Raw genomic sequence first — 72089 nt, forward strand, 5'->3', positions numbered from 1 at the left:
ATACCATAGACACGTATGCAAATGTTTTGACATATCATATCGACCCATGTATATATATTATTTGGAACAACCATAGACACTCTATATGCAGTAATGTTGGAGTTAGCTATACAGGGTTGAGGTTGATTCCAAAAATATATATACTTTGAGTTATGATCTAGCCTGAGACGTGTATACACTGGGTCGTGGATTGATTCAAGATAATATATATCGATTTATTTCTGTACATCTAATTATGGACAACTAGTTGTAGATTACTAACGAGGACAGCTGACTTAATAAACTTAAAATGTTAAAACGTATTAAAAATGTTGTAAATATATTTTGAACATACTTTGATATATATGTACATATTTGTTATAGGTTCGTGAATCGACCAGTGGCCAAGTATTACTTCCCGATGAAGTAAAAATCTGTGAAAGTGAGTTATAGTTCCACTTTTAAAAACTAATATTTTGGGATGAGAATACATGCAGTTTTATAAATGTTTTACGAAATAGATACAAGTAAATGAAACTACATTATATGGGTGAATGATCGAAGCCGAATATACCCCTTTTGCTTGGTAACCTAAGAATTAGTAAACCGATCTACTAATTGACGCGAATCCTAAAGATAGATCTATTGGGCCTAACGAACCCCATCCAAAGTACCGGATGCTTTAGTACTTCGATGTTGTTTTTATCATGTCCAAAGGATTTCCCGGAATGATAGGGGATATTCTTATATGCATCTTGTTAATGTCGGTTGCCAGGTGTTCACCATATGAATGATTTTTATCTCTATGTATGGGATATATATTGAAATATGAAATCTTGTGGTCTATTATTATGATTTGATAATATATAGGTTAAACCTATAACTCACCAACATTTTTGTTGACATTTTAAGCATGTTTATTCTCAGGTGATTATTAAGAGCTTCCGCTGTTGCATACTAAAATAAGGACAAGATTTGGAGTCCATGCTTGTATGATATTATGTAAAAACTGCATTCAAGAAACTATATATATATATATATATATATATATATATATATATATATATATATATATATATATATATATATATATATATATATATATATATATATATATATATATATATATATATATATATATATATATATATATATATATATATATATATATATATATATATATTGTAATATATTCTTATTGTAAACCATTATGTAATGGTCGTGTGTAAACGGTATATTTTAGATTATCATTATTTGATAATCTAAGTAATGCTTTTTAAACCTTTATAGATAAAATAAAGGTTATGGTTGTTTTAAAAATGAATGCAGTCTTTGAAAAACGTCTCATATAGAGGTCAAAACCTAGCGACGAAATCAATTAATATGGAACGTTTATAATCAATATGAACGGGACATTTCAAGAGGAACCGGAAGAGGAGGAACCGGAAGAGGAGGAACTGGAAGAGGAGGAACCGGAAGAAGAAGAGGTTCCGGAGGAAGAAATATTGATACCTACAGTAAATCGATTAAATAAAAGAAAATCCTCAACCGCCGAGGAAGCAAAATATTGGGAAGATTACCAATTTTCTGATGAATCGGATCCCGATGAGGATTCCGATGATGTTATAGAAATTACCTCAACCCAATTTAATATAGCAAAAGAAAATAATAAAGAAAAAGGTATAAAAATAGAGAAACCTAATTCCAACCCCGATGAACTTTATATGTATCGGCAACGTCCGTATTTCCTAAATTGTAACAATAACCCGGGAACCTCTAAACCACCAGGTTTTTCTAAACCATTGTGGAAAACGACGGCTCGTATTAGAGGAGCACTATATATCCCTAGAAAATTAGGAAAACGAACCAAGTCCGAAGAAGAAGAAACCAGTGATTCAGATTAGAGGGTTGTAATCATGTTGTGTATTATATGTAATGTAGTGTGCTTGTATTTTTATATTCTATGTAAAAATTGTTTGTATTGTTTGTTAATTATCTTTTACGAATCTAATCCTTGTCTATTTTACAGTATAAAAACACAAAATAGATATTAAGGATAGACAACCAAAAATTTTAGAAGATCTACCAGGAGATATGATTGATGAAATCTTGTCTAGAGTCGGGCAGAATTCATCAGCACAATTAGTTATGGCAAAATTAGTTTGTCAAATGTTTGAAAGACATTCCAGGCATGCCATAGTATATAAAAGGCTTTCCTTTGAAAGATGGGGTATATCACATTGGGGAGACTTTAAGTTACGCCAAGTTTTCTTTAAGGCATTTAGTGCGAGAAACCCAGATGCAATTTTATGCTATGGGTTACGAACCTATTTTGACTCAACATATCCCAACATAGGATTTCGTGAGTTAGAAAGAGCTTCTAACATGCAACATAAAGAAGCATGTTATACTTACGGGTTAGTGATGTTCGCTTCTTACCAAATTGAGAAAAAGAATATCGGGTTACAACTTTTAAATAAAACATTCCCACAAGTGACGGACTCAGTAGTTGGGGTAAGAAACAAGGTTTTTAGATTGCTACGAGGCTGTTGGGAATTACGAAACCCTCGTCCTTTTGACGACATTACAACATGCTGCTTAGTCAATGGTCATAACGGTTACTTTCCACAAGACCAAGGATGGGAAGTCGTCTTAGTAAAACCAGAATGCATGACTTATTTTTGGACTTACGAATTACGTGTCTTTATTTCTTTTACTGAACAACTTGCGTATTAACTAGAAATGCCTTTATAGCTGCCGAGTAGCAAAGATATTATGTGCTATATTTCATCCTATATGTATAATAGTGGTATTGTATGTTTGTAAAATATTGTATAAAGGTTTGAACGTGAAATATTATTGTAATAAGTTTTTCATATAGAAGCGTAGTAGTTGAGTTGTATAGTAGCTAGTAAGTATGAACTTAACGGGTAGGTACTACCCGAATTAAAACTATAAAATGTTAATATGAAGAAAAAGCTTTTATAAATAAGTTCATATAATGCTACGAAATACTATTGACTACTCTTAAATTCTATATGATTAACTCAATTCTTTTGGCTATTTTTGAAGGAAATGGCACCGGCAACTCGTCAGAATTTGAACATGAGCGAGGAAGACTTCCTTGTTTTCCTTGCTGCAAACATAGCCGCAGTGCAGGCTACAATGCAAAATAACAACAATAACTCTGGTTCTAGTAGTGGAACTAATCCCGTAAGAAATCGTGTAGGATGCTCCTACAAAGAATTTACTGCCTGCAAACGTTTAGAATTCGATGGAACCGAAGGACCAATTGGATTGAAACGGTGGACCGAGAAAGTTGAATCGGTGTTTGCCATAAGTGTACTGAAGAGGACAAAGTTAAGTACGCTACACATACCTTCACAGGTACTGCATTAACGTGGTGGAACACCTATCTGGAACAGGTAGGACAAAATGCTGCTTACGCACTACCGTGGTCAGCATTCAAGAAACTGATGAACGAGCAGTATCGTCCTAGAAACGAAGTCAATAAGCTCAAGGTAGAGCTTAGAGAGTTACGAACACAAGGGTTCGACATTACCTGTGATGGCCCCGTCAAAACACTTAACGGCTCCGTCACTTGGTCCCACATCTTGATCGAACTTAAATGAATTTAACAAACTACATTGCATTCTTTTATTTCAAAAGTTTCCCAAAAAGGAAAGCATACCAAAATATGTAGTTTAAAAGTAACCCAACATATTAATAATCCAAAGTTGACACAAAACATTGTCAACAACCCACAAGTAATAATTATTCAAAAACCGAATGCAAGCCAAAGTTTCATAAATTGTTTCATAAAAATCTGCTCAAATGCATGCAGACTCTTCTAAACACAGCGGAAGCATCACATAAACTCAAGTACCTGTGAAAACATGCAAGTAAACTGTCAACACAAAGGTTGAGTGAATTATAGGTTTAAATAATCGAATAAACTTTAGACCACAAGATTTAAAAATGTTAGAAAACATTAAACATTATTCCATTATCAATGAGCCACCTGGTAACCACTTAACCCTTTATTTACCCTTGCCAATTACAATAAAAATATACACTGGACAGTGTATCTACAACAAAATACGAAGTACTAAACATTCCGATTATAAATTGCTAGCGCGACTAGCTCGAAATGGGGTTGTCAAACCCGATAGATCTATCCGTAGGATTTGCGTTCACCGATAGAAACCAATGATTACAGTTACCAGACTAGGGAATATTTTTGTCCAACTCACAAAGAATAATTTAAGTTTAATTGTCACTTGTGTCTAAACGTGAAATAAAATGCATGTAATCACATCCCAAAAATATACTTTGAAAAGTATGTAAAAACGGGACTATAACTCACCTTAATAGTAATGAAGTAACCAACACAATTAAGCGAACAGCAAATGTAGTACAGTGATCAGGAATGATCACAACGCCGACCTATAAATAAAGCATGTCGATATAAATAACTAACTTAGGTCAAGTCTTAGTATGATAGCTATTGTACATGTTGCAAGTAGTCATAGAACATTACTCAATATGCATCGGTTTGATCGGAACAGCTTACGGACACACACTTTCTATTTTTAGAAAGTTTCTATTTTTGGAAAGTTTCTATTTTTGGAAAGTTTCTATTTTTGGAAAGTTTCTATTTTTGGAAAGTTTTCAAATTTAGAAAGTTGCTATTTTAGGAAAGTTTATAAGTTAGGAAAGTTTCCTTAATTAGAAAGTCAACAAAAGTCAACTGAAAGTCAAAGTCAACCGAAAGTCAACTCAAAATTCAACCTTGGTCAAACATGGTCAACGTAAATTTTAAAAGTGTAAGTTATAATAATAATATAAGTTATAACGTTTATTAAAGTTAAATATGTCTAATTATGTCATAACATAAGTTTAATTAAATTAAAATGAATTATTAAAGTTAATATACGTTTAAATAATATAATTAATATAACATAAGTATTTAATTAATTAGTTAAATATTAGTCATAATATAAATATTATTAATTAATAATAAATTTTAAATCATATCATAAGTATTATTAATTAATAATGAATTATTAATCATATCATAAGTTTCTAATTATAACTATTAAATCATAAGTATTTAATAATTAAATTATAATTAAATAATAACTAAGCCTTATAATAATTAAATAATTAATTAATCCTTATTATAAGTCTTATTATAATAATCTCATAATATAAGTTTAATACTTATCATAAGTATTTTTCCATTAATAATGAAGTATTATTAATCATATGTTTAATTAAAATGTTAATTAAATCATAAATATTAATTAAATGATATAATAAATATATATCATAAGTTGTAAATAATAATAATTACTTTTTTTTATCATAAGTAATTAAATGATAATGAAATCCATTATTTATATTATAAGTTTCATAATTAGTCAAAAGGTTTAAATCAAAAGTTCATCGGGTCGTATCCTGAGCCCCGGGTGTCGGTTTTCGGCGAGCCTTACATATATCTCCACCTAAGCAAACCACCCGAAACTTTGGTACACTCAAGAACACCCCAAGAACAGTCCACAAGTCATGATGTACAGCCATTACACTACTTGGAACTTCAATTCACTCAAAAACGTGTTTTAGACGTAACGGGTGATTCGTGGCTCGGATTGAGATGATCCGAACATGAAAGTTCGTCCCACCATCAGTCCTAACACACTAACACACCCTAAAGTCACCAAATATGGTCACAAAGTCGGACCAAACCTGGTTCATACCAAAATCATATTTCAATCTTAACAAAATACCACTTTGATCATATCTAGGGCTTCGGAAATCGAAACGACATGAATTCGGAGTCTAAAATTAATGTCTTGATGAGAAGAACTCATTTATATACTTTATTTTATGATCAACATCAGTTACAATATCAGAAACACACGAAAAAGTTGCTGTCCCAATTTTATCAAACCGAAAAATATGCAATCGAGCAATTCTACGCATACAATCAACATTACAACAACTAATAATCATCATACTAATAATATAAACATAAAATACAGAAAAATAAATAAAAATTAAAAGTTCTAGGGTTAGGGTTTATACCCTAATCAAGAAACAATTAGTATAATCGCGTAGAGAACGGAACGAGGAATCCGATTGTATGAACGATCTCTAGACCCAACCTTGAAAAATTGATGAAGATGATGATGTTTGGTTGTTTTGGTCATCGCCCAAAAAGAGAAGGAAGGGAGGAAGGAGAGCAAAAGTGGTAATTTGGTTTAGATTAAAATTGTGTAATGTGTAAATGAGATGGAAAATAAAAAAAATGGGGAGTATACTCCCTCCCCTTATGGTTGGCCGAATGGGGGGTCATGAGGTGGGCCCCATGGACCAATCTTGCTAAAAGTGTAATTGCTTGTGGCCCGAAAGCCCGAACGAATCCCGAAACGCGAAAACGCACTTACGCGATTAAAAATCCGGAAAGATAACAAACGCGCGACGAAAAATAAATATAAATACCCTATATAATGATATGATCTTAAAATATCATATTTAAAATAATTAGGATTTAAATATCCCAAAAACGCGACCGTTGGTTTGAAAACCGAAAAGATTCGCCGGACAGAAATTCGCGATACGTAGAAACGTATAATTTAAAATACGAATACAAATATTCACATAACACTTAATAATTAATATATTATTATTAATGTAATAATATAGGCCATAGAAATGATATAGCACGAATACCAGTTAACGATCGTTAAATAATTAACGATAAAAGATAACGGAAAAAGTAGGGTCGTGACACTACCACATATGAACGACGATTCACAGAGTTGTGCCTATTATGTCCAGGAACGTTCGAAGATGAAGAGGAGAAAATCGACGCATTTATAAAAGGATTACCAGTAAGGATTCAAGAAGATGTGAGTTCACACGAGCCCGCTTCCATACAAAAGGCGAGTTGAATGGTTCATAAACTCATAAATCAGATTGAGGGAAGAATTAAAGAACAGGCAGCCGAAGAAGCCAACACGAAACAACTCAAGAGGAAGTGGGAGGAAAACGGTGACAAAAATCACCAGTACAACAACAATAACAATCGCAACAACTATCCCAACAACCGCAACAACAATCGCAATAATAACCGCAATCCTAACAATAACTATAACAAACGTCTCAACAACAACAACAACAACTACAACAACCGTTCCAACAACAATAACAATCCCAACAACAACCAAATCAATAACAACAATGGCAACAACAATCAGAACAATAAATGTCTAAGGTGTGGAGGGTTTCATCCAGATAAGTTCTGTGTAGTAGTGTGTACCAAGTGTAATAGAACTAGACATAGTGTAACGAAGCATGATGTCAATGGACCAAAGGCATATAAAAATAACAGAACAAATAATTCTATTATTTGTTACGGATGCGGAAAGCCGGGCCATTTCAGCAAAGCATGCCCTAATCAAGGGAATAATAATGGGCAAGGCCGTGGATGAGTCTTCAACATTAATTCGGCAGAAGCGCAGGAAGACCCGGAGCTTGTTACGGGTACGTTTCTTATTGACGATAAATATGCTTATGTTTTATTTGATTCGGGTGCGGATAGAAGCTATATGAGTAGAGATTTTTGTGCTAAATTAAGTTGGCCATTGACGCCTTTGGATAGTAAATTTTTACTCGAATTAGCAAACGGTAAACTAATTACAACAGATAAAGTATGTCGGGATAGAGAAATTAAACTGGTTGACGAAACATTTAAAATTGATTTAATACCATTCGAGTTAGGGAGTTTTGATATAATAATTTGCATGGACTGTTGAAAAAGGTGAGAGCAGAAGTCGTTTGTTACAAAAATGCGATTCGCATTGTGCATGAAAAAGGAAAACCTTTAATGGTGTACGGAGAAAAGAACAACGCGAAATTAAATCTTATTAGTAGTTTGAAGGTGCAAAAACTAATAAGAAAAGGTTGTTACGTCATTCTAGCACGCATCGAGGAAGTTAAACCTGAAGAAAAAAACATCAGTGATGTTCCCGTCGCAAAAGAATTTCCCGATGTATTTCCGAAAGAATTAACGGGATTACCCCCACATCGATCCGTTGAATTTCAAATAGACCTTATACCAGGAGCTGCACCAATAGCTCGTGCTCCATACAGACTCGTACCCAGCGAAATAAAAGAATTACAAAGTCAGTTACAGGAACTTTTAGAGCGTGGTTTTATTCGACCAAGCACATCACCATGGGGAGCTCCTGTTTTGTTTGTCAAGAAGAAGGATGGTGCATTTAGGTTGTGTATCGACTACCGAGAGTTGAACAAACTTACCATCAAGAACCGCTACCCACTACCGAGAATTGACGACTTATTTGATCAACTACAAGGCTCGTCGGTTTATTCGAAGATTGATTTACGTTCTGGGTATCATCAAATGCGGGTGAAGGAGGATGATATTCCAAAGACTGCTTTTAGGACGCGTTACGGTCATTACGAATTTATGGTTATGCCGTTTGGGTTGACTAACGAACCAGCTGTGTTCATGAGCCTCATGAACCGAGTGTGTGGACCATACCTTGACAAGTTTGTCATTATTTTCATCGATGACATACTTATTTACTCAAAGAATGACCAAGAGCGTGAAGAACATTTGAGAAAAGTGCTAGAGTTGTTAAGAAAGGAAAAACTGTACGCTAAATTTTCAAAGTGTGCATTTTGGTTGGAAGAAGTTCAATTCCTCAGTCACATTATGAACAAAGAAGGTATTCAGGTGGATCCAGCAAAGATTGAAACCGTTGAAAAGTGGGAAAGCCCGAAAATTCCGAAGCACATACGCCAATTTTTAGGGCTGGCTGGTTATTACAGGAGATTCATCGAAGATTTTTCCAAAATAGCAAAACCCTTGACTGCATTAACGCATAAAGGGAAGAAATTTGAATGGAAGGATGAACAAGAGAAAGCATTTCAATTGTTGAAGAAAAAGTTAACTACGGCACCTATATTGTCATTACCTAAAGGGAATAATGATTTTGTGATATATTGTGACGCCTCAAAGCAAGGTCTCAGTTGTGTATTAATGCAACGAATGGAGGTAATTGCTTATGCGTCTAGACAATTAAAGATTCACGAGCAAAATTATACGACGCGTGATTTGGAATTAGGTGCGGTTGTTTTTGCATTAAAGACTTAGAGGCACTACTTATATGGGGTCAAAAGTATTATATATACCGACCACAAAAGTCTTCAACACATATTTTATCAGAAACAACTGAACATCAGGCAGCTGATAATGCTAAAAACGAACATATATTTAATAGCATTATCCCTCAAGAAAGACAAGCTTTTTAATCACTGTGTAACGCTACGCTAATAATAAGGGTATGTTAGCGAATGTTGTAAGGGTGTAAGTCGAAATTCTGTCTGTGTAACGCTACGCTATTTTTAATCACTGTAAGTTATGGTTAATGTTATTTTTATATTAATGTCTCGTAGCTAAGTTATTATTATGCTTATTTAATTCCGAAGTAATCGTGATGTTGGACTAAATATTAAAATCGGGTAATTGGGCTTTGTACCATAATTGGGGTTTGGATAAAAGAACGACACTTGTGGAAATTAGACTATGGGCTATTAATGGGCTTTATATTAATTAAATGATACCTCATTAATTTAATATATAGACTAATAATTTGACGTATTTATATATAACCACATACGTTTGACTGGGTACGGTGGGCGGGATATCTATAAATACCAATAATTGTTCATTTTACCGGACACGGAACTGGATTAATAGTTAATAGACTTGTTGAAACAGGGGTGGATTACATTCAAGGGTAATTGGTGTAATTGTTAACAAAGTAGTAAAACCTTGGTTTACACGCAGTCGATAACCTGGTGTATTCATTAAACAAAGTATTAAGACCTTGTTACAATTCGAATCCCCAATTAGTTGGAATATTTGACTTCGGGAATAAGAATAATTTGACGAAGACACTCGCACTTTATGATTATGACTGATGGACTATTATGGACAAATCCGTATGGACATATTGAATAATCCAGGACAAAAGACAATTAACCCATGGGAATAAACTAAAAACAACACTTCAAACATCATGATTACGGAAGTTTAAATAAGCATAATTCTTTTATTTCATATTTAATTGCACTTTTAATTATCGCACTTTTATTTATTGTCATTGTATTTAATTGCACTTTTAATTATCGTACTCTTTAATTATCGCAATTTTATTTTATCGCACTTTTATTTATCGCAATTTCATTATCGTTATTTACTTTACGCTTTAAATTAAGTTATATTTATTTTTAATATTTTACATTAGGTTTTAACTGCGACTAAAGTTTTAAAAATCGACAAACCAGTCATTAAACGGTAAAAACCCCCTTTTATAATAATAATACTACTTATATATATTTTTGTATTTTTATAAGTTAAAACTAATATAGCGTTAAGCTTGTTTAATTTTCTCTGTGGAACGAACCGAACTTACTAAAAACTACACTACTGTACGATTAGGTACACTGCCTATAAGTGTTGTAGCAAAGTTTAGGTATATCCATTCTATAAATAAATAAATATCTTGTGTAAAATTGTATCGTATTTAATAGTATTTCGTTGTAAAAATAATACTATTTCCTAGTACACCTCGCACACATCAGCAGCGCAGGTGGATAGAATTGTTGAATGATTACGACTTTGAGATTCGTTACCACTTAGGGAAGGCAAATGTGGTAGCCGACGCCTTGAGCAGAAAGGTCAGAGAACCCATTCTAGTAAAAGCTATGAATATAATGATTCACAATAACCTTACTACTCAAATAAAGGAGGTGCAACAAGGAGTTTTACAAGAGGGAAATTTAAAGGATGAAATACCCAAAGGATCGGAGAAGCATCTTAATATTCAGGAAGACGGAACCCGGTATAGGGCTGAAAGAATTTGGGTACCAAAATTTGGAGATATGAGAGAAATGGTACTTAGAGAAGCTCATAAAACCAGATACTCAATAAATCCTGGAATGGGGAAGATGTACAAGGATCTCAGGAAACATTTCTGGTAGCCGGGTATGAAAGCCGATGTTGCTAAATACGTAGGGGAATGTTTGACGTTTTCTAAGGTCAAAGCGGAGCATCAGAAATCATCAGGTCTACTTCAACAACCCGAAATTCCGGAATGGAAATGGGAAAACATTACCATGGATTTCATCACTAAATTGCCAAGGACTGCAAGTGGTTTTGATACTATTTGGGTAATAGTTGATCGTTTCACCAAATCAGCACACTTCCTGCCAATAAGAGAAGATGACAAGATGGAGAAGTTAGCACGACTGTATTTGAAGAAAGTCGTCTCCAGACATGGAATACCAATCTCTATTATCTCTGATAGGGATGGCAAATTTATTTCAAGATTCTGGCAGACATTACAGCAAGCATTAGGAACTCGTCTAGATATGAGTACTGCCTATCATCCATAAACTAATGGGCAGAGCAAAAGGACGATACAAACGCTTGAAGACATGCTACGAGCATGTGTTATTGATTTCGGAAACAGTTGGGATCGACACCTTCCGTTAGCAGAATTTTCCTACAACAACAGCTACCATTCAAGCATTGAGATGGCGCCGTTTGAAGCACTTTATGATAGAAAGTGCAGGTCTTCGATTTTTTGGAGTGAAGTGGGGGACATACAGATTACAGTTCCGGAGATAATACAAGAAACTACCGAGAAGATCATCCAAATTCAACAACGGTTGAAAACCGCCCAAAGTCGACAAAAGAGCTACGCTGACTTTAAAAGAAAAGATATAGAATTTGAAATTGGAGAGATGGTCATGCTTAAAGTTGCACCTTGGAAAGGCGTTGTTCGATTTAATAAATGAGGGAAATTAAATCCAAGGTATATTGGACCATTCAAGATTATTGATCGTGTCGGACTAGTAGCTTACCGACTTGAGTTACCTCAACAACTCGCGGCTGTACATAACACTTTCCACATCTCAAATTTGAAGAAATATTTTGCTAAAGAAGATCTCACTATTCCGTTAGACGAAATCTAAATCAACGAAAAACTTCAATTCATCGAAGAACCCGTCGAAATAATGGATCGTGAGGTTAAAAGACTTAAGAAAAACAAGATACCAATTGTTAAGGTTCGATGGAATGCTCGTAGAGGACCTGAGTTCACCTAGGAACTAGAAGATCAGATGAAGAAGAAATACCCACACTTATTTCCAGAAGATACGTCAACACCTCCAACTGCTTAAAATTTCGGGACGAAATTTATTTAACGGGTAGGTACTGTAGTGACCCGAACTTTTCCATGTTTATATATATTTAATGAATTTGATATTTACATGATTAAGTGTTTCCAACATGTTAAGCAATCAAACTTGTTAAGACTTGATTAATTGAAATAGGTTTCATATAGATAATTGACCACCCAAGTTGACCGGTGATTCACGAACGTTAAAACTTGTAAAAACCATATGATGTCATATATATGGATATATATAGTTAACATGATATTATGATAAGTAAATATATCATTAAGTATATTAACACTGAACTACATATGTAAAAACAAGACTACTAACTTAATGATTTCGAAACGAGACATATATGTAACGATTATCGTTGTAACGACATTTAATGTATATATATCATATTAAGATATATTAATACATCATGATATCATGATAATGTAATAATTTAACATCTCATTTGATATAATAAACAATGGGTTAACAACATTTAACAAGATCGTTAACCTAAAGGTTTCAAAACAACACTTACATGTAACGACTAACGATGACTTAACGACTCAGTTAAAATGTATATACATGTAGTGTTTTAATATGTATTCATACACTTTTGAAAGACTTCAAGACACTTATCAAAATACTTCTACTTAACAAAAATGCTTACAATTACATCCTCGTCCAGTTTCATCAACAATTCTACTCGTTTGCACCCGTATTCGTACTCGTACAATACACAGCTTTTAGATGTATGTACTGTTGGTATATGCACTCCAATGATCAGTTCTTAGCAGCCCATATGAGTCACCTAACACATGTGGGAACCATTATTTGGTAACTAGCATGAAATATCTCATAAAATTACAAAAATATTAGTAATCATTCATGACTTATTTACAAGTAAACAAAATTACACATCCTTTATATCTAATCCATATACCAACGACCAAAAACACCTACTAAAACTTTAATTCTTCAATTTTATTCATTTAATTGATCTCTCTCAAGTTCTATCTTCAAGTCAGAACACTATAATTCTAGTTTCATAAAATCAAGAATACTTTCAAGTTTGCTAGCTTACTTCCTATCTTGTAAAGTGATCATCCAACCTCAAGAAATCTTTCTTATTTACAGTAAGATATATTTCTAATATAAGGTAATACTCATATTCAAACTTTGATTCAATTTCAATAACTATAACAATCTTATTTCGAGTGGAAATCTTACTTGAACTTGTTTTCGTGTCATGATTCTGCTTCAAGAACATTCAAGCCATCCAAGGATCCTTTGAAGCGAGATCTCTTTTTCTCATTTCCAGTAGGTTTACCTACTAAAATTAAGGTAGTAATGATGTTCATAACATCATTCGATTCATACATATAAAACTATCTTATTCGAAGATTTAAACTTGTAATAAATAGAACATAGTTTAGTTAATTCTAAACTTGTTCGCAAACAAAGTTAATCCTTCTAACTTGACTTTTAAAATCAAATAAACACATGTTCTATATCTATATGATATGCTAACTTAATGATTTAAAACCTGGAAACACGAAAAACACCGTAAAACCGGACATACGCCGTCGTAGTAACACCGCGGGCTGTTTTGGGTTTGATAATTAAAAACTTTGATAAACTTTTATTTAAAAGTTGTTCTTCTGGGAAAATGATTTTTCTTATGAACATGAAACTATATCCAAAAATCATGGTTAAACTCAAAGTGGAAGTATGTTTTTCAAAATGGTCATCAAGACGTCGTTCTTTCGACTGAAATGACTACCTCTTACAAAAACAACTTGTAAATTATATTTCTGACTATAAACCTATACTTTTTATATTTAGATTCATAAAATAGAGTTCAATATGAAACCATAGTAATTTGATTCACTCAAAACGTATTTAAAACGAAGAAGTTATGGGTAAAACAAGATTGGATATTTTTTGATTGTTGTAGCTACAAGAAATATTGTAACAATTCTATACAAATCATATCCTAGCTTACTTATATTGTATTATACATGTATTCTAATATATTATGTAATCTTGGGATACCATAGACACGTATGCAAATGTTTTGACATATCATATCGACCCATGTATATATATTATTTGGAACAACCATAGACACTCTATATGCAGTAATGTTGGAGTTAGCTATACAGGGTTGAGGTTGATTCCAAAAATATATATACTTTGAGTTGTGATCTAGCCTGAGACGTGTATATACTGGGTCGTGGATTGATTCAAGATAATATATATCAATTTATTTTTGTACATCTAAACTTTGGACAACTAGTTGTAGGTTACTAATGAGGACAACTGACTTAATAAACTTAAAACATCAAAATGTATTAAAAATGTTGTAATTATATTTTGAGCATACTTTGATATATATGTACATATGTGTTATAGGTTCGTGAATCGACCAGTGGCCAAGTCTTACTTCCCGACGAAGTAAAAATCTGTGAAAGTGAGTTATAGTCCTACTTTTAAAATCTAATATTTTGGGATGAGAATACATGCAGTTTTGAAAATGATTTACAAAATAGACACAAGTAATGAAACTACATTCTATGTTGAATTGTTATACCGGATATCGCCCTTGTTGAACTTGGTAACCTAAGAATTGGTGTTTATTATAATTGCCACCAATTGACTCGAATCCTAAAGATAGATCTATGGGCCATTGACAAACCCCAGTCAGAGAATTTGAACTGCTTTAGTACTTCAATATTTATATATGGGGATATTCTAGATGCATTTGTTAATGTCGGTTACCAGGTGTTCAACCATACGAATAATTTTTATGCAGATTGCATGTTATTGAAAGTTGAAATCTTGTGGTCTATTATTACAATTTGATATATAGGTTAAACCTATAACTCACCAACATTTTTGTTGACGTTTAAAGCATGTTTCTTCTCAGGTGATTATTAAGAGCTTCCGCTGTTGCATGCTAATATATGGACAAGATTTGGTGTCAGCATGCTTGTATAATATTGTTTAAAACTGCATTCGAGATTTACTTTGTTGTAACATATTAATATTGTAAACCAATATGTATTGGTAGTGTGTAAGTGTGATATTTTTAGATTATCATTTCTGATCATCTAGGTGGTGTCCTTTTAACCTTGTCGATAAAATAAAGGTTATGATTTGTTTTAAAAACGAATGCAGTCTTTGAAAAACGTCTCATATAGAGGTCAAAACCTCGCAAAGAAATCAATTAATATGGAACGTTTATAATCAATATGAACGGGACATTTTAGATTCAAGCTAGAAAGCTTGCATCTTGGTTGTTCTTGAAGATCTTGAAGCATAAAGCTTGGATCTTTAAGTTACATGAAGATTACAAACACAAGTTTGAATCTTTATAACAAAATAACAAGATTAAAGTTAAAAGATATAGATCTACAAAGTAGGTGAAGATTCAAAGCTAGAAAGCTTGAATCTTCCATGTTCTTGAAGGATTCAAATCCAAGTTTGAATCTACAAGATGTAATCAAGATCAAAGCTAAAAAAACTAGACCCATGATGATGATGATGATGATGATGATGATGAATTCGTGAGAGAGAGAGAGGAAGAAGAAGAAGAAAAATCAATACTTACACTTTTTAGAGAGAGAAGGAACTAGAGAAAGAATTAGAGAGTGAGTGTGTGTGTATTTTACAAATGAAAGCAAGTGAAAAATGGATGGAATAAGGCTTGTATTTATAGGTGAATGAGGTGAGGGAGGGGGTGGGTTAAGGTGGCCGTGATTTTGGAGGTGGGACAAGGGAGACCTGTTGGTCCCTTGATAATAACAGGAGTATTGTAGAGGGGGGGTGAATACAATTTCTTTTAAAATAACTTAATAGTTAAACACAATTAGTATTCAAGCATGCAAATAAATAGAGTCACAGGTAATTTTTAACAGTTATTCTTTATTGATTGAATCATAAAGAATCACAACTATCCTTGGTGGAATGATAGTTGGTTAATACAGATTACCTAGATTACAGCTAAGAGGTAAACTAACAGCTATTACACATTTTGACTCTATAAAAAAATAAACTCACACTACTAGTTGTTACAATAGTGGATACAACAATTTATAGTAGTCCTATTAACCGTGTAATGGTTCTATTGTCCACTGGTACATAGGATGTCTGTACTTGTGGGGACAACTACATCAGAGAGCATGCTTTCCTCTTTCCTCTTTGGTAGCTATTTGCAGGAACACCCCAATTCGGTTTGGTACCACTATTTGATTATACAAATAGAATGTTGTGTTCCCTAGGTGTTGAAAAAGTATAACCCATGTCTGCATATGCGTTAAACTTCTGTATTCCCTCGTGGTCTTGTAAGGTCACTTGTCAGCCGCCGACGCGTGTTATTTTCTGTTCAACTTTGTCTTTGACTTCTATTGAATAGTACCATTGATGTAGACCACTCGAGAAACTACTATGCTTATAATGGAGCATAGCTGTCTTGTGTAGTAAGCTGCATTCCAGCTGTGCTGGTTCTTCATTGCTGAGTCACTTCATGTTCTTGATTTGCTGAGTACACATCCTGTGCTGATTGAAGAACACTGTCTACCTTGTGCTGGTAGATTGAGCAACAAACTAAATACTCGACACAGCAATATCTGCTGTCTATACATAAACAAACTTGTGCTGACTGCACATAACATTTTAGTGCAAATAAATTACAGTTTTGTCATAATTAAATCCTTAATTATTTTGGGGACTCAACAATCTCCCCCTATTTGATGATGACAAAACCTATGACATATAGAGAAAACACTAAAGCCAGCACCGAGGGACCTAATGAAAAATAGGCAGTAAATTTGTCCCTTTTTAAGTTTGTTTTTGGAATCTTTTGCTGAGTTATCCATATCTTATAATTTGATATGATTTTGAAGATAAACTCATTTCACTTTCATTACAACAGAGTATGTACAGTAATTACAGCAACAAAAAAATGAAAAGTGAATTAAACAAAAGATACAATTTGAGCACATAAGAGACTATCTATCTTTATCTTTATCTCGTTCTTCTTCAGATAGCTCCTCTTGTTTGATTCTCTAGGCTTCAGGGAACAGATAAGGTACATCAGCAGGGTCAAATACAGGGATATGAGGAGGTAGAATGATGGGGCCTCTTCCAGTTGGTCCTTCACCAGTAGATTGCTTTCCTTTAGGCTTTTGAGAAAGAACTTCTTCTACATTCACTACTGGTGCATTCCCAAACATTGTTGCTTTCTTGAAGAGCTGTTGGAGTTCAGATTTAAGTGTATTTTTCATAGCACTTTCACCCTTACCAATGAAATACTCCAAGATCTCCATCCATTCACTAAATCCTAGGGATCTTAACTCGTCATAGTTTATTCTTTCTTGAACCTTATTCTCCCTTATGACATTGAAAGCTCTTTTTGACCCTCTGTTCACTTTGATGATCCTGCTGGGATTGGATCTTCTATTCATCACATCACCATACCTACTCCTATAATAATGATCAGGAAATTCAATGGAACGGATAGGTTCTATAGGATCAGTAGCAGGTGCTTTCTCAGCAGCTTCCATCTCATCAAGTGCCTTATCATGTTCTTTGACAATGGCTTTGGCTAATTTTAGGGACTCAGCCTCTTGCTTTCTATCAGCAGTCAATTTGTCTTCTATATCTTGAAGTCTTACCCTCTCAGCGAGTTCAGCATCAGCAGCCTCCCTTCTTTGAATTTCAGCTTGTAGGCCCAACAAATAATCGTCGGCAGTGATTTTCAGGGATTTTGCTATTTCAATCACCTTTCTACCCTCTTCAGTTCTAAGGGCAGCACGATACTCCCTTAGATCCATACCCAGCTGGCGAGCCTCTTGAAATTGAGCTTTATCCTCATCAGTAGAGAGCCTTTGACCACTGTTGTTTAAGTATACACCAATTTCAATGCCATAAGTCAAAGCAGTGATGTAGAGTGGCTGATCAAGGGGATGATGTAGTAATCTAACTTGGCGTATCCTTTCATTAATAGCAGCTTGTCTTTGCTCAAGCAATTCTTGTACAGTGATCTCCAGCCTGTAAGCATCTCTTTCATCTTTATTCATTTTAAATAAGTCTACCTCACCACGGGTAACTGAATCATCTTCCGAAGTTCTGTGTTTACCATGACGTTTTGGGGAAGATGGAGGATACATGATTGATTCACCTATACCAGATGAACTCACTTGAAACTGATTAACACGATTATCCTGTGTTCTGTTAAAATAAGTGAGGGTCTGGGGAGAGATAGGTGATTGAACAAATAAGTGATCTCCACTACCCCAGATTGTAAAGTCAGCAGGATTAACCGTATCATCATCTTGATTATCACCCAGCTCAACCACCTTGGCTGGGTCTTCAACACTTGTAACACCCAGCAGCATGCTTCTGGCTGGGTCTTCATTCACAGCACTCCTTGCTGTGTCTTTAGTACCAGCTGACTGATTAGTATCAGCTGGTACAACCACCTCAGTATCTTTATCAGCTTCCTCAAATAAGGGTCCTTTCCTTAGGGGCTGATTGCCCCTAGGAGCAGATTTCACCATTTGTTTATCAATGGGCATGGGTTCAGCTGATGGTTCTTGTGTTGATACTGGCTCAAGTGGAGGCAGGTAGGGAAAATAGCAAGATGCTCCCCCTGAATATCATCATCACCAAGATTGATTAGTTCTGCTGGTTGTTGTTGTGTAGCTGGCTGTGCAGAAGATGTAGATCGAGAAGATGAGCTGGTATCTAACATAGCATCTAACCATTTCATAAAAATATCAGCTCTAACTCCTCCCCCTGACTCAGTAGATGCAAGATAATCTTTCATTTCTTCAGGAGTCATCCGTTTGATCCTGTCTGCTCGCTCAGCATACAGCTTTGCCCTCTTTTTGTCGTATTTGACCATGAACTTAGCATTTCTTTTTCGTGCATCCTTTTTGAATTTGTCAATGCTAATCAGGTCATCATCAATGTCCCTCTTTTTTGGGGTCAACCATCTCCTATGCTCAATTCTGTGGTGTTTAAGAGCAACATAGGCATCCATTTGACATTAAAGGCATCATTTAAATCTTGTTGTCTCTTCTGATGTCTCTCCAGTTTTCTTTTCATTCTTCTTTCAATAGTTTGAGAGACAACAAAAGCTTCAGCAACAGCCAATACAAAAACATCACTGGGCTTACTTCCAGAACCAATATCATCCACTGATGTGGCAGACACACTGGGTTGAGATTCAACAGCTGCCTGTACACCAGCTTCAGTATGAGCGTTGCTGGGCTTAGTGCCAGAGTCTTGACCAGTAGTACCATCACCATCACCATCCCTCCTTGGTTGTTTTAGAGCCTTTTCATGCTCATGCTCCCCCTCTGATTGTTTTATCTTTTTGAGTTTCTTTTTAGATTTCTTCTCCCCCTTTTTGTCATCAGCAGGGGCAGAAGGGTGAACAGGGGAGACCTGTGCATCAAGGTCACTATCTGAATCTGGAACAGAGAATGAAAAATTGTTCCAGTCAGCAACTTCAGGAGTAAGATGGGCACCAGGATCCACGCCAAATTGTCGAAGAAAGAGGTTGGAAGACCTAACTTCATTCCTTACAACACCCATAGCCATCTGTTCAACAATTGCCCTAACATCACCCTGTAGGGCAGCCAGTCGTTGCATATTTTCTACCATTTGAACATAGGCAGAAGCAGGAATCATGTTAGCCATTTGCTGTTCCTGCGAATCCAATCTCTCATGTAGCACCGTATTTTCTTCATTAAGAAAAAGAATTCTGCAATTAGCAGCGTCCAAATCAGCTTGAAGATGGGCAATATCCTCAGTATACTCATTGTGAGAGATGATTCGTTTCTTTAAATCCTCCTCATCTTCATGTTGTCTGACAATGGCATCCACCGCAAGATCTGCAAAGGCACATACTTGTCTGAGCTGGGCTTCAATATTGGAAGTGGTAACTTGCCCAGCATTGCGTATGGCTTCAGTCACGCTATCAACAATAGCAGTGCGAATGGTGTTTTGTAGATCAGGTGTAACTTATGTGAGTGTCTTATAAACAGCCAAGGTGGAGATGTCAGCCACCTCATCAGCATTAAATTTAACATAGCTGGTTGAGGGGTGGTCAGTAGCAGCTAACACAGAACTACCTCCGTAGGGTGGTGGAGGTGGAAGGTCAGAATCTGACTCGTCACCATGATCACCATCATTTTTACCTTCACCCGAAGGTTTAGAACCACTGGTATTCTTGTCAGCATCATTATCAGCATCATCAGTGAGATCCACTGGTTTATCTTTGGAGCCAGTCACATTATCATGAATGACTAGCTTTTCCTTACCAGTACCTTGATCAGCATCACCATCAGATGAAGAAGATGATGAGGAAGAAGCTGATGAATCAGAAGGTACTGGCGAATCAGGAAGTTGTTGCATGATAAACTTACCAGTAGTGAGATCTCTGATGAACTTGAGAGGCCTCCATGTACCAGGCCATGGAGAAGCAGCTGGAGCCATACCAAAATAGTGATAATATGGCTGCTCGTTTATTTGTTCTAAAGTAGCCAGCCTCTCATATACCTCTTCTCTTGCTGGTCGATCAAGCAGAGACAACAGTTCAGTCAGCTCTTCGCGAGGCAATTTGCTGGCTGAGACTATGGCAGTTTGAGGATCAATAGTTAGCTGATCTACCAGCAGAGCAACTCTGGGAATGATAGACGCTCCCTGATAGATGAAGTTAGGTACAACTTCATCAGGATCTGGCACCTGGCACACATATTGTTTCTTCTCAGCAGAAACAGTAGCCTGAGAAGAGTCAGTAGTGGCAATAGCAGAGGTACCAGCATCCATAATGGGTTCCACAGAGCCAGTAGCAGCAGTAGGTGACTGTGCAGTAGGTGAAGAAGCAGCATCTGCAGCACCTTTAAAGAAAATATCCGGTGTGGAATCAGACACCTGTAGATTACCAGAGGAATCCACAGTAATAAATTGTCTCGATTGAAGATCAGAAACGTCCGGAATAACATTAGTAGCAGCAGTATCCACCTTTGGATCTTTGGAAACATAGCCAACATCCTGAAGAAACGAAGGCCAGGAAACGTCATGAGCATGCAAGCCATCACTAGTAACCACTTCAGTAGTAGCAGTTGTAGTAACAGTGGTAGTGGCAGCATCATCAAAATCAAGAACCTCCTGAACAATATTACCCTGTGCACCAGAGTCAGATGGAAAAGTAGCACTTGTACCAGCATCCATGATAACATCCTGTACATTCGAATCAGATGGAAAAGTAGCACAAGTACTAGCATCCACAAAAACATTATGTGCATCAGCAGAAATAGAAGCAGAATCAGCAGCTTTATCACCACCCTTTGGTTCAGTGACAGGTTCATCAAGTAGAACATCCTTGACAATATTGTCAATTACCTTTTTAAGGACAGGAGGATCCACTATGATTTCATCTTCCACTTCAGGTTCAGTAGTGGAAGCAGCAATACTGGGAGTAGTATCACCAGCAGCTGTAGAAGCAACAGTACCAGTATCAGCACCACCAGTAGGAGAAGCAGTAGCACCAACACCAGTAGCAGAGGCAGCAATCTCATCAGTAAGAATAATAACATCTTTAACTTGCTCCCCCTCTGCCTGTTCATCTACCCTACTAAGAACTGAAACAATAGAACATTTTATGTTAACAACTGTAGAACTAAATAAATTTGACTCAACAATTGCATCTGTTGTTGATCTCTGGGGACAGACTGGTGATTTGGTATGCCCTTCGAATGGGACAGAATAAGGTGTCTGTAAGTACAGCTGTGACTCTGCTAACTCATTGGCGACACATGTTGACCCAGATAGTGTAAGAGTTCTGGCTGGTAATGATGTAGGAGTGAGACTCTTATCATGATCTGAGTAACATAATGGCTGTGCAGTATCCTGAGCTGGTTCAACACGATGAGGACCCAGCTCAAGTTTGCTTTGGGGGTCAGGTATGTGCTCTGCTGGTTGTACTGTCAGCAGAGGATATAGCATTAAGTTCAATTTAGAAAAATGTGGAAGTGTCTGACTAGAAGAGTATGGGTTGCTACTCTTCTTAACACTAGTTTTAAAACCAGTCAGCTTGGGAGCCAAGGTTATACCTTTAACTCCACTTGCATTTTTCAAGTCAGCAATTAAAAGATTTTTAATTATGTTAGAATTTTCTGCTGTTTGGTCTAGAAATGCACCAGATTCCATAGCCACATCCTTTGCAGGAGCAGCAGTTGAGACTGGTGCAATCTCCCCTGTGGTGTGCTTGGAGCCAGCTTTTGCACGTTTGGATTTGCCTGTTACCAAGAAATAGTTAAGCAATGGATTCCAATACTAGAAGTGGGTAGTCAGTATATAAGACTAGGGTTGTTCTTTATGATCAGAGATCACTAGATTCTAATGCAACTTTACCAGTATGTGAGACGGTGGCTGTACTAGTTGAGGTAGCTAGCTTCTTCCTTTTTACAGCTAGCTTTCACTGAGGTCCCTCCCCCTCAGCTGGTGCAGCACCAGAGGCAGTCGGTTTGTTCACTCCACCTCGAGCAGCAAGATACTCGAGCATGCCTGGTGTCAAGCCATTATATTGAGCAGCAGGAGCATCTTTTGGCATTCCCCCTTGTTTTGGAGGTAGATCGAATGATTCATCAGCAATCTGCTGGTAAGCTTCACCCAGCTCATTTTCAAAAACAAGGCTCAAAAACCTTGGAAAGGGGATTAAGTGTGTTCGTTTGGGTGCAATCACCATTTCCCTTAGCCTTAAGTAAATTTCACCGGCATAATCAATATTTCGATTGAACAGCATCCCGTGACCAATCTTCAGCTCAAAATCTGAGCACTGATCAAAGCTCCCGGACTTCTGACTGATGCAATGAGTTAGCAAGCCAAAGAAGTATTTCCACAGAGGTGGCATCTGCTTCCTTAAGGGCGTATGAGCCACTGGTCTATCAAACCCTATAATTTCCAGTACTTCTCTTCTAAACTCATCACTGGTTGGTGAATTAACAAATGGACCAATAGGTAATTTGAGAGCACGTCGGATGGTATCAACAGTGATGGAGCAGGGTAGGGTTTCAGTCACCATGCCATGAATACATGGAACATTCTGTTGAGTGGTGGCCGTGGTGGCAGTATACCATAATCTGGCCAAACAGGCCGGATAAAGACGAGAAGGTATGCCGGTAATAGCTCAAGCCAGTGGTGATTGTCTTATGTAATCGATAAGCGTATTATAGCCCATGTTGGCTTTGGATTTGGGAATTAAAAGGGCATGAGCAGCATTTCCTCGCGATAGGCGAATGGTAGAGTGTTCTGGTGCATTTGCAGCCCTAACAAGGCTTGGGTACAGGTTGAACAGAGGGCCCTGCACCACTTGTTATTCGATGACCAGTGGTGGTTGCTGTTTCGGTTGTTGTGGTTCTACCGGTTGTTGTTGTTCTGGTTGTTGTTCCTCTGGCTGGTTTTCAGCAGGTGGTGATTGATGTTATTGTTGTTCTGCCATTGATGATTTCGTAGAAGGTGGATGTATGAATTGATTTGAAGATTTGGGGATTTTAGAGAGAAGAGTGTAAATTTGAAAACTAAATAACCGAAGATTATTATAGAAGATAAAACACTCTTTTAACCATTGTGATTGGATGAAAAAGGCAGGAGAGAGAAAATGGCAACTGCCATTAGCAGGCGCGTGGGTAGATGTGACAGACTGGCACACTTTCGAGGGGACACAGACTGTTGATTTGACGTATATACGGCTTGAACACTCATTCCTCCCATTCAGCATTAAATGTAGCAGTTTTTAATTCAAAAATGATTTAAAAACCACAAAATAAGTTTTGTATTAAATACAAAATACTTTGTTACATTTAATATGTCATGAATTTAATTTAAATCATTGGGAGTAAATGAGTTTCAGATTTAAGGAATCATTTAATTTTGTGAGCTATTTATTATTTCAATTAAAAATATTTTGAGTAACCAAAGTATAAAAGACCTTGTTGTACTGAGTGTTTTACATGTAGGCAGTAAGTTAACAAAAATGACTTACTGGTTTGCCCTACATGTTGTAGAGCCAGCACACCAACAAAAATTGTCTTTTATTTAAAGTTCAAGCATACCCAGCTCAGAGATGAGATAGTTAAAATGTTTCTCATCTAAAGGCTTTGTGAATAGATCTGCTAACTGCTGGTCTGTTGAAATAAAATGTAGCTCCATATCTCCTTTTTGAACATGATCCCTTATGAAATAATATCGAACATCAATGTGCTTTGTTCTTGAATGCATCACAGGATTGTTGGTGATAGCGATTGCACTTGTGTTGTCACAGTAGATTGGAGTCTTTGTAACATGAACAACATAGTCTTTTAGCTGACTTTGCATCCTGATGTGCGTAGAGGTGTATACGAAATAGTTATATTTTTACTACAAATTACTATTAAATACGATACAATTTTACACAAGTTATTTATTTATTTATAGAATGGATATATCTAAACCTTGCTACAACACTTAAAGGCAGTGTACCTAATCGTACAGTAGTGTAGTTTTTAGTAAGTCCGGTTCGTTCCACAGGGAGCTAGCCAAGTTTAACGCTATATTTTTAAAACTATATTTGTATAAATATAAATATAAATATAAGTAGTATTATTATTATAAAAGGGGGATTTTACCGTTTAATGACCGGTTTGTTGATTTTAAAACTTTAGTCGCAGTTAAAACCTAATGTAAAATATTAAAAATAAATATAACTTAATTTAAAGCGTAAAGTAAATGACAATAATTAAAGTGCGATAAATTAAAGTGCGATAAATAAAATGACGGTAAATAAAATTGCGAATAAAATATGAAATAAAGAAATTATGCTTATTTAAACTTCCGTAATCATGATGTTTGACGTGTTGATTTTAGTTTATTACCATGGGTTAATTTTCCTTTGTCCTGGATTATTCAATATGTCCATCTGGTTTTTGTCCATAACAGTCCATCAGTCATAAATATAAAGTGCGAGTGTCCTCGTCAATTTATCCTTATATCTGAAGTCAAATATTCCAACTAATTGGGGACTTAAACTATAATTACACCAATTTTCCTTGTATATAATTCACCCCTGTTTTAATAAGTCCATTGACTATTAATTCATTCTCGTGTCCGGTTAAATGAATGATTATTAGTACTTATAAATATCCCGCCCATCGTGTCCGATCGAGTGTATATGGTTATTTATAGGTACATCCAATTGTAAATCTTTATATTAAATTAATGAACTATCATTCAATTAAACAAATATAAAACCCATTAATAGCCCATAGTCTAATTTCCACAAGTGTCGTTCTTTTGTCCAAACCCCAATTATGGTACAAATCCCAATTACCCAATCTTAATATTTTAGCCCAACATCACGATTACTTCAGCTTAAATAAGCATAATAATAACTTAGCTACGAGACATTAATTTAAAAAGGTTGAACATAACTTACAATGATTAATAATAGCGTAGCGTTACACGGACAGAATTTTGACTTACACACTTACAACATTCGCTAACATACCCTTATTATTAAATTTAAATTAAAATTATAATTATAATTATAAATATATATATATATATATATATATTACGTTGAGAGATAGAGAGAAAAAGGTGTGCATAAATCGGCTGAAAACTGCGAAATTTATAGATGTGGCCAATCTTTTGGCTCCATGCGATCGCATGGCATTTGTGCCTTCTGGCCATACGAGCGCATGGCTTGGGATTCCAGCTCACATTCGTTTGTTTGCCTCTTGCCGATGGTTTTATTAAATAATATAATATATATATAATTTTAAGAATTAATTATATATTATATTATATTAATGTGCATAGTTGACTTGTAATTTTTAGTCTGTTGCGTCGAGCGTTGAGAGTTGACTCTGGTCCCGGTTCCGGATTTTCGAACGTCCTTGCGTACAATTTAATATCTTGTATTTTGCGTTTTGCGTCTTGTACTCTTGTAATTTTGAGACGTTTCTCATCAATAAATTGAACCACTTTGATTGTACTTTGTACTTTTGAGCTTTTTGGTCGTTTGTGTCTTCAATTCGTCGAATCTGTCTTTTGTCTTCACCTTTTATTATTTAAACGAATATTACTTGTAAATAGAACAATTGCAACTAAAAGCTTGTCTTTCTTGAGGGATAATGCTATGAAATATATGTTCGTTTTTAGCATTATCAAGTATTCCTACACTTGAGCGTTGCTTGTCCTCAAGCAATATAGTCTTGAAATAAAAATACTAGAATCACTTCTTTATTCTTCACACTTTGTACATCAGTGATTTCGATTTGGCGGTATAAACAATGATAGTAACGTTGTGGTTTACAGTCCCACATGAATTTGAAAATTTAGATCCTTTAGGAAATTGGATCTTTATGAAAACATTTGATCTTTTGAAAATTTAATCTAGCTTTTACCCTAGATAAGTTTTCCGGAATAACCCTTCACCGGTGTTTGCAAATTGTTTTTGTGGGTTTTGTTGGTTTTGTGGGTTTCAGATTTGAAAATTTTAGCTCAAAACTTGAGGTTTTGTGTCACCCACTTGCTAACTTTGTATTGGAAAAGCAACACGTCCAGCATACTTGCTCCGTATATTACCTTTCAGTAAACTACCGTCCGGTTGTAAAGGAAAGCGTTGAACAAGCAACTGTTAAGGCAATGTCCCGTGACATGCTTTTGATTATGGTCTATATCGTGTCGGATGCAATTACTATCCTTTGTAGGAGCAATAGTAAAGATCACCCTATAATTTTTCGGTCTGATATAAGGTCCTGTCTTCGACCATGCTATGCAACCACCATTCTTACGGTTGACACCCGATTTGGTTCAGGTGACCTAATGAATTCCAGGTGAATTCCTAGGATTTTACGTTCAATGGTAATGAACGCATTAAAAATGGGTTTTCAAAAAACAAATTAGTTTGTAATTTGATCAAAATATTTTCTCGTTCAAGCTCGAGTTTAGATATCATCCAATTCCATGAGTTTGTAATTCTCAATCTTTAAGGTCAATCTCAAGGATTGAGTAATATCAGTCTTAAACGCTGATTTTTGATCTTTAAGGAGATTATCCTTTCTGGGGATCTGATTCATTAGTCTTATAAGCTAATTTGCACGGTGCCCCCCCCATTATACGAGACAGATCCCCTCATGGTTAGGATAAGTCTGACCACTTGGCGACCCTGTTTGATGCTGAGGTCCGTGGATTTCCAGCTGATTTTCGAGAAAACTTTTCAAGGTTTTTCGTAGACTCTACAACTGGTCTGGACGACAACTTCCTGACCTAAATCAAGAAGCGCGTGTCTTTTTCGGAAGACTTTACTTCCTTTTAATGATGGAATTGATTCATCGTGTAGATCCATCTTTCTTTCAAATATATTACAATTTACCGGGTAAAACGGTTAATTTTGTCCAAAACAAAAGTATCTTCAATTATTTGTACAAAAATATGTGATATATGTTTTAAATAACTTAGTAAATTTTTCCCACACTTGACTTTTATTTTCCTTTCTTTGCCTTTTTATTGTCTTTTATTCCATTTTAAATGAATTCTAACATTTTGAGTTGTTTCTCAAATTATATCCTTTCCGAGGTAACAATAATTTCGGTGTTAACACCTAGTTTTATCGTTCATAAATATGTATAAACATGATTTTGAATTCATTTATTTGAAAATTTTAAAAATTTTTACTAGAATTGGGTAGTCAGTATATAAGACTAGAGCTGTTCTTTATTATCAGAGAGAACTAGATTCTAATACAACTACTGCGTTACTAGTATTTTTAATGGTAATCAAGTGTATAAGTCAAAAATTTTAAAAATCCGAAAGAATTTAACCCCTTCCCACACTTAAGATCTTGCAATGCCCTCATTTGCAAGAAATCAGTACAATTTAAATTATTGAGGGTGATTAGCGTAGAAAAATGATTAAATTTTACCAAAGTTTCCAAACATATTGACGTTTGTTTGCTGAATGATAAATGGTGCACATCATTTGTTCATTCCGTCTTGTTGTTACATCACATTTGTTTTTTGTTTTGTCGTCAAAATTAGTAGCTTTTGCTGAACTTAATGCCAGTCTTTGAAAATGCGCTGTTTTACTCTGTTGTGTACAATTGACAATATACATACATACAAATAATAACATGCATGGTAATTTGAAATGAGACTTAACATCCCACTTTCAAATCAAATATGAAATATTAGTACAACATAATAAAAATATTAAACATTACATTAAAAGTATCACAATTTTATATGTTTAAACATAAATAAATAAAAATAATAAAAAGATAAAAATCATAGAAATCGCCAACGGGAACTATATCAATCTGGATAGGGGTTCCAGTTCATGTCGTCGGGCGAGTTCCATGGTTAGTTATAGGTGTACTGATAGGCCTGGTTAGGGTCGTAGAGAGTAAATGGTGGTCGCATATCGGGCTGGTGTGGAGGATAGTAAGCAGGTCGGGTCGGTATGTAGTTATTTGGTACCTGAGGTGATAGCTGGCTCATGATCTGATGCTGATGATAGTGCCATCTATCATGCTGTCATTGCCTAGAATGCTCGTACACATTCTCGGCTTGCCACTGCTCGTACCGACTATGTCTATCCTGGTTTGTCATTTCTACCTCATCTATACGCTGGTAGACGTCAGTCATAGCCTCCCTAATGACATCCCTAATGTCATCCGCTTCCTCCATTTCCTCATCTGATCCTCTCTCTACCTGAGGATGACGACCATCATATGGTACTGCTTGATTGCATCTGCTCTTTAATACTTTAGCACCCTGATAGACCTTCAATCCTAAAGTATCCACCTGTTCCCTACACACCATCAGTGGACCCCCTTAATCCCTATCTACACCCACATACTCTCCAATGAGAGTAACAAAAATACTTCCTCCTATTACTCCCTCGTCCTGTATTCCTGCCACTACTTTGGACAAATAAAAACCAACACAGTAGGGGATATTAACAAAGCTTCTAGGGTTTCGAATACACTTAAGGTAAAATAAATCGTGTAAGGTCATCTTCTCCTTGTTTTTACCTCTTTGTGTAATTGAATTAGCTAAAAATCTATGTATAATACGTAGCTCTGCTTTGTTAATATCTAAATAGGAGTGTCTTCCTCCCATCGTAAAAACATTATAATCTGACATACGCCTCCAGACGGCGTCCGCGTCAAAATTCCTATCTAGCTACCCGCTCCCCATGATAAATCAAATTTGTACAATCGGGTAGTAGTAATTCACCAGGAGTGTAAATCTGTAAAGCCCTGGCCATGTCCAGCATGGACATCCTCTACATCTTACGGCCAAGTAAAAATCTAAGAAAACTTCTATCATCTACCGTATCTACATCCGCATTAAGTGAAATAGTACTCATAAGCTCAACGCACCACTCTTTATATACAGGCCTACGAATGGTGAATAAACATTCCCAATCGGGAAAAGAAGCGATGCCGTACCTTTGGATCAGATGCTGTCTAACTGAGTTAACTAGTTAGACCCTTTCCAAAGGTTCCCAATCAATTACCCTCGGTACTTCTACATTTTTCGTTACCAGTTTGTATTTGTTACTTTGATACGTCGGGTAATCTCTCCAACTTCGATCAAATCTCAAATTAGAATGCAACTGTTCTTCATGAATCGTTGGGTGTGCTATTATCGGATGAATCGGAAATTGTACGTAGGCATTAACATATTCTTGCTGCGGATCATAATATAGTACGTGTTGATCAGGTTGTTGTTGTTGTTGTTCCTGTTGTTGCTCCAGTTCATATTGCATTTCTGGTTCAGGTTCAGGAGCAGGTTGCCTAGATGATGATGATGCACCATCAGTATTGGTAAATCTCTGCAAAACACATTAAACACAAAATTTGTGCATCCAAATATGCATTAGTGTTAGCAAAATAACAACTTGAAACAATTACAATAACATGTTTAATCAAAATTAAACTTATACACATTTTCACAATTTTAACAATTCTACACTTTTTCAAATAAGCATATATGAAAATGTTTACAAAGTTCATAAGCATTCAACTCAAATAACATGTTAAAATAACCATTACTAGCAATTAAACAAGTTTTAAATGGCATTTACATCAATTTAATCAAGTTCATGAATTTTAAACCTAAAAAGTCCACTTTAATTCTCAAAAATCATGTTTAGGATCAAAGTTTGGATCATTTGGCTACCTAAACATGTTACACTACTTAATTTAGCAATAATTCAAGACAAAAATCGGCCATAACCTGTTTATATCAAAAAGCCCCAAATTGCTCAAGAACACAAACCCTAGATTTCTAAAAATTTTGAAGTTTTTGGCTTCAAATCATGTTAAATAGCATCAATCTAGGTTATACATGCATAATATACTAACAATTTAACTCTAATTACACTAGAAATTAACAAAATCAAATTAGGTAAATTATAGCTCAAGAACACTAAAAATCAAATTTAAAGAGGTTAGGGGATGTAATTATTACCTTTCTTGATAAACTTCTTAACAAATTCATGATTAGAGCGGATTATAGCAAGAAATTTGGTGAATTTTGGTGAAAAAATGGCGAATTTAGGGGTGTTTTTGGGAGATGTTCGTGTATGTGTGTGTTGAAAGTGAGAAGCAGCAGCAGCTCGCTGCTCTTGTTGAAAGTGGAGTACTTGGTCGACTGGATGACGATTCTAAAGAAAAATCAACGGCGACAATATTGGCTAGATGTCTTGATCGAGTTGCAGGTGGTGAACGTATAAAAGGTGGTGAACGTTTTGCTCGGTGCATTCACTGAATATCCTATTAGTTATAAAAAAAAATATATATATATAAGTTATCAAATTAATAGACTTTTCTGATTTTGCCCACATTTCGAATAGCCAATAGATGCAGCAGGCAGCCAGGACCCTTTAAATCAGAAGCCCACAACTCGCCACTAACAAATCCAACTATTACTACGAACCAGAAAATTTTGGATGTCTATAAATTTAACCGCTTAAAATAATTTTTCGTCAAAATTTTAAAGAAATTTTAGCGACGAAATAGAAAATTCTATGTCCTAAAAACTAGAGCATCGAGAAATAAGAAAGAAAAGGAGTGCGTCGAAAAACGTCAAAAAATAAAAGGTCAAAAAATAATAAAAAGAACGTAGCGCGTCGAAACTTAAAAGTCTAAAAACTAAAAATTAAAAGTTACGTCTAAAGGTATTAAAGCTTAAAGGAATTCTAAATCCAAAATGGCAATAACTTAAAAAGTACTAAAAACTTAAAGCGGCGTCGCAAAATTCTAAAGCACCTAAATCTTAGTCTAAAGAAAAAGCACTTAAGGGATTTTACGGCAAAGGCTAAAAATCTAGAAATAAAAATAACTACGGCAAAAACTATAACTTAAAACTAATTACGAGCGATAAAAATACAAATTACGTACTAAATAATAAAAATATACAATTTATAAAAAGAGACAAAAAAATGATAAAATTACTAATTTTTATAAAAATATTATTTTTATATTATTTATTTTATAAAAGTATTAAGTTTATATATTAATAAAACTAATTAAACTTAAAAATACAAATTAATTAAAACTAATACTAAATAATATAATAATTAACCCTAATTATAATTAATAATTATAATAATAATAATAATAATAATAATAATAATAATAATAATAATAATAATAATAATAATAATAATAATAATAATAATAATAACGTAACCCTAATTCGTTGACTAAGGTACCGGGGCTGTCAAATCAGTCCATGCGATCGCATCGATTGTGTGTAGGATATTCATGCAGTCGCATGAATTAGGAAACCAGGCCAGAAGTTGGGCTGCTACAGTGTAGTGGCCCGTATACTTTTATATTATTTTTTTCTGTTTTTAATTTTCTGTTTTATAATTATATAAAGTATTTATATAAAATAAATAAAAACTTATATTTTTATAAACTAAAATAGAAATAAAGAAACTTTATAATTTTATATATATATTTAACAAACTCTTAAAAATATATATATTTTGTTTTTCTTTTTGTATTTTTGTATTTTTAAAACGTATTTTTACAAAAGTAAATTAAAAACTTTTTTTTTATATAGCGTTGCGCTTTCGGCGATGTTATTTCCCCGGCAGCGGCGCCAAAAAAATACTTGATGTGCGTAGAGGTGTATACGAAATAATTATATTTTTACTACAAAATACTATAAAATACGATACAATTTTACACAAGTTATTTATTTATTTATAGAATGGATATACCTAAACCTTGCTACAACACTTATAGGCAGTGTACCTAATCGTACAGTAGTGTAGTTTTTAGTAAGTCCGGTTCGTTCCACAGGGAGCTAGCCAAGTTTAACGCTATATTTTTAAACTATATTTGTATAAATACAAATATAAATATAAGTAGTATTATTATTATAAAAGGGGGATTTTACCGTTTAATGACCGGTTTGTCGATTTTAAAACTTTAGTCGCAGTTAAAACCTAATGTAAAATATTAAAAATAAATATAACTTAATTTAAAGCTTAAAGTAAATGACAATAATTAAAGTGCGATAAATAAAATGACGGTAAATAAAATTGCGAATAAAATATGAAATAAAGGAATTATGCTTATTTAAACTTTCGTAATCATGATGTTTGACGTGTTGATTTTAGTTTATTACCATGGGTTAATTGTCCTTTGTCCTGGATTATTCAATATGTCCATCTGGTTTTTGTCCATAACAGTCCATCAGTTATAAATATAAAGTGCGAGTGTCCTCGTCAATTTATCCTTATATCCAAAGTCAAATATTCCAACTAATTGGGGACTTAAACTATAATTACACCAATTTTCCTTGTATATAATTCACCCCTATTTTAATAAGTCCATTGACTATTAATCCATTCCCGTGTCCGGTTAAATGAACGATTATTAGTACTTATAAATATCCCGCTCATCGTATCCGATCGAGTGTATATGGTTATTTATAGGTACATCCAATTGTAAATCTTTATATTAAATTAACGAACTATCATTCAATTAAACAAATATAAAGCCCATTAATAGCCCATAGTCTAATTTCCACAAGTGTCGTTCTTTTGTCCAAACCCCAATTATGGTACAAAGCCCAATTACCCAATCTTAATATTTTAGCCCAACATCACGATTACTTCGGCTTAAATAAGCATAATAATAACTTAGCTACGAGACATTAATTTAAAAAGGTTGAACATAACTTACAATGATTAATAATAGCGTAGCGTTATACGGACAGAATTTCGACTTGCACACTTACAACATTCGCTAACATACCCTTATTATTAAATTAAAATTAAAATTATAATTATAAATATATATATATATATATATATATATATATATATATATATATATATATATATATATATATATATATATATATTACGTTGAGAGATAGAGAGAAAAAGGTGTGCATAAATCGGATGATAACTGCGAAATTTATAGATGTGGCCAATCTTTTTGCTCCATGCGATCGCATGGCATTTGTGCCTTCTGGCCATGCGATCGCATGGCCTGAGATTCCAGCTCACATTCGTTTGTTTGCTTCTTGCCGACGGTTTTATTAAAAAATATAATATATATATATATATATATATATATATATATATATATATATATATATATATATATAATTTTAAGAATTAATTATATATTATATTATATTCATGTGCATAGTTGACTTGTAATTTTTAATCCGTTGCGTCGAGCGTTGAGAGTTGACTCTGGTCCCGGTTTCGGATTTTCGAACGTCCTTGCGTACAATTTAATATCTTGTATTTTGCGTTTTGCGTCTTGTACTCTTGTAATTTTGAGACGTTTCTCATTAATAAATTGAACCATTTTGATTGTACTTTGTACTTTTGAGCTTTTTGGTCGTTTGCGTCTTCAATTCGTCGAATCTGTCTTTTGTCTTCACCTTTTATTATTTAAACGAATATTACTTGTAAATAGAACAATTGCAACTAAAAGCTTGTCTTTCTTGAGGGATAATGCTATGAAATATATGTTCGTTTTTAGCATTATCACATCCATAGTGCTTGAGCAGTACAACTACCAGCAGAAACGTATTCTGCCTCAGCAGTAGATGTGGACACAGTATTTTGCTTTTTGCTTGTCCAGTTGACTAGCCTACCACCCAGTAACTGGCAACCAGTAGTACTTTTCCTGTCTATTTTACACCCTGCAAAATCAGCATCTGAATACCCAATTAGCTCAAAATCCTGGTCTTTGGGGTACCAAAGACCACGTTTAGCAGTAGCTTTCAGATACCTAAATATCCTTTTGACTGCTAGCAAGTGTGACTCTTTAGGATTAGCTTGATATCTGGCACAGAGATATGTGGCAAATATAATATCTGTTCTGTTGGCTGTGAGATAAAGTAGGGATCCAATCATACCTCTATATTCAGTGATATTGACTGGTTCACCATTGGGATCAACATCTATTTTAATAGATGCTGTCATTGGGGTCCCTATATCTTTTAAACAGGTCAGACCAAATTTCTTTAGCATATCTTTGATATATTAATCCTGACTTATAAAAATTCCATCATCAAGTTGTTTAATTTGCAATCCCAAAAAGTATTGCAAATCTCTTTGTAAGCTCATTTCATATGTCTTTGACATAAGTTTTGAAAAATCTTGACAATGTTTCTCATTTTTAGATCCATAATTAATATCATCCACATATATCTGTACCAGCAAGAGATCACCATCTGTCTCTTTTGAGAATAGAGTGTTATCGATTGTTCCAACTTTAAAACCTCTACCAAAGAGATACACATGAAGTGTCTCATACCATGCTCTTGGAGCCTGTTTGAGGCCATAAAGAGCTTTGTCTAGCTTGTAGACATGGTCTGAATATTTACTGCTTACAAAACCAGGAGGCTGTTTGACATAAACTTCTTCTTGCAGCTTTCCATTTAGAAATGCAGATTTGACATCCATCTGGATTACCCTAAAGTTCATTTTAGCAGCATATGCCAAGAACAATCTGATAGCTTCCATCCTAGCCACTTGAGCATAAGTCTCTCCATAATCTAATCCTTCTTCCTATTTGAACCCTTGAGCTACCAATCTAGCTTTGTTTCTGATCACAATCCCATCTTCATCCATCTTGTTCTTGAAAACCCACTTGGTACCAATGATTTTCTTAGTTTCATCATCAGATTTAGGTACCAATGTCCAAACCTTATTCCTATCAAACTAGGAGATCTCTTCCTGCATAGCTCCTGCCCAGCTTGGATCTTTAATTGCTTCATCAGGACATTTAGGTTCAATGGTAGACACGAAATTTACATGCATACAAAAATTGCTGGTTGCATGCCTTCTTGTTTTACCACCACTAGCCAGATTACCAATAATTTGCTCAATTGGATGCTCTTTTGTCCATCTAGTATTATGACCATGTGAGCTTGTCGTGAAACACACATCATCTTGATCATCAGCTCGTTCAAAGGTATGAGCAGCAGTTGGAGACAGCTATTCAGTATTAATGTAACCAGTACCAGCTTGTGATCCTTCAGAACCAGTAGACCTATGCTCAAGTTGTAGGACTTCAGTAGAGCCAGTAGGTCCACTTGGTTTAGATACAGATGGAACAGAGTGTTCCATCTCATCATCAGAGAACCCAGCAACATGGATTGGTGAGGGATTTGCAGCTGGTTCTTCTTCATCATCAAGAGCTTGCTGAGTAGGCTCTTCAAACAATAACTCTTCATCTTCTTGACTGGGAGATGAGACTGGGGCAGTTTCATCAAATGTAACATTAATTGATTCTTCAAAACAACCCCTTCTTTTATTGAAAACCATATATGCCTTTGACATGTTGGAATATCCCAAGAATATACCTTCATCAGCCTTAGCATCAAACTTGCCCAGCTAATCCCTATTGTTTAGAATGAAACAGGGAGTGCCAAATACATGAATAAATGAGATTGAGGGTTTTCTTCCTTTGAGAACTTCATAAGCAGTTTTCTGATGTCTTTTCACTATTAAAGATCTGTTCTAGGTAAAACATGCAGTGTTCACAGCTTCTGCCCAATATGAATTTTTCAGCCCAGACTCAGCTAACATAGATCTTGCTACTTCAATGAGAGTTCTGTTTCTTCTTTCTGCAATACCATTTTGTTGAGGTGTTCTCACAGCAGAAAAGTTCTGTGAAATACCTTTATCAGCACAAAATTCTTCTAATGTAGCATTTCTGAATTATGTACCATGATCACTTCTTAGCTGTTTCACCAGTTGCCCATTTAAAAGCTCCATTCTTTTGATAAAATTGATAATTTCATCAGCAGCTTCACTCTTTTGCTTCAAAAAGAATACCCAGGTGTATCTGGAATATTCATCAACAATAACCAGTGTATACTTCTTCCCACTACAGCTGGCCACATTAACAGGACCAAAAAGATCCATATGAAGTAAATGAAATGGTTTCTCAACAGATAAGATTTGCTTTGATTTGAATGAGGCATGGTGATGTTTTCCTTTTTCATAACCAGGACACAATATGTCCTTTACATAAGACGTGGTGGGTAGCCCAGACACCAAACTTCTACTGGATAATTTGTGAATATCTTTGAAGTTGAGATGTGAGAGTCTCTTGTGCCATAACCATTTCAGGTTGTCTGCTGCCTTCGAATAGAAACAAGTATCAGTTGTTGTGACTGCTGTGTTCATGCCAATTTGATACATGTTTTCATGACATTTTGCAGTTAGCAGTGGCTTCCCTGTCTTATCAAAAATAGTGCCAATTTTCCTTCTGAATTGGACTATCATATTCTTACTTGTCAGTTGGCTTATTCTGAGTAAATTATGTTTGAGCGCAATGACATATGCAACATTTGAGAACGTGACATTCCCATTAGTCAAAGTACCAAAACCCTTTGTGTAACCCAACGAATTATCTCCATACGAAACAACTGGACCATCCTTTTCTTGATAGTCCATCAGCAGAAACTTACATCTGGTCATATGTCTCGAACAACCACTATCAAGATACCAGATTTGCTTATTTTGAATGCCCTGCACAGTAGCTAAAAGATTAGTTCTTTTTAGGAACCCATCCAAGGATGGGTTCTGGAAGGGTCATCTTTGATGATCTCTTCCTGTTTTCTGGTTTGCTTGAAGAAGCAGCAGCAGATGGGGTTGGGGTAAAAGGACACCGGTTGGCTAAGTGAAACTTGCTGCCACATTTGTAGCATTTTCTCACATTTAGTATCGGTGACTGGTCATACACTGAGTAAAGGGGTGATGTAAGATCGGGTCAATTTTTGGTTACTGCCTCAATTAGCTGGTCAAGCTTGACTGTCATAATCTCAGTGATAGACAGCTCTTCATTCGAGTCCACTTTTTCTTTTCCCTTAAGGGCAGCTTTCTTCTTGGAACCAGTACCATAGTCATGACGTATTGCTTTACCTTTATCATTTAACGAGCTAGCGTGGGAAGTTACTGGCTTGTCTACTGAAACTGATGAGCTAGAGGAAGTTTTTCCTGCTGCTTGGACTTGCCAGTATTACGTTTGACTAGCTTGTCTACAGCTACTGGTTGACCAGTAAGTTTGTCATCAGCTGGCTCAACACAATTGGAACTCGAGCACGAAGGGGAATCAGTAGGTTTAATTTTTCTAAGATTATTTTCAGTGATTTCCCTTTTGATACGTCTTTTTTTTGGAGTCATGTAGTAGATGCTTGAGGGGTCAGTAGTCTCATCAATTGAGGTACTGTCTTCTCTTGCTCTAACTTCATCCTCCAAAATCTCTTTCATGGCAGGTGGTGGGGACACAGTAGGTCTAACAAACTTATTTGTCAAGACCTTTTTACGCTTAACTATCTTGGCAAAAGTATTTGGCAAGACAGCTTCAGGATCAGTTTCAAGAATTGGGTCCATGAAAGTAACTTCTGCAATAGCAGCAACAGCAGCATAGTCACCAGCAAAGAAAGCTTCAACTTGGGCATGCACCTGCTCGTTAACACACTTTGCTGTGCGTTGAGCAGATGTACACCACGAAGCGACAACCTTTTTAAGATTATCCAGCTGATTCTTGACTTCTGCTGCCTCAACGTGAAGAGACCTTAAAGTAAAGTTTTGTTTTTCAAGTTTGGAAATTTTATCTTTCAAGATTTTAATTTCATCATTTTTGCTTTTAAGTTTCTCATTTAAAGATTTGTTGTCAGTTTTCAAAACTTCTTCATGTTTGCTGCCTCTACATAAGTCAACTCTTAGGTAGTCAAACATTTCGGCTTTTTCATCATCAGTATAAGTTCGAAAATTATCAACCTTATACATCAATTCAGCTTTCCATTGAGGAGAATCTCTTTTCTGATCAGCTTCCCTCATATCAGCCAAAAACTTACTACCACTATCATCCTCAACAGACTCTTTGACCTCCTTGGCCATTAAACACAGCTTCTTTTCTGGAGCATAACCAGCACCATCATCATCAGTATCACTATCAGAGGAAGACGATGAGCTGGTTTCATTCCAATCATGATGCTCAGCAACTAGAACCTTTTCTGGCTTTTTACCCTTCTTATCAGTCTTAGCACTTTCCTTCATCTGAGCTTTCATAGCTTTGTACTTGTTCTTATACTTGTCGGCTTTTGAGAAAGAGTTAGAAAGTGAAGATGAAGGTTTCCTGGACATGCATTCAGCAGCAAAATGTCCAACCTTCCCACAATTATAACACTCAGATTTAGGACCCTTGACTGACTTGCTGCTATACCTAGCACTCGGTTTCTTACTCCCTTTGTATGACTTGCTGGTTCTATTACGATTGAACCTTTTGAACTGCCTAGCCAGTAGAGCCATACCTTCAGCAAACCCTTCTGCATCACTTTCACCATCATTGCTTTCTTCAGACCCAATACCACTATCCACATCACTCTCACCTGTCTCTTCTTCTGCCAACAACTTTTGAACCAGTAAAGCCTTTTGAGCTTTCTTTTTAGCAGCAGCAATAAGAGCAGTATCATCTATCTTAGAAGATTTTGAAATGGTAGGGGCAGACCTAAAGTTTTCTTTCAAGTTAAGTTCAAATTTAGCCTCTGCCTTCTCATGGTTCCAAAGTGAACTATAGAGAGAAGACATGTTAAAGTTCTTTAGGGTCTGAGTGGTTCTTAACGGGTCAGTAACAGATTTCCATTTAGTAGGCAGTGAATCTATGAATTTGTTTACTTATTCAAATTCAGTATAGGTGACATTCAAAGTAATCAGGTCAGCAATCAAGGAGTTAAACCTAATGAAGGTTTTCTTAACGGTTTCATTCTTGTAGGCAAAGAACATTTCATATTCTCTTTTTAAAGCAATCATTCTGTTCTGCCTTACTTTCCCCATACCCTTATAGGTAAAATCTAGATAGTCCAACATAAGCTTGGCATTTTCTTTTCCCTTAATCAGTTTGAACAGTGGGTTAGGCAAAGTTATAGCTAACAAGGTTCTGATTTTAGGGTCAAGTTCAACACGACGTTTATCCTCAGCATCCCATCTAGAAGGGGTGAGAATAACCTCTCTGCCAGGAACAGCAGGAGTGTCAGCTGTAGCTGGAGCACTACCAATAGTCTCAGTGGGTACAAATGGACCATCTGTGGCTATACCAGGCATGAGTGGGTCAATAGACTCAAGGTGAAGTATGAACCTTGCCTTCCAAGTTTCATCCTCATCTTCATCAAATTTGGGTGGTCTATTGGATGAGCCATTTTCAAGGTAATCAGATCCAAGATATTGATTATCAAGACTGAAGCTCTGATACCAGTTGTTGGTCCCTTGATAACAACAGGAGTATTGTAGGAGGTGAATACAATTTTTTTTTAAATAACTTAACAGTTAAACACAATTAGTATTCAAGCATGCAAATAAATAGAGTCACAGGTAATTTTCAACAGTAATTCTTTATTGATTGAATCACAAAGAATCACAACTATCCTTGGCGGAATGATAGTTGGTTGATACAGATTACCTAGATTATAGCTAAGAGGTAAACTAACAGCTATTACACGTTTTGACTCTATAAAAAAATAAACCCACACTACTAGTTGTTACAATAGTGGATACAACAATTTATAGTAGTCCTGTTAACCGTGTAATGGTTGTATTGTCCACTGGTACATAGGATGTCTGTACTTGTGGGGACAACTACATCAGAGAGCATGCTCTCCTCTTTCCTCTTTGGTAGTTATTTGCAGGAACACCCAAATTCGATTTGGCACCACTATTTGATTATACAAATAGAATGTTGTATTCCCTAGGTGTTGACAAAGTATAACCCATGTCTGCACATGCGTTAAACTTCTGCATTCCCTTGTGGTCTTGTAAGGTCACTTGTCAGCCTCCGACGTGTGTCCTTTTCTGTTCAACTTTATCTTTGACTTCTGTTGAATAGTACCATTGATGTAGACCACTCGGGAAACTACTATGCTTATAATGGAGCATAGCTGTCTTGTGTAGTAAGCTGCATTCCAGCTGTGATGGTTCTTTATTGATGAGTCACTTCATGTTCTTGATTTGCTGAGTACACATCATGTGCTGATTGAAGAACACTGTCTACCTTGTGCTGGTAGACTGAGCAGCAAACTAAACACTCGACACAGCAATATCTGCTGTCTATACATAAACAAACTTGTGCTGACTCCACATAACATTTTAGTGCAAATAAATTACAGTTTTGTCATAATTAAATCCTTAATTATTTTGGGGACTCAACAAGACCAACTTTTGCTTTTTGGTTAATGGTTGTCTAAAGTTGGTACTTATGTTAGGATCCCATGCAACATTAAGGATAATACTTGACATAAATGCTAGTATGTTCCCTCTAATAAATGGGTATTTGTCTTACATAATAATGGGTCACTAGCTATTTATAATTGGACTAATTAAATAGTCCACTAACTAGTGTAGGGTGGGCTAAGGCCCAACAAGGTAGAAAGTCCAACAAGACTAACTAGTAAGCATAAGTAAATTACTACGCCTAATTAAGCATCCAAAAACCCAAGTAATTATTATTATAAAATAATATTTAAGATTTCGTAGTCATAATATTCCGATTACGACAAAAGTTAAACGTGTACGCAGTACGCAGTTTGTTCGTAACGTCAAGTGACACTAACGGTCATAAAGGCTTTCGGTGATCAAGTTATGTATCCTACGTACTTAAAGGCACGTTTTAACACATAAATGAAAGTAAGCCATGTGTATAAAGATTCCAGAGTATAAAGTAGCACAGTACGCACAAATACGCAGTTTCGCAAAAACACGAGGCACAAAAACAAGTCGAAAAAGTTGGGTCATTACACACGTAATAGAATCTTATTCAGTCACTTTAGAAACAAAAGCTTGATGTTGTTCAGTAGTTGAAGTAGCAACATTCATATCCAGCATATCTAAATCAGCTTGTCTAGGAGCCTTCATCAAAATCATTTCAGGCGGAATCACAAATTTTGGCTTCAAAATGTAGCTGAATTCATCATCAAATGCTACCTTAAAAGATTATTCACAGATTTGTGAAACCGACAACAAATTATTTGCAAGCTCTTGACAATAATTCACTTTGTCAAAACTAACTTTTTCATTCTTCAATAAACCCTGAGCTGAAATGTGACCTCCTTTATCTCCAGCAAATGCTACATAACCTCCCTTAATTGGTCGTACATCTGAAAGAAGAGATAGCTGTCCAGTCATATATCTCGAAGCGCCGCTATCCACTATCCAGGTGTTTTTTGTAGGTACCCTGGTTCCCTGCATATCATATTAAGAAAATTAATTGATAATGGGAACCCACGCCCGGACGGCAGTAGGTTGTCCATTAACACCCATAGCTTGAACTTCCATCCATTTCCCATTTGAGTTCGGTGTAATATCATCATTAGAAACCGTATACTTAGACAGTTTAGAAGTAGCAATATTGCTCTTCTGGTTTTTCACATTTTACTCATTTTCAGAGCGATTGGCTCGTGGTCTGGTACGAGAAAAATATTTTTGACGACTAGCTTTCTGTGAAGGCGATCGTGCCTTTAGTTCAAAAGCTCTACTATGATCACTTGATTTGGCAACTCTTGCCTCAGTGTCCTGTTTAGGAACCTTAAACTTCATAGGAGAAATTGACCTATTGAAGTTCTTTCTCTTATACTCTCCATAGACAACCTTTGTCGTATGATTTTTAACACGAACTTCATCATTAACAGGTGAACTTGTTTTATGAGCATAAGATGATCTGCGATCATCATATGTGAGATCAATCTTCTGTCTTGGTAATCTATATCTTCTAGGACAATTAGCAGCAATGTGCCCAAAAATAGCACAACTAAAACATTGACGAAACTCCCTATGTCCTCTAAATTCATACAAGTTATTAGAATTTGAAGATGACGGATCTTGTGTTCTTACTAACACAGGAGAATCATTTGTTTTATTTCTTGGAACAGGTGTAGGTGTAACAGGAGGAACCGGTCTATTAGCAAATCTAGGATTTCTCAAAATTTTAACAGGATCTTTCGGTGTTCTAACTCTACTTGTCTTAGAGTTATCTCCTAACCCAGTTTTCCTATCTTCCTCATGATCTAGAGCACCTTCAGCAGTATCATCAGAAGTTGTATTCTTAGTTGAACTACATTTTTTATTCTTTTCAACATAATCTTCATAACTATGAGGAATACAATCTTCTGGTCGACCGTCAACTACATTTGCATTAACAAATGTGTTCTGAAAAGGAGGAGATGCAGAAGTCATTAAGTTCCACCATTAATGCATTCCATTGTGACGCACTTGCCCAACATTTCATTTTAATTGAAATTGCCTCTAAATCAGCTTTAACGCATTCATTTTCTTTCTTTAGTTCATTAATCGTGTCAACACGTTTAATCAAAGCTTGATTTATGTCAAATTTATAACATTTATGATCGTGAAGTTGTTTTTTATGAACTTTGATCTGCTCTTTCAATTCGTTTTCAACCTTAGTGGTCACATGGTCAGCATGCCATTTTTCTTTCATCTCCGCATATGCCTTTGTTAAATTATCTATTGTTACCTTAGATTCAGCACATTTAACACATTCAATAACAGTAGATGGATCAGAAGATACCTGTTGAGCGTTATTTGATGAGGAAGTCTCGGCCATAAATGCAAAGTAATCTGTCTTCTTCCCATAATCGAACTCATCTTCTGATTCTGACGAGTCTGTAAGGAACTCTGATGTATCAGCATCTTTACCCAAATGAATCTGCTCAAGTCTGTCCCAAATATCCTTAGCTCTTATCAAACCAAAAACATTTTCAAGATCACTTTCTGATAAGCACATCTTCAGTAAATCTACTGCTTGCTTGTTCAATACTTCAAAATCAGATTGATCTACTCCAGTATGATCAGCATTATCTTCAACCTCTGATTCTGACTTCTTTTCCGAATCATCAACATCTGAACTTAAACTCTCAAGATCTGAACCTTCACCCATAAGAACTAACATTTCTAATTCAGCAGCAAACATTTTACCCCATTTGTCTAGTTCCGTATTAGCATCAACCAATGTCTCTTCACTTTGATTAACTTCTATACTGTCTTCAAATACTGAGATATCACCATATCTGTCGTTCCAACTATTGAAGTAGTAGTCCTCTGACGATGTTGGTGAAATGCTTCCAGATTCAGGTGTACGAGGAACTGAATCACGTGCCTTCTTGAATTTATCTTTAACCATCTTCTGAATCTTCTCTCTCCGAATGGTTCTTGAAAACTCTTCAGCTCTTTCAGCACGAGCAGTCAGCTTCTCAATTATACTTTGACCAACGAAACAGTCTTCTTTTACTTCAGTAATCTTAGCCATGTTAGCTTTAGGTTGTTGATCATCAACATTCAATTTGATAGACCAATCATCATCGTCTCCATGAATGACAACTAAAGCTTTGTTCGGACCTTCAGCTATTTCAGCTTCATTTACTTTATCAGTAATGTAAATCTCACGCTTTGTAGTTTGACTCTGAGAACTGTAGTTCTGATTCTTGGACTGATTACGATTACCCTGCTTCTTCTGTTTTGTGCACTGTCTTGAAAAATGACCTAATTTTCCACAGTTGTAACAAGTAACAGTATTCATATCAAAACCCAGTTTGGTATCTTTGGTCAGACTGATCGGTTTTCCAGTTCGCTCTTTGTAATCTCTAGCTCATCTCATAAGATTTGCCATACCCCACATAATATCCATCTTTTCTGCTTCATCTTTATCAAGTTGATGATAATCTTCTGTTGTTAGATGAATGTTACCCACACGACCATCACGATAACTATCATAAGAATTAACAAGACTCGATAGCAATGCTATATCTTTACTAATCTTTTCTTTTCCACCTTTCCTCAAGTTCTCGATCTTAAGTGCAGACAGAACATCTGATGCAGTCGGTGTGGATAACTCTGTAGTATTGGAAGTAGGCTGTGATTGATTGTTTAGTGAACTTGGTGAAACTTGTGGTGGATACGAAGGTTGTTGAATAGGTGCACTGCTAACATTCAAACCATACATATTCTGATTGTTCGTAACAAAATCTGGTTGAAATGGTGCATGAGCTGACTTAGGCGGTGTGTAACCATTTAGACAATACATTTTCGTGTCTTGAACTTGTTTAGACCTCTTGACTTTGTTTAACAACTCTAGTTCTTCTTCCTGAAGTCTTGCAATAAACGAGTTCACTGTTGCAGTAGCTAGTTCTCCACAGGTTTTCATAGTTAATACGAAACCATTCCATTCCAACGGTAATGCTCAAGCTAGACATGTTACTTTATCTTTTTCAGCAATGGTCACATCATGCTTGTGTAGTTCAGCTAGCAAATGGCGATATCTTTCAACCAATTATGTAATAGACTTTCCAACTTGCCAGTGAAAATGATCAAACTCAGCTTTCAATTCTAAACCTTTTCTAGTTCTGTAAGATGTATTTCCTTCGTTAAAAGTACGAAGTGCTTCCCATATCTTGAATGAGTTATCATGACACAGAAATTGATGGAAAATCGGACCATCAAGAGCACTTGTCAAGTTACAGTACATCTTCTTTTCCAAGTTATACTCTTCACGTTCTTCCGAAGGCATGTTATGTAACGTGTACAATTCATTTGTAACAGGTGAACGTGGCCATTGAAATTCAGTTTCCATGTACTTCCAAAGCTTCGTGTCCTGACCATCAGACCAAATCTTAAATCTCGACTTCCAAGTAGAATAGTTATCCATATTCATTAACCTCGGACATTTCGTACCACTTTCTCATTCACTCTCATCAAGGAGTAATCGTTGAGTCATATTCGTAATGCTCTGAACTAATGGTGCAGCCAACGCGTAATCGTTTGAATTAAACATCTTAAAAACTTTTACCAAAGGTAAACCGTGCGGTTCAGGATATCAACCGTACGTGTGATAGTATCAACCGTACATGTCATAAACTCAAGCGTACGTGTCACTACTCAATCGTACGTGTCACAACTCAATCAAAAGAACCAATCACTAAGTCTCAAACGTACGAGTGATGATCACGCGTGTGATTACTCGTACATTTCACAGTCAACCACTTGATCACCCGTGTGATCAGACTGTTGTCACTTAACCTCAAAAGGTTATGCTAAACCGTGCTTGTGAGTTCATGAGTGACAGTCAACCGTCTGGTCAACCGTGCGTGTGATCAAAATCTTTGACTCACTCGTGCAAGCTGCTGTTCAGCTCAAATCACCCAAAAACCTAGAAATTGATGCTAAACCTCAATTTCTTCGTCCACAAGCTGGATTAGCACTAAACTAACATAAACACACTCTCTAAAAACAATCACACACGTAAAAATGATTCCTTTTTGATCAAAATCACTTTTAACTCAAAAACCCAAAATAATAAACTCATTAATCACCAAAAATCACTAGATGATGTTGAAATCACAACCTAAGCTCTGATACCAATGATGAAACATGACTAGGAACTTCAAAATCAACAGGTTTAATTCACACAAGGTGGAATTAGTGAATCAAGCCAATCTAAGTGAATATGAGGAGCTTTTGGGATTAAATTAGTCAAACCACAACAAGGATTGGAATTGTGTGATTAGATTAATGCCTAGAGCTATTATTCACTACTGAAGTGATTTGGGTTGAGAGAGAATCGGATTAGAGAACCAGATCTGAGTGGGGTGTGTGTGTGTGTGTGAGAGGCTTAACCTAAAATGAAGAACATAACACTTATATACCCCTGCTGTTGACTCACCCATATGAGTCATCTATCACACGTACGAGTTGGCTTTATTAGCCGTACGAGTGATCACTCACTTATGTCTTCTCATTTAGGTTATAATTGTGGCTTAGCCCAGCATCAACCGTGCGTATGAGCCTATCATCCGTACGAGTGAGACTTCACACGCACATCTGACTAAGTCTAACATAGTCAAACATCCATATCGCGTTCCTGCAGTACCTGTAACCACATACAAACACATATAGGATAATAACGAGCGATCATGATATTCCATAAACTGAAGTACTAATCACAAACGTAGGCTAGATGTCTAGGGACTTACAGAAAATGCATCAACAGTGATCATGATGACGAGTCAAATTCTAACCTTCCACCTCCACCACCCCACGGAGGTACTCCTATGTTAGCTGCTAGTGATCGCCCCTCAACCAGCAGTTTTAATGCTGATGAGGTGGCTGCCATCTCCACTCTGGCTGTCTATAAGACGTTAGCCAAAGTTACACCATATCTACAAAGCACCATTCACTCTGCTATTATTGATAGAATGACTGAAGCCATACGCAGAGCTGGGGAGGTTACCACTTCTACCATTGAAAACCAGCTCAAACAAGTATGTGCTTTTGCTGATCTAGCGGTGGAAGCTATTGTCAAACAATCTGAAGAAGAGGAGGATCTCAAAAGGTGGATCATCTCTCATAATGAATATGCTAATCATATTGCCCGTCTTCAAACTAATCTTGATGCTGCTAATCGAAGGAATCTTTTTCTTAATGAAGAGAATCAGATATTGGCAGAGAGGTTGGATTTGCAGGAACAGCAAATGGCTAATATGGTTCCTGTCTCTGCTTATCTTCAATTGGTGGAGACTATGCAACAAATGCTGCCCTACAAGCAGATGTTAGGGCCACTGTTGCTCAAATGGCCATGGGTGTTGCAAGAAATGAAGTTAGATCTTCAAATCTGTGTCTCCGACAATATGGTGTAGACCCTGGTGCCCATCTTTCTCCTGCTGATGCTGACTGGAACAACTTTGCATATTCAGTTCCTGAGTCAGATAGTGACCTTGATGCACAGGTTTCCCCTAATCACCCTTCTTCCCCTGCTGATGAAAAAAATGGGGAGAAGAAGTCTAAAAAGAAGTCCAAAAAGAGAAAACAATCTGAGGGGGAGCATGAGCATAAAAAGGCTCCTAAACAGCAAAGGAGAGATGGTGATGATGATGGTACTGGTACTGGTCAAGGTGCTGGCACTAAGCCCAGCAACGCTCATACTGAAGCTGGTACACAGGCAGCTGGAGAATCTCAACCCAGTGTGTTTGCCACATCAGTGGATGATATTGGTTCTGGCGGTAAGCCCAGTGATGTTTCTGAGCTGGCTGTTGCTGAATCTTTTGTTGTCTCTCAGACGATTGAAAGGAAAATGAAAAGAAAACTGGAGAGACATCAGAAGGATTTAAATGATGCCTTTAATGCCAAATGGGAGGCTTATGTTGCTCATAAACAACACAGAATTGAACATAGAAGAAGCCTGGTCCCAGAAAAGTTGGATATTAATGATGAACTACTCAGCATTAAAAAGTACAAAATAGATGCTCGTAAAAGAAATGCTAAGTTCATGGTTAAGTATGACAAGAAAAGGGCAAAGGTGTATGTTGAGCGAGTAGAAAGGATCAAACGAATGACTCCTAAATAAATGAAAGATTATCTGCAATCTACTGGGTCAGGAGGAGTTAGAGCTGACGTGTTCATGAAATGGCTAGATGCAATGTTAGAAACTAGCTCATCTTCTTGACCAGTATTTTCTGCTCAGCCAGCTACACAACAACAGCCAGCAGAAATAATAGACCTTGATAATGATGATGTTAAGGGGGAGCATCTTGCTATTATTTCCTATCTACCTTCACAAGAACCAGTATCAACACAAGAACCATCAGCTGAACCCAAGCCAATCGACAAACAAAGGGTGAAATCTGCTCCTAGGGACAACCAGCCCCTAAGGAAAGGACCCCTATTTGAGGCAGCTGATGAAGATACAGTAGCAGTTGTGTCAGCTGATACTAATCAGTCAGCTGATACGGAAGACATAGCAAGGAGTGATGTGAATGAAGACCCAGCCAGTAGTGTGCTGCTGGGTGAAACAAGTGTTGAAGACCCAGCCAAGGCGGTTGAGCTGGGTGCTAAACAAGATGATGATACTGTTGATCCTGCTAACTTCACAGTCTGGGGTAGAGGAGATCACTTATTTGTTCAATCACCTATCTATCCCGGGACTCTTTCTTATTTTAAGAGAACACGGGATGACCGTATTAATCAGTTTTCAGTGAGTTCGTCAGGCATATCAGAATCAATCATGTATCCTCCATCTTACCCAAAACCTCATGATAAACACACAACTTGGGAAGATTATTCAGTTGCTCGTGGTGATCCAGATCTAAGAAGGATGAATCCAGATGAAAGATAGGCTTACAGGCTGGAGATCACTGTATCAGAATTGCTTGAGCAAAGAAAAGCAGCTATTTCTGAAAGGATACGTCAAGTTAGATTGCTGCATCATCCTCTTGATCAGCCATTCTATATCACTGCTTTAACCGATGGCATTGAAATTGGCATGTATCTAAATAACAATGGTCAAAGGCTTCATAATGATAAAGAGAAAGCTCAATTTCAAGAGGCTCGGCAACTGGGTATGGATCTAAGGCAGTATTGTGATGCCCTTAGAACTGATGAGGGAAGGAAAATGATTGAAACATCAAAGTCCCTGAATATTACTGTAGATGATTATCTTTTGGGCTTAGAAGTTGAAAGGCAAAGAAGGGAGGATGCTGATGCTGAATATGCTGAAAGGGTAAGGCTTCAGGAAGTAGAAGCAAAATTGGCTGCTGATAGAAAGCAAGAGGTTGAGTCCCTCAAGCTAGCCAAAGATATTGTTAAGGAACAAGATAAAGCTCTTGATGAACTGGAAGCTGCTGAAAAGGCACCTGCTACTGTTCCTATAGAAACTGAACGAACAATAGAGCTATCTGGTCACTATTATAGGAGCAAGTATGGTGATGTACTGACCAGGAGATCAAATCCCAGCAAGATAATCAAAGTGCACAGAGGCACAAAAAGAGCTTTCACTATCAGCAGGGAAGAGAACATTCAAGAAAAGGTAGACTACACCGAATTGAGAACCTTCAGATTTAGTGAATGGATGGAGATATTGGAGTACTTCATTGGTAAGGCTGAAAGTGGTATTAAAAAGACATTGAAACCAGAACTCCAAGAGCTCTTCAATAAAGAAACAAAATTTGGGAATGCACCAGTAGTAAACGTAGAAGAAGTTCTTTCTCAAAAGCCTAAAAGAAAGAAATATACTGGTGAAGGCCTATACAGAAGAGATCCTATCATTCTACCTCCTCATGTTCCAGTTTATGACCCTGCTGAGCTGCCTTACTTGTTTCCTGAAGCCTGGGCTGCCTGGAAAGTGAAAGAAGAAGAGCTATCTGGTGATGAACTAGAAAAAGATAAAGATAGAGACAGATAGCCTTCTAGTGCTCAAAATGTATCTTTTGTTACTTCATTTTTCATTATGATGTTTTGTAATTTCTGTATATACTCTGTTGTAATGAAGATGAAATGAGTTTATCTTCAAAATCATATCAATTTATAAGATATAGATAACTCAGCAAAAGATCCCAAAAACAAACTTAAAAGGGACAAATTTACTGTCTATTTTTCATTAGGTTCCTCAGTGCTGGCTTTAGTGTTTTCTCTAAATGTCATAAGTTTTGTCATCATCAAATAGGGGGAGATTGTTGAGTCCCCAAAATAATTATGGATTTAATTATGACAAAACTGCAATTTATTTGCACTAAAATGTTATGTGCAGCCAGCACATGTTTATTTATGTATAGGCAGCAGATATTGCTATGTCAAGTGTTCAGTATGCTGCCTAGTCTACCAGCACAAGATAGAGCTTATTCTTTGAATCAGCACAGGATGAGTACCCAGCAATTCAAGAATATCAAGTGACTCAGCATAAGAAGAACCAGTAAACCTGGTAAGCAGTATATAACACAAGACAGCCATGCTCCATTACAGGCATGGTGGTTTTCTGAGTGGTCTACAATAATTGTACTATTCAACAGAAGTCAAAGACAAAGTTGAACAGGAAAGGACACGCATCGACGGCTGACAAGTGACCTTACAAGACCACGTGGGAATGCAGAAGTTTAACGCTTGTGCAGACATGTGCTATACTTTGTCAATGCCTAAGGAACACAACATTCTATTTGTTTAAATGAATAGTTGTGCCAAACCAAATTGGGGTGTTCCTGCAAATAGCTACCAAAGAGGAAAGAGGAGAGCACGCTCTCTGATGCAGTTGTCCCTACAAGTACAGACATCCTATGTACCAGTGGACAATAGAACCATTACACTGTTAATAGGACTACTATAAATTATTGTATCCACTATTGTAACAACTAGTGGTGTGGGTTTTGTTATTTAAAGTCCAAAACGTGTAATAGCTTTAAGTTTATCCTCATAGCTATACTTAGGTAAATCTGTATCAACCAACTATCATTCCGCCAAGGATAGTTGTAATTCTTTGTGATTTAATCAATAAAGAATAACAGTTGAAAATTACCTTTGTGTAACAACCCAAACCAAATCGCAATCGAACTCGCTTGAAATATAACAAAAAAAATTTTTTTGTTTAATCAGCAAATGGCGCGGCGCGCCAGAAGGCCGCGCGGGCGCCATTCTGGTCTGTCCCAAAAGTCTTGAAATGCGAAAAAGATTGGCTACTTCCGACATAATTAGACAAAACACTTTTAACAACATATTCAAATATGTAAAACTAACACATTCCATTAATAAAATGAGTTTTACGAAGCGGGGCCCCCATCGGCCGTTTTACGAGTTTAATACAAAATATGAGTTTCGACCATCAAAAAGTTTAAGTACCAAACTACACTACGAGCATGGTGTTTGGGATTAAACTACCCAAGTCTCGGTCAAACTCCAAAAGCTAAATATCTCAAAAGCGTTCTCTAACAACGACGGGATCTTTAATCCAAGATGATGCCCTTACCCTTGTCCACAACCGAACCTATAAAAAGGTAAACAACGAGAGGGTAAGCAAAGCTTAGTGAATGCAATAATTACATATACATATATATAACTCATCTATTTGAAATCACATTCACCAAATACCTCATACGAACTTGTAACTCAATTAGCATGTCATCGTACCCAAAACACTTAACAAGTCGTACATTAACATAAAACCGCATTAGCATATACTCAACACAATATATATATATATATATATATATATATATATATATATATATATATATATATATATATATATATATATATATATATATATATATAAACAATATGCTAAATAAACGACAATCTCAATATGGTTAACCATAAACGCTATGGTGCTACCAGCTCGTGGTTCACAGCATACGCAATTGAGTCATACTCTTTTATAGTGCTACCGGCTCGTGGTTCACACTCGATGCTACCGGCTCGTGGTTCACATCTTATTTTATAGTGCTACCTGCTCGTGGTTCACACTCGATGCTACCGGCTCGTGGTTCACATCTAGTTTATAGTGCTACCGGCTCGTGGTTCACACTTGATGCTACCGGCTCGTGGTTCACATATTATCGCACATATGTTATGGCACTACCGGCTCGATGGTTCATACCATAACACCCACAAATAAACGTGTCATATACACATACGTATAATTACTCCACTCACCTCAAAATCTCTTGTGAAAGATAATCAAGCTCGGAAATCTTCAATGTAACGTACCTATTACATTATACATAATATCAATCACAAACTCAAGTTGGTCAACCAACTAAAACTCCATTCTAGTGTATCTTGACCCATGGTGCAATTTTGACCCATTCACACCCTTAACCCTAATATTTGAGTTAACATACCCAAAACCCTAATCGTTAGCCAAGTTAGGTTTAAAACGCATTTCAACACAAGGTTTATGCATTACACAACAACATTAACTAACTTAGGTCCATCTTGACCCATTTGACCAAATTAAGGTCAACACACCCATTTCGAGTCATCCCCCAAACCACACAACGCCCATTTACTTATCTCTAGGTGTGCTAGTAATTAACTAACTAATTTAAGCTCATAAACATCAATTAATACTTCGAAAAACCCTAGTTAATCATCTTTAGGTCTTCATGACCCAAATTCACCCAAAACACCCAATTTACTAACAAAGTGGGTTTTAAGTTCACCATTAACCCTAACACTAACCCTTTCACAAAATTAAATTAGGAAATCAAGATTAGAGCATACCACTACAATCAAAACGTAGCTAGAGGATAGATGAACAACTTTAATGCTTGCACTTAGACCCGAAATCGACTTCTTCTTCCTTGATTTGAGTTCTCTCACTCTAGAAAACCCTTTCTCTCACTAAATTAATTTGGAAGAGGTGAAGTAGGTGAAAATGGTGTTATGAGGCTCATCAAACTGAATCTAGAGCCTTAAAGTCGGCCTTTTAGTGAATTTACCAATTTGCCCTCAAAATATCTAATAAAAAAGAAAGGAATCTGTCACAGAACAATGGCGCGGCGCGCCAAATGGCCGCGCGACGCGCCAAACGCCCAGACCAATTTTCTGCATTCTTTTAATATGTATAACCAAAACCCCACTTCAAGTACATTAACTACACTTATGTACACTACAAATAAACGGGTCTTACAACTCTCCCCCACTTGAATCGGAGCGCGTCCTCGCGATCCACGCCGCATGACAAGAAGGAAGATAAACCAACACAAACTCTTCGGGCTCCCAAGTAAACTCGGAACCTTTACTACGACGCCATTAAACTTTAAAAGTTCTCACCTCTTTATTTCTCAACATTTTCACCTTCTCATCAAGTATAGCAATCGGCTCTTCAACATATTCTAACTTATTGTTTAGCTCAATTTCGTCTAATGGCATCCATGAAGAATCATCCGCAAGACACTTACAGAGATGGGAAACATGAAATGTATTATGAATCCCCGCAAGTTCTTCGGGTAATTCCAAACGATACGCGACTTCACCAACACGAGCTAAAACCTTAAATGGCCCAATAAACCGAGGAGCTAACTTTCCCCATTTTCGAAATCGAATAATACCTTTCCATGGCGAAACCTTAGGCATCACCATGTCACCTTCTTGAAATTCGATCGTTCGTCTACGTTTATCGGCATACGACTTTTGTCTATCTTGAGCCTTCTTCAAGTGATCCCGAATAATATCAATCTTGTTATTCGTCTCCAAAACCAAATCGGTACTCCCGATCTATCTTTGACCAATTTCACCCCAACAAATCGGAGTTCATCACCTCCGCCCATAAAGCATCTCGTAAGGTGGCATCTCGATACTAGTATGATAACTATTATTGTACGAGAATTCCACCAAAGGTAAGTGCTCGTCCCAACTACCACCAAAGTCAATAATACACGCCCGTAACATATCCTCCAAAGTTTGATTCGTACATTCGGTTTGACCGTCCGTTTGAGGATGATACGCCGTGCTCAATTTCAATTGTGTACCCATATCTTCATGAAACTTTTCCCAAAACCGAGATGTAAAACGAGTATCTCGATCCGAAATAATCGATATAGGAACTCCGTGTCAAGAGATGACTTCCTTGACAAACAACTTAGTCAAGGTCTCTGACGATATCGCTTCCCGAATGAGAAGAAACAAAGCACTTTTCGTCAATCGAGCAACTATAACCCAAATCGAATCAAATTGGGTTCTCGCCGTTTTAGGTAACTTTGTGATGAAATCCATGGTAATGTGCTCCCATTTCCATTTTGGGATTTCCAACGGTTGTAACTTACCATACGGCTTTTGGTGCTCGGCCTTAACTTGCAAACACGTGACGCATTGATCAACATACTTCACAACATCACGTTTCATGCCCGGCCACCAATAATCTTTTCTTAAATCTAGATACATTTTCGTCGCGCCCGGATAAATGGAATACTTCAACTTATGTGCTTCATCAAGTAGCACTTGTCGATAATCACCCATCTTAGGCACCCACACTCTTCCTTGAAAAGACAACAAACCATGCGAGCCCATAGTAATGAACTCCGATTGCCCCATGATTCGTTCCGCATGCTTGTTGTGAACGTAAGCCTCTATTTGAATCACACCAAGTTTTTCAAGAAAATTGTTAGTAATAATCATACGTAACAATCCTAATCGTAACGTCGGGTGATGACTCTTTCGACTTAACGCATTCGCGACCACATTCGCCTTGCCCGGATGATAAAGTATTTCACAATCATAATCTTTCACCATATCCATCCACCTACGTTGGCGATAATTCAAATCTCGTTGATTGAAGAGGTGTTTCAAACTCTTATGATCCCAATAAATCGTACTCTTGACACCATACAAGTAGTGGCGCCAAATTTTCAACGCATGCACAACCGCCGCCAACTCAAGATCATGAGTCGGATATCTCGTCTCGTGTTCCTTTAATTGTCGAGAGGCATAAGCGATGATTTTACCCCTTTGCATAAGAACACACCCGAGCCCATTTAGCGAAGCATCACAATAAACCGTCATGTCTTCCACTCCTTCCGGCAAAACTAACACCGGAGCTTGACACAACTTCTCTTTCAGCAATTGAAAAGCAATTTCTTGCTCATTCTCCCAAGTAAATCTCGCGTTCTTCCTCGTCAATTTCGTTAATGAAGAAGCGATCTTAGAAAAGTCATGGATAAACCGACGATAATAACCGGCCAACCCGAGAAAACTTCGGACTTCCGTAGGCATAGTCAGTTGTCTCCAACTCTTCACCGTCTCTATCTTCCCCGGATCTACTTGAATACCATCTTTGTTCACAATATGGCCAAGGAATTGAACCTCCCTTAGCCAAAATTCACATTTGGAGAACTTAGCATACAACTTCTCCTTTCGTAACGTCTTCTTCGTTCATACTCTTCGAATAAACAAGTATATCGTCGATGAACACAATTATCGACTTGTCCAACATAGGTTGGCACACTCGGTTCATAAGGTCCATGAATGCCGCCGGTGCATTCGTAAGACCAAAAGGCATAACTACGAATTCAAAATGCCCATAACGCATTTGAAAAGCCGTTTTCTCGATGTCTTCCTCACGGACCCGCATTTGGTGATAGCCAGATCGTAGGTCGATTTTAGAGAAATACGTTGCACCTTGGAGTTGGTCAAACAAATCGTCAATCCGAGGTAATGGATAACGATTCTTGATCGTCACTTTATTTAACTCCCGATAATCGATGCACATCCGCATACTACCATCCTTCTTCTTTACAAATAAAACCGGAGCGCCCCATGGAGAAGCACTCGGTCGAATAAAACCCTTCTCGAGCAACTCTTGAGTTTGATTTAACAACTCTTGCATTTCTGTCGGCGCTAAACGATAAGGAGTTTTAGCAATGGGGGTAGCCCCCGGAACCAACTCAATGCGAAATTCAACTTGTATTTCCGCCGTAACACCCGGTAACTCGTCCAGAAAAACGTCTTCGAATTCACTAACCACCGAAATTTCACGAATGGGTGGTGGCTCGTCACGAGTATCAACAACATGGGCAAGAAAAGCCATGCCACCGCCAACAAGAAAACAACGTGCCCGTGAAAAAGTGCATATCGGCACAAGTTTTCTACGCTTATCACCGTGAATAATTAACTCTCCCCCACTTGGGGCCTTTACACGAATTAATTTTTCATGGCATGCAATATCGGATCTATTATGATCGAGCTAATCCATACCAACATTGATATCGAAATCACCCAAAGTCATCGGGATAAGATCAATCTTAAAGTTTTCGGCACCAAACACAACATCACAATTCTTACACACGTCAACCACTAGCACCGTCTTGCCGTCCGCTATTTCGACCTCTACCGGACGACTTAACTTAGCTAATGGTTTATTAAGTTTAGGCACAAATTTTGGTGACACGAACAACAAGTTAGCACCACTATCAAAAAGTATCCTTGCCGGATTAGAATTAACCATGAAAGTACCTGAGACAACTTCGTTCGATTGTTTGGCTTCATCGTTGGTCATCAAATAATTGCGACCCCTAGCCATACCCGACGCCTTCTCTAACCGCTTAACATTATCATTGCGCAACTCGGGACACTCGAGCCTTTTGTGCCCCTCTTTACCACAATTAAAACAAGTAAGCTTCGTCGTCGCCTTGGTACAATCACGGTCGATGTGCCCTCTTTGATTACAATTATAACACGTGGGTCTGAAACCTCCGGAAGCACCCTTCTTCACACTATTAACGCTCTCGGAGCCTTTCTTGTTCTTTTTATTTGAAAAGTTCGAATAACTCGAACCTTCAAACTTTCTCTTCGAAAAAGTGAAATCGCTTTTCCTCGGAACCTCCGGCTCAAAACCCCTAGCCAATTCGTATAAATCTTCGAAAGACTCAGCCATACCCCGGCTAATCTTACCCTTCAACTCATCACTTAAAGTACGGTAGAAATCTAACATCAACTTGTGATCATCACCAACGTACTCCGGACAAAAACGAGTCTGATGTCAAAGCTAAGGGGTATAAAATACTATTAAATCTTAGCAGGAAATACTATTAAATACGATACAATTTTACTCAAGATATTTATTTATTTATTGAATGGATATACTTAAACCTTGCTACAACACTTATAGACAGTCTACTTAATCGTACAGTAGTGTAGTTTTTAGTAAGTCCGGTTCGTTCCACAGGGAATCTTTTAATCAAAGCTTAACGCTATATTAGTTTAATTTATAAAAATACGAATATATATATAAGTAATATTATTATTTTAAAGGGGGGTTTTTTACCGTTTAATGACCAGTTTGACGAATTTAAAACTTTAGTTGCAGTTAAAACAAAATGTAAAATATTAAATAAATAAAAGACTTAATTAAAGCGTAAAGTAAATAACGATAATGAAATTGCGATAAATAAAAGTGCGATAAAATAAACTTGCGATAATTAAAAAGTACGATAATTAAAAGTGCAATTAAATACAATAACAATAAATAAAAGTGCTATAATTAGAAGTGCAATTAAATATAAAATAAAGGAAATTAAATATGAAATAAAAGAATTATGCTTATTTAAACTTCCGTAATCATGATGTTTGACGTGTTGATTTTAGTTTTATGCCCATGGGTTAATTGTCCTTTGTCCTGGATTATTTAATATGTCCGTCTGGTTTTTGTCCATAACAGTCCATCAGTCATAAATATAAAGTGCGAGTGTCCTCGTCAAATTATCCTTATACCCGAAGTTAAATATTCCAACTAATTGGGGACTTAAACTGTAACAAGATTTTAATACTTTGTTTAATAATTACACCAGGATGTCGACTGAGTGTAACCCAAGGTTTTAATACTTTGTTATCAATTATGCCAAGTGTCCTTGTACATAATTTCACCAATGTTTTAATAATTCTAGTGGCTATTAATCCATTCCCGTGTCCGGTTAAATGAACGATTATTCGTACATATAAATACCCCGCCCATCGTGTCCGATCGAGTGTAAATGGTTATTTATAGGGACGCCCAATTGTAAATCTTTATATTAAAATTAACAAACTATCATTTAGTTAAATAAATATAAAGCCCATTAATAGCCCATAGTCTAATTTTCACAAGTGTCGTTCTTTTGTCCAAACCCCAATTATGGTACAAAGCCCAATTACCCAATTTTAATATTTTTAGCCCAACATCATGATTACTTCGGATTAAATAAGCATAATAATAACTTAGCTACGAGACATTAAATTAAAAAGGTTGAACATAACTTACAATGATTAAAAATAGCGTAGCGTTACACGGACAGAATTTTGACTTACACCCTTACAACATTCGTTAATACACCCTTATTATTATAAATTAAAATTAAAATTAAAATTATAATATAAATATAAATATTATACGTTGAATGAGGAGAAGAAAAAGATGTGTTTTGTGTTACACCAAAGCTCGATTTTTATAGGCATGTGGGCTGGAACTGTGCACCATGCGATCGCATGGATTTATGCCTTCCAGGCCATGCGATCGCATGGCCAGCTGGGGAGACTCAAAAGTCTTTGTTTTTTTATGACGACGGTTTTTAAATATAATATAATATATATATTAATTTTAAGAATTAATTATATATTATATTATATTCATGTGCATAGTTGACTTGAAATTTTTAGTCTGTTGCGTCGAGCGTTGAGAGTTGACTCTGGTCCCGGTTCCGGATTTTCGAACGTCCTTGCGAATAATTTAATATCTTGTACTTTGTGTTTTGAATCTTGTACTCTTGTAATTTTGAGACGTTTCTTATCAATAATTGAAACCTTATTGATTGTATTTTGTACTTTTGAGCTTTTTGGTCATTTGCGTCTTCAATTCGTCGAATCTATCTTTTGTCTTCACCTTTTATTATTTAAACGAATATCACTTGTAAATAGAACAGTTGCAACTAAAAGCTTGTCTTTCTTGAGGGATAATGTTATGAAATATATGTTCGTTTTTAGCATTATCAAATATTCCCACACTTGAGCGTTGCTTGTCCTCAAGCAATATCGTCTTGAAATACTAGAATCACTTCTTTATTCTTCACACTTTGTACATCAGTGATTTCTTTACGGCGGTATAAACAATGGTAGTAACGATGTGGTTTACAGTCTCACATGACTTATGAAAATTTAGATCCTTTAGGAAATTGGATCTTTATGAAAACATTTGATTTTTTTGAAAATTAAATCTAGCTTTTACCCTAAATAAGTTTTCCGGAATAACCCTTCACCGGTGTTTGCAAAATATTTTTGTGAGTTTGGTGGGTTTCAGATTTGAAAATTTTAGCTCAAAACTTGTGGTTTTGTGTCACCCACTTGCTAACCTTGTATTGGGAAAGCAACACGTCCAGTTTACTTGCTCCGTATATTACCTTTTGATAAACTACCATCCAGTTGTAAAGGAAAGTGTTGAACAAGCAACTGTTAAGGCAATGTCCCCTGACATGCTTTTAATTATGGTCTATAACGTGTCGGACGCAATTACTATCCTTTGTAGAAGCAATAGTAAAGCTCACCCTTATAATTTTCCGGTCTGGCATAAGGTCCAATCTTTGACCATGCTATGCAACCACCGTTCTTACGGTTGACACCCGATTTGGTTCAGGTGACCTAATGAATTCCAGGTGAATTCCTAGGATTTTACGTTCAATGGTAATGAACGCATTGAAAATGGGTTTTAGAAAACAAATCGGTTTATAATTTGATCAAAATATTTTCTCGTTCAAGCTCGAGTTTAGATATCATTGAATTCCATGAGTTTGTAATTCTGAATCTTTAAGGTCAATCTCTAGGATTGAGTAATATCAGTCTTAAAAGCTGATTTTTGATCTTTTAAGGAGATTATCCTTTCTGGGGGTCTGATTCATTAGTCTTATCAAGCTAATTTACACGGTGCCCCCCATTGTACGAGATAAATCCTTCTCATAGTTAGGATAAATCTGACCACTTGGCGACCCTGTTTTATGCTGAGGTCCGTGGATTTCCTGCTGATTTTAGAGATGACTTTTCTAGATTTTTCATCAACCTACAGCTGGTCTGGACGACAACTTCATGACCTAAATCAAGAAGCGCGTTTCTTTTTCGAATGACTTTACTTCCTTTTAACGATGGAATTGATTCATCGTGTAGATCCATCTCTTCTTTTCTTTCATCGGGTAAAACAGTTTAGTTTAGTCCAAAGCAAAAGTATCTTCAATTATTTGTTACAGAAATATGTGACATATGTTTAAGATAACTTGGTAATTTTTCCCACACTTGGCTTTTATTTTCCTTTTTATTGTCCTCTATTCCATTTTAAATGAATTTTAACATTTTGGTTTGTTTCTCAATTTATGTCCTTTCCGAGGTAACAATAATTTCGGTGTTAACACCTAGTTTTATCGTTCATAAATATGTATAAACATGATTTTGAGTTCATTTAATTGAAAATTTTGAAAAATTTTACTAGAATTGGGTAGTCAGTATATAAGACTAGGGCTGTTCTTTATTATCAGAGAGCACTAGATTCTAATACAACTACTACGTTACTAGTATTTTTAATGGTAACCAAGTGTTTAAGATAAAAATTTTAAAAATCCGAAAGAATTTAACCCCTTCCCACACTTAAGATCTTGCAATGCCCTCATTTGCAAGAAATCAGTAACAATTTAAATTATTGAGGGTGATTAGCGTGAAAATTATTAAATTTTACCAAAGTTTCCAAACATATTGGCGTTTGTTTGCTGAATGATAAATGGTGCATATCATTTGTTCATTCTGTCTGTTGTTACATCACATTTATTTGTCATCTTGTCATCAAAATTAGTAGCTTTTGCTGAACTTAATGTCAGTCTTTGAAAATGCGCTATTTTATCCTGTTTTGTTCAATTTACAATACACATACATACAAATATAAACATGCATGGCAATTTGAAATGGGACTTAATATCCCACTTTCAAATCCTAAATGTGAAATATTAGTACACAATAATAATAAAAATTATAAAAATTACATAAGTATATTCAATAACATAAGTTTAAACATGAATAAGTAAAAACATAAAAACATAAAAATCATATAAATAACCAAATGGAACCAAATCAGTCTGGATAGGGGTTCCAGTTCATCTCATCAGGTGGGTTCCATTGTTGGTTATAGGTGTTTTGATAGGCTTGGTTATAGTCATACCGGTTAAAGGGTGGAAAATGAGGGCATTGCAAATGAGCAGGTCATACCGATTGGGATTGTGGCGGAAAATGAGCAGGTCGAGTAGGTACATAGTTATTTGGTACCTGATATGATAGCTGGCTCATGATTTGGTGCTGATGAACTACCCAGCTATCGTGTTGGCGTCGCCTATAATCCTCGTATACTCGCTCGGAGTTCCACTGCTCGTACATACTATGTCTGGCCGCGTTCGTCATTGCTTCCTCATCTATACGAATGTGGACGTCAAGAATAGCATCTCGAAAGACATCCCTAATGTCTTCCGCCTCCTCCATTTCCTCGTCTGAGCCTCTCTCTACCTGAGGATGAGATCCCTCATAGGGTACTGCCTGGTTACGTCTACTTTTCAATACCTTAGCACCCACATAAACTTTCTATCCTAAGGGCTCAACCTGTTCTCTACAAAGCTGTAATGGACCCCCTTGGTTCCTATCAACACCTAAATACTCTCCAATGAGAGTAACAAAAATACCTCCTCCTATTATACTCCCGTCCTGCATTCCCTCTACCATTTTAGATAAATAAAAAGCAACACAGTAAGGGATATTGACAAAGCTTCTAGGATCCCGAATACACGTTAGGTAGAATAAATCATGTAAGGTAATTTTTTCTTTATTATGACCTCTCTGTGTAATCGAGTTAGCCAAAAATCTATGAATAATACGAAGCTCGGCTCTGTCAATATGTGTATAGGAGTGTCCTCCTGCTAGTGTAAAAACATCAAAATGTGACATACGCCTCCAAATGGCGTCAGCGTCAAAGTTACTATCTACCCTTTCACCATAATGAATCAAATTTGTACAATCGGGTAATAGCAACTCACCAGGAGTATATATCTGTATGGCCCTGGCCATGTCCAGCATGGACATTCTGTACATCCTATCGCCAAGGATAAACCTAAGAAATCTTCTATCATCTATTCTAACTATATTTGTATCAAGTGATACAGTACTCATCAACTCAACACACCATTCCTTATATACAGGTCTACGAATGGTGAAAAGACGTTCCCAATCTGTAAAAGAAGAACTGCCATACCTTTGTACCAAAAGCTGTCTAACACGGTCAGCTAGATTGACCGTTTCCAAAGGGGCCCAATAGATTACCCTTGGCACCTCTACATTTTTTGTTACCAATTTGAATTTGTTCCTTTGATATGTCTAGTAATCTCTCCATCTCCTATCAAATCTTAGATTAGGATGCAGAGTGTGCTCAGGAATCGTTGGGAATTCTACTGGCGGCCTCATTGGGAATACTATGAATTCATCAACAAACTGTACCGGATCATAATAAGGTACGTGCTGATCAGGCAGTTGTTGTTCCTGTTGTGGTTGTTGTTCGTGTTGCATTTCTGGTTCTGGTTCTGGTGCTGGTGCGGGTCGTCTAGATGATGATGCTCCTGAACCTCCAGTATCGGCTTTCTGCAAAACACATTAAACACAAAATTTGTGCATCCAAATATGCATTAGTGTTAGCAAAATAACAACTTAAAACAATCACTATAACATGTTAAATCAAAATTAAACTTATACACATTTTCACAATTTTTCACAATTCTACACTTTTCAAATAAGCACATATGAAAATGTATACAAAATTCATAAGCATTTAACTCAAATAACATGTCAAAATAGTCATTACTAATAATTAAACAAGTCTCAAATGGCAAATATATCAAATTAATCAAGTTCATGAATTTTGGACTTAAAAAGTCCACTTTAATCTCTAAAAATCATGTTTAGGATCAATGTTTGGATCATTTAACTATCTAAACATGTTACACTACTCAATTTAGCAATAATTCATGACAAAAATCGGCCATAACCTGTTTATATCAAAAAGCCCCAAATTGCTCAAGAACACTAACCCTAGATTTCTAAAAATTTTGAAGTTTTTGGCTTCAAATCATGTTAAATAGCATCAATCTAGGTTATATATGCATAAAATACTAACAATTTAACACTAATTACACTAGAAATTAACAAAATTGCATTAGGTAAAAAAATTGATAATTATCACAAAAACTAGGAATTTATAGAGTTTAGGGGTGTAATTTTTACCATTTTGTTGAAGAATGAGAATCTAGGCATGATTAGAGCAAGAAAAATGACGAATTACGGTGGATTTTGGTGAATTTTGATGAAGATTTGAGAGTATTTTCGTGTTTGTGTGTGTGTTGTGTGGAGAAGACAGACCTGCTGTCTGTTTTGAGTCTGGCCTGCATTTGGTCCCCATGCGATCGCATGGGTTCCAAGTGCAAACCCCATGCGATCGCATGGGGTGTCGGCTACAGTGATTTGGCTTTTTTTTTTTTTAAGTTATACTTTATAAAACATAAAATTAATAAAATTTTAAAAATTTGTTTCTTTTTAGGATGAGGGCGTTTCGGATCGATGTCCTAGTCTGTCCCTCGATAAAATTTTTAAAATTTATCAAATCAAAGCGCGGTTTTAAATGTAAAGATTTTTGGATTTTTTAATGTTTTTGGCATACTTTAATTCAATAAAATTAAAAATAATGATAATAAAAGTTCTCGTCCCTCCCTCGGGTAAAGCAATTTCGGTTCAACGACCTAGTCTTCAACTCATGACGAATTTTAAAAATTCATATTTTTAACTTAGCGAAATAAAGTAAATTTTTGTTTTTAAATTCACACAACTTAAATTTAAAATATGCATAAAATTAAAAATTCACATTTTTTTAAAAATTAAAAATTCACACCAAACTTATATTATATTTTTGTTTTTATACATACAAACTTAAAAATATCAATTGTTCAAATATTTACAATTTTAAATATATTAATTTAAAAAGTTTACAATATTAATTTAATATTTATATATTAATTTTAAAAACATGGTAAAAATAAAATTAAAAATCTTTTTGGTCTTTTATCCCACTTTAATCAATCAAATATTATCAAAAATATGCGCCCCTCTTTTCGATAAAGTAATTTCGGTTCCATGACCTAATTTAACTCATGACGAATTTTTGAAATATTTTGGGTTGATTGATTAAAGATATTTATACCTTAAGAATAAACGTTAAATTTCGCAGTGATGTAATAAATTTTTGTATGATATCAATAATTTCGGTCGCCAAACCTAATTTCATTCAATACCAATTTAATACTTTATAGTGAAAAAATTAGCGTTTATTATCAAAAGGTTAAAAATAAAAATAAAAAATAAAAACTGTACAGACATACCTGTGAGATAGTATTCTTAGTTATATGATCTATCCCATTCATAAGATAGTCGGTTTAATTGGTTTTCCATAGCTACATAGGCGTAACCTCGAGCATTCAGTGTTTTTTCTTCTAAACATATGAACGGTCCATCTCTGCATAAAGTAACAAATTCGGTATTTGAATAGGTTTGATTATTTGAACATTTACCTCCATATGACCATTTTCCGCATTTGTGACATCTTTCGAGGTGTCATGCTCTTCTTTTCGCTGCGGATTTTGATTTTCCTTTACCAAATTGTAACTTATTATCTTCGCATCTGGATTCTTTTCTTACTCCGTCCAATCTTTCTCTGATTACTGATACTAGTTCACTCGGAGGTGTGTCATTATTTCGTTTAGTGATCAAAGCGTGTAGCATTAGACCATGGTTTAGTTCACAGGCAGTCTTCATTTCGTAAAAACCTTAAAAAAAATAAAAATTCAGAATGGGGGGAGAAGACTAGTTCTTTAGGGTCTGCTAGGGAAAGACCATCCGGGTTCCATTTTCGAGAACTACACGAAAACAGAAAATCTAACTCTAACAGAAATACATAAAATCCTTAAAAGACTTGATTCTCCCCACACTTAGTTAGCTGTGGTATCGAAATTGTGATTAACTTCGTTGTCGACTTCCATCGGACTATCTATGTAATGTTTAACTCTGTGACCATTAACTTTAAATTCAATTCCATTTGAATTTATTAATTCTATCGTTCCGTATGGGAAAACTCTTTTGACTATGAATGGACCAGACCATCTTGATTTCAACTTTCCAGGAAATAGCTTGAATCGTGAATTGAAAAGAAGAACTCTGTCTCCTTCTTTAAATTCTTTTGAACTTCTGATTCTTTTATCATGCCATTTCTTCGTTCTTTCCTTATAGATTAACGAATTTTCGTATGCTTCATGTCTTAATTCTTCTAATTCGTTTAGTTGACTTAATCGTAGACATCCAGCTTCATGTAAATCAAGATTACATGTCTTCAAAGCCCAAAATGCTTTGTGTTCAATTTCTACTGGAAGATGACATGCTTTTTTGTAGACGAGTTTAAAAGGTGTGGTTCCAATTGGAGTTTTGTAGGCTGTTCTAAAAGCCCAGAGTGCATCCTCTAATTTAATGGACCATTCCTTCGGATTTGATCCTACGGTTTTTTCTAGAATACGTTTTAAAGCTCGGTTGGTATTTTCAACTTGTCCACTTGTTTGTAGATGATATGCGGTGGAGATTTTATGAGTTACTCCATATCTTTTGAGAACTTTCTCAAGTTGATTATTACAGAAATGAGTACCCCGATCACTTATTAAAGCTTTCGGTGTTCCAAACCTTGCAAAAAGACGTTTTAAAAAGTTGACTACAACTCGTGCATCGTTAGTTGGGAGAGCTTGTGCTTCCGCCCATTTAGATACATAATCAATGGCTACGAGAATGTAGAGATTATTATGAGATTTTGGAAATGGACCCATAAAGTCAATACCCCAAATGTCAAATACTTCACATACTTGAATGACATTTTGTGGCATTTCATCACGTTGACTTATTTTTCCGGTCCTTTGACAAGCATCACAGGATTTGCAAAGAAGGTGTGCGTCTTTGTAAATTGTAGGCCAATAGAATCCAGCATCATAAACTTTTCTTGCTGTTAGTTGAGGCCCATAATGCCCTCCTGTTGGTCCTGTGTGACAATGGTTTAAAATTTTACTAGCTTCATCTCCGAATACACATCGGCGTATTATTCCATCTGGACAACTTTTAAACAAATGTGGATCTTCCCAGAAATAGTGTTTTATATCACTGAAGAATTTCTTTCGTTTTTGGTACGATAATCCTTTTTCAAGGAATCCACATACTAAGTAGTTTGCATAGTCTGCAAACCATGGAATTTCATTATAATCTATCTTCAATAGCTATTCATCAGGAAAGTTGTCTTGTATGGCCGATTCATTTAGAACTTCTAATTCAGGATTTTCAAGACGAGAAAGATGATCAGCGGCGAGATTTTCTGCTCCTCTTTTATCTAGGATTTCAATATCGAACTCTTGTAAGAGTAAGATCCAACGGATTAATCTTGGTTTTGCATCTTGTTTCGAAAATAGGTATCTAAGAGGAGAATGGTCGGTATAGACCACCGTTTTTGCTAGAACGAGATATAAACGAAATTTGTCAAAAGCAAAGACAATAGCAAGGAGTTCTTTTTCAGTAGTTGTATAGTTCGTTTGTGCTCCTTGTAACGTCTTCTAGCATAATATATAGGTTGAAATCGTTTTTCAATCCTTTGTCCTAAAACAGCTCCCATTGCAAAATCACTTGCATCGCACATTAGTTCAAACGGCAAATTCCAATTTGGTGTTATCATGATCGGCGCATTAGTGAGTTTCTCTTTAAGAATATTAAAAGATTTGATACATTCATCTGAAAAGATGAATGGAGCATCCTTTTCTAGGAGTTTATTCATAGGAGTGGCAATTTTAGAAAAATCTTTTATGAAACGTCGGTAAAAACCGGCATGCCCTAGAAAACTCCTAACTCCTCTAACATTGGTGGGATGTGGAAGTTTAGCAATTACATCTACTTTAGCTTTATCCACTTCAATTCCTTCTTTTGAAATTTTATGTCCAAGAACGATGCCTTCTTTAACCATGAAATGGCATTTCTCCCAATTAAGAACTAGATTTGATTGTTCGCATCTAATCAGCATTCGTTCAAGATTAGCTAGACATGATTCAAATGTATCACCGAAGACTGAAAAGTCATCCATGAAAACTTCCATGCATTCTTCTATCATGTCGTGAAAAATCGCCATCATGCACTTTTGAAAGGTTGCAGGGGCGTTGCAAAGTCCAAATGGCATGCGTTTGTAAGCAAAAGTACCATAAGGGCACATGAATGTGGTTTTCTCTTGATCTTCGGGTGCTATTGGAATTTGAAAGTATCCGGAAAATCCATCAAGAAAACAATAGTAACTGTTTCCGGCTAATCTTTCCAACATTTGATCAATAAAAGGTAAGGGAAAGTGATCTTTTCTGGTGGCGTCATTTAATTTTCTATAATCAATACAAACACGCCATCCTGTTACAGTCCTAGTAGGAATAAGCTCATTTTTCTCATTTTTAATGACAGTCATGCCACCCTTCTTAGGCACGCATTGAACTGGGCTTACCCATGGACTATCAGAAATTGGATAAATTAACCTGCATCTAGTAGTTTAATAATTTCTTTTTTAACTACATCTTGCATATTCGGATTTAGTCTTCGTTGGCGTTGCACATACGTTTTATGACCTTCCATTAGGATTTTATGTGTGCAATACGAAGGACTTATTCCTTTAATATCATGAATTTTCCATGCAATGGCTGGTTTATGAGCTTTCAACACAGAAATGAGTTGTGATTTTTCATTTTCAGTAAGAGAAGACGATATTATTACAGGTAATTCAGATTCACCATGTAAATAAGCGTATTCCAAATGGTTTGGAAGTGGTTTTAACTCTAATTTCGGAGGTTCTTCTATCGATGATTTATATCGATATCTGTCTTCTTCTTTTAGCATTTGAATTTCTTCTGTTGTTGGTTCATATCCATTAGCTATTAGTGTAGCTAACATTTCAGCATCATCAATTGGTTCATTACCTTCTCCTAAAGAACATTCTCCTGTTCCTTGTAATTCTGGAAATTTTTCTAACAATTCTGCATGCGAATCTATAGTTTGAATATAATAACATGTATCATCTGCAGATTGCGGTTGTTGTATTGCTCTATCAACTGAAAAGGTAACACTCTCGTCCTCTATACTTAGGGTCAGTTTCTTACCAAACACGTCTATCATTGCTTTAGCCGTGTTTAAGAATGGTCTTCCTAATATGAGAGGAACTTGAGAATCTTCTTCCATGTCCAGAACAACAAAATCTACTGGAAATACTAAAGCACCAACTTTAACTAGCATATTCTCCATTATCCCTCTAGGATATTTTATTGATCGATCGGCTAGTTGTATACTTATTCTGGTTGGTTTCAATTCTCCAAGGTCTAGTTTAGTGTATAGTGAATACGGCATTAAATTTATACTAGCACCTAATTCTGCCAATGCTTCTATTGAACTAAGACTACCCAGAAAACATGAAATTGTGAAACTTCCTGGATCAGATAGTTTTTCTGGTATCTTATTCAACAGCACTGCTGAACAATTAGCATTCATAGCAACGGCCGAGAGTTCTTCCATTTTCTTTCTATTTGAGATTAGATCTTTCAGAAATTTAGCATATCTAGGCATTCCTGAAATCACATCAATGAAAGGAAGATTTACATTTATCTGTTTAAACATATCCAAGAATTTGGATTGCTCGGCTTCAAGTTTCTCTTTCTTCATTTTACTCGGGTAAGGAAGTGGTGGTTGGTATGGTTTAACATAAGGTTTAGCCTTAACTGTGTTATCTTCATTAACTTTTTCAACTACCGGTTCTTTTTCCTAATCTTGATCAGGTTGTAGTTCTTGTGGAGTAGGAATAGCTTCATCAGAAGTTACAGGTATTTCAGGTGGTTTAAGTGTTGTACCACTTCTTGTGGTAATGGCTTTAGCTGTTTCATTCCGGGGGTTTGCATTTGTATCACTAGGTAAACTTCCCGGTTTTCTTTCACCTATTAACCTTGCTAGGTTACTTACTTCTTGTTCCAAGTTTTGAATAGAAGCTTGTTGATTTCTAAATGCTTGAGCATTTTGTTCATTAGTTTGTTTCTGAGATGTGAAAAACTGCGTTTGAGTTTCAACTAGCTTCGTCATCATATCTTCTAAATTCGGCTTTTTATCATCGGGTTGTGGTGGTTTGTTTTGAAAATTAGATCTTTGCTGATTGTAAGTATTATTGGATACTTGTTGATTGCTAGGACCTTGTTGGTTGTTGTATGGAATATTTCGGTTATAATTCTAATTTTGATTGTAAATCGGTCTTGGCGGTTGATAATTATTCTGATAATTATTTCCAGGCCTTTGGTTTAGATATGAAACATTCTCTCTTTGTTCCATTGTTAATTCAATACTGAGAAAATCTTTTGTCAAATGTGGTCCTCCACACTGCTCACAACTAATTCGTATTGAGTGGATATCTTTAGTCATCTTTTCCATTCGTCTCTCGACAGCATCTATCTTTGTGGAAATGGAATCTAAGTCATGGCTAGAATCGGCTCTAGCTGCTTTAGATGATCTAACGATATCTTTTTCTTGGTGCCACTCATGTGAGTGGGAAGCAGTGTTATCAATAATTTTGTAAGCATCAGTTTCGGTTTTCTTCATAATAGAACCACCAGCTGCTATGTCGATGTCTTTTCTTGTAGTGATGTTGCATCCTTGGTAGAATATTTGTACTATTTGACAGGTGTCTAAACCTTGTTGCGGACATCCTCTTAATAACTTTCCAAATCTTGTCCACGCCTCATATAGAGTTTCGTTTGGTTTCTGTGTGAACGTAACAATTTCTCCTTGAAGTCTTACGGCTTTAGATGCCGGAAAGAATTGTTTAAGAAATTTTTCAACTAAAACGTCCCATGTATCGATCGCCCCTTCAGGTAACGATTCCAACCAATCTTTGGCTTCTCCCTTTAAAGTCCAGGGAAATAACATGAGATATATCTGTTCATCCTCTACTTCTCGGATTTTAAATAGAGTGCAGATCCTATTAAAGGTATGAAGATGTTCATTTGGATCTTCCTTCGGCGCACCACTAAATTGGCATTGATTAGTCACCATGTGTAGAATTTGTCCTTTGATTTCATAATCTGGCGCATTAATGTCAGGATGAGTAATTGCGTGATCTTGGCCAGTGCGTTTAGCTCTCATTCGGTCTTCCATACTTAAAGGTTCCAGATTCTCCATAATTGAATTTGTTGAATCGGAATCACTAGAGGATTCTGATTTAATGGTTCGTTCCTCAACAATCTCTGTTTGAATGATTGGTGGTTCCGGAGGAAAAATTAATGGTTCAGGATCTATGAATCGTCCCTGAATATTCTCCGGATTCTCAATTGTGAGGTCGGGTTCAAAAAATGGATTATCGGAAATTTGAACAGGAGTACTTGGTCGACTGGATGACGATTCTAAAGAAAAATCAACGGCGGTAATATTTGCTAGATGTCTTGATCTAGTTACAGGTGGTGAACGTACAAAAGGTGGTGAACGTCTTGCTCGGTGCATTCACTGAATATCCTATTAGTTTTTAAAAAGGAAAGAAAAATTATATAAGTTATCCAATTAATAGACTTTTCTGATTTTGCCCACGTTTCGAATAGCCAAAAGATGCAGCAGAGGGGCAGGATTCGTTTGGTCTCAATATAATTGAGGACTGTTTGGCTCCAATAACCCGGTCCACGTACAAATCCAACTATTACTACGAACCAGAAAATTTTGATGTCTATCAATTTAACCACTTAAAATAAATTTTCGTAATTTTAAGAAATTTAGATAAGAAGTAGAATAAAAATCTATGTCCTAAAACTAGAATGGCGAGAAATAAGAAAGAAAAAGAGCGCGTCGAAAAAGGTCGAAAAAGAAAAGATCGAAAAATAAAAGGCGTCGAAAAATAAGAAAGAAAAAAAAATGACTATAAAACTTAAAAAAAAAAAAAAAAAAAAAACTCGACTAACCCTACCTTATTACTATCACTAACTTAAAATTATAATCGCAAATTGAGATTACTAATTGGAATGATAATTGATATATAGGTAAAAGGCGTCTAAAAATATTAAAGCTTACAAGTAAAACTATATCCCAAATGGCAATATCTTAAAAAGGTACTAAAACTTAAAAAGGCGTCGCAGAATTCTAAAGCACTTAAATCTTAGTCTGAAGAAAAAGCACTTAAGGGATTTTACGGTAGAGCCTAAAAATCTAGAAATAAAAATAACTATGGCAAAAACTATGTCTTAAAACTAAATACGAGCGAAAAATACAAATATTACGCTAAAACAATTAAAAAGGGACAAAATATAAAAATATACTAAAAGTTGTAAAAATTACAATTTTTATAAAAATATTATTTATTTTATAAAACTATTAATTTTACAATTTAAATAAACTAATTAAACTAAAAATACAAATTAAATAAATAACACTAAATTAAATTATATAATATATAACCCTAATTAAGGTTTAAATATAATAATAATAATAATTATAATTCGTAATTAATGCAGGCTGCAGTCAACTGTGGCGTGTCAGACGGGCTCATGCGATCGCATGAGTCCTAAGCTACCCGGCCATGCGATCGCATGGGCCAGGGTTTCGGGCCACTGAGTGGGCTGCTAAAGTACCGGACTCGAGTTTTAATATTTTTTTTTTTATTTTCTGTTTTTGCTGTAAAATATATTTATAAAATATATTTATAAATTAAATAAAACTTATATTTTTACAAACTAAAAAATAGAAATAAAGAAACTTTATAAAACTTAAATATTTACCAAACTCTTAAAAATATTTATATTTTTGTTTTTCTTTTTATATTTTTGAATATTTAAAACGTATTTTTACAAAAGCGTATTTTTTTT

The sequence above is a fragment of the Rutidosis leptorrhynchoides genome, chromosome 8 (assembly GCF_046630445.1).
Source record: "Rutidosis leptorrhynchoides isolate AG116_Rl617_1_P2 chromosome 8, CSIRO_AGI_Rlap_v1, whole genome shotgun sequence".
Taxonomy (NCBI): Eukaryota; Viridiplantae; Streptophyta; class Magnoliopsida; order Asterales; family Asteraceae; genus Rutidosis; species Rutidosis leptorrhynchoides.